This window comes from Colossoma macropomum, unplaced genomic scaffold, assembly GCF_904425465.1.
Source record: "Colossoma macropomum unplaced genomic scaffold, Colossoma_macropomum, whole genome shotgun sequence".
Taxonomy (NCBI): Eukaryota; Metazoa; Chordata; class Actinopteri; order Characiformes; family Serrasalmidae; genus Colossoma; species Colossoma macropomum.
The window spans coordinates 20,520,027-20,592,115 of record NW_023494808.1 but is presented as its reverse complement, the minus strand read 5'-3'; the positions used below and the strand labels follow the sequence as shown (position 1 = coordinate 20,592,115).

At 39.6% G+C, this 72,089-nt stretch overlaps 3 protein-coding genes across 4 annotated transcripts in view; 2 read left to right on the top strand and 1 right to left on the bottom strand.

Moving 5' to 3' along the window:
* The first annotated feature begins 17,063 nt into the window (after positions 1-17,063).
* msx1b (muscle segment homeobox 1b) lies at positions 17,064-21,257 on the top strand. The gene is made up of 2 exons (XM_036557403.1): positions 17,064-18,098; positions 20,243-21,257. Exons 1-2 carry the CDS (start codon positions 17,705-17,707, stop codon positions 20,650-20,652), a joined length of 804 nt encoding a protein of 267 aa, XP_036413296.1. The 5' UTR covers positions 17,064-17,704; the 3' UTR covers positions 20,653-21,257.
* A 13,310-nt stretch (positions 21,258-34,567) lies between these two features.
* gsk3bb (glycogen synthase kinase 3 beta, genome duplicate b) lies at positions 34,568-68,086 on the bottom strand. 2 transcript variants are annotated; one of them, XM_036557121.1, is made up of 11 exons: positions 67,146-68,086; positions 52,960-53,153; positions 52,253-52,336; positions 43,463-43,573; positions 42,572-42,702; positions 41,919-42,025; positions 41,730-41,827; positions 40,592-40,687; positions 39,338-39,524; positions 38,460-38,558; positions 34,568-38,354 (listed from the first exon to the last, which is right to left on the bottom strand). In XM_036557121.1, exons 1-11 carry the CDS (start codon positions 67,231-67,233, stop codon positions 38,284-38,286), a joined length of 1,266 nt encoding a protein of 421 aa, XP_036413014.1. In that variant the 5' UTR covers positions 67,234-68,086; the 3' UTR covers positions 34,568-38,283. The 2 variants fall into 2 exon arrangements, with proteins under 2 accessions (XP_036413014.1, XP_036413015.1); XM_036557122.1 differs by lacking the exon at positions 67,146-68,086 and adding an exon at positions 62,704-62,961.
* Positions 68,087-70,793: 2,707 nt separating this feature from the next.
* Positions 70,794-72,089, top strand: part of taf5 (TAF5 RNA polymerase II, TATA box binding protein (TBP)-associated factor) — a 9,099-nt gene continuing 7,803 nt past the window's right edge. The window contains exon 1 of the mRNA XM_036557693.1: positions 70,794-71,160. Within this exon, the coding sequence (XP_036413586.1) occupies positions 70,794-71,160 (367 nt within the window). The remainder of the gene's footprint in view (positions 71,161-72,089) is intronic.

Here is a 72,089-nt window from a genome sequence, read left to right as displayed (position 1 = left end):
GGAGTGTCAGATGGCCAGTTAGTTGTGTTGTCATGAGCACATTTTATGCGTGTTTGATCGCTTCTGATTGGTCCAACTCATCTACGCATAAAATATGTTGACAATGTGATCCAGAACTGAAATTGCAGCTCTTGCAGTTTGATGACTGCACTCTTTCAAACCGCGATTTCATTATAAAAACACTTAATCTTTCAGCCTTACATCATAAGTCTCAAAGGTCTTTTTCTCCCACACACATGCACATACCTGCACAGTACCAAGATCAATCTTAGACCACCATGTTAAAGATTACGTTCTGGTCGTCCCTAAAGTCCCATCAAACGGTTTGTTTAGTTCCACACCTTAGTAACACACCAAACAATGTTGTAAAATGCTGCATGGGTTTCATTAAGTGAGGTTGGACCTATATAACCATCCCTCTGCACTAGCATGGCATTCTTAGTTTACAATGATGGGGCACCTTGGCAGGTTTAAGGACTGTGTGGGGCTGCTTATAAAGATTACAATGCCTTGTTTATTGCTGTGGAAGAAGTTGAACATTTGTGCTGATCTAAGGTCAGTGTTCATATACATATACTCACACTAATCAAATAAATCTACTCTGGTATCGTCTTTTAGGCCAAGAGAGAATGGTAGGAGTCTTCTTTAACTTGATTTCAGGACTTCTGAGTTCATATACTTGGCAATTAAAAGGATAGAGGCATGAAAGGGTCACATTTAAACTAAATTAAACTAATTGGCCTCTTAAACCCAACTCGAGTTACTGGCTCTGCCATCCCTATAACAGACTTTGGCGACATCCCCTTTAAGCAGAGGCAGTTTTCTCATTATTTCTTAAAACACACAACCTAACATCATGATGCAATTTGGTTTTATCACCGGTTGAATAGTTATAGTGTGGCTGAGCGATTTCCTGTAGCAAAATGCGTGTGTTGTGCCATTAGCGTGAGTAATTTCACACAGCGGGTTGCCAGTTGTGCGTGTGATCCCTCATCATGAGGAGGGGCGAAGTAGCAACCGCTAATGGAAAATTTGGCTTAGGACTCCTCATTTGTCTGGCCTTGTTGTGGGTTTGCCTTGTTGCCATGTCATTCTTTGCTTATTAATGGAGAAGATGACATGCACCACAGATAACAGGGAAAATATGTCAACGTGACAGTAATGTTTGGGCTAATACGTTCCAAGCACGCACACATAAAGCAACCTGCTGACTGATAAACAACTGTTTGTACTCACACACACTCACATGAGCGGTCCATGATTGTTCAAACTGCAACGAATCCGCCACATCAAAAAAAAGATCAGGACCCATACTGAGACCAGGGGTTATTAACATAAAGACTGTTCCTCACGCTGGTCAAATGATTCCTAGGGGTTCCTCAAGGTTCAATATTAGGCACGCAAGAGAAGTAGGCTCCATCTGCTGAATGGCATTTCATAGTAATATCCCAGCGCCCAGGGACATCCATTAAGTAAATTCAAAGCTAACCCACCATGTCTCGAGTATGACCTCCTTTGAATCCACCGTTCTAAATCATGCGAACTCCGTCAACACAGAAGATCAAGCAGAAATATGCCCTGTGTTAAGTGGGGCTCCACATACACTGGACTGCACTGGAGCGATATCAGATAAATGAGATCAAAATTACATTACAGGGCTTTTTTTATGGCGTCGTGAAAGGACGTAGCCCACAGGTATGTTGCTTGGCCTCGTAATATGTTTCAGAATTGTTACCATCTGGGTGGACTGTCGGGAATGCTTCTCTCTTTAAAACCTCAAAGCAAATGATACAAGCAAAGTGCTGTGTTCGTAACCTGGTGTAGTATTACAGCATAAATACACACACGCGCGCACACACAAACGCAAATGTTCACACACTCTCCGTGGGGATGGGCTCTGCAGTATGTCAAAATGAAGGTTTCTGTATCTCCGAGACCGGTTTGGATACTGCACTGGGCTGCTATCTCCCAAACAGATGTTGGCAAGAAAAGGGGGTCAAAAGCGAGGGGTGAGCCTTCTGCTGTTACACACTTAAATGTGGATTAAGGCAGGTGTTACATGGTAATAGCTTTATTTTGTTCAGTTTAGCAGCACCTGCTTGAAGAACATTTCAGAGCAGTGCTGTAGGATCATCGCTGGGCTTATTTCAACATTTTCTCAGCTCTGAACTCACCTGATTCAACACGTTTTTGCTAGATTTAACTGTGCTCTTAAAGGCAACCTGAAGTCATTGACTATTTGTTACATTATTAGTTCATATTCCTATTCATATAAAAACCAGTGATGGTCAAAAATGAGGACACTTCATTACTGTAATTGAGTACTTTTTCCCAGTACCTTTTATATAAAGTAGTTCCATTTTTTGAGAACTTTACTTTCAATTTGCTACACTGCACATTGCACACTACATTTAGTCCACGATTTTATGCGAGATACTGTGAAATGAAAGCTACGCTTTCCATAATATATTAAAGGATATGATGCACTTTAATAAATGAAACCAATCATAGCACGATTTTTATTAAATCCCTCCCACAAACACTGAATCTCCAATCATGGGATAGCAACTCTAATAAGGCCCAAGGCATCTTTGACAAGCTGTCACTACTAAAGAAAATGCTTTAAAGTTATGTGTGGAATTCCCAAAATAATTGGATAGGGAGTCTTTTATTTTATCTTATTTTTACCTATTTTCTAAACTAAAGATACGAGAAGATAAATGCTGGATTGATAGAACATCTCACAGCCTTTTTGCTTTTGATACTTAAGTACATTTAAACAAATTACTTTTATACTTTAACTCAAGCAATAGTACAAATAGAGCCTTTATTGTTTTGCTTGAGTAATATTTTACCAAAGTTATCGCCATTTCACACAACTATTGGAGGTGTGTACTTTTACTGTGTCCACTATTCATTATATTATACCATTTAAGAGGCAAAGTTTTTGTTTTCTCATAACATTTCGTCCACCTCAAAAACACCATCTTATAATAAAATTATTTTAAAAAATAATAACCTATAATATCATGGTTCACCTCTTGCTCCCACCACCTCCACCTAATGTAATACAAACGTTTTCATCACAAATGATATGATCCGTATACCTATTTGAGTCAGTTGTGGAATCTTTAAATGTTTACATGAATATCAAAATTTCTTAGTATTTAATGTGTCCCCCTTTTGCTTTGATGACAGTGTGCACTCAAATGGACATGGACTCCACAAGCTTTGTGCAAAAGCCTCTGATCAGTAGATCAAATTTACCTGAGAGCTGTCTGAACACAAGCTTCACTGGAAGAGACAGGACTAAGAACCAACTGACCTTTTTGTACAAAGACCTCAACATGGTCAACAGCACAAATTTACCTTTAAAATGAATAGTGACCTAGAAATAGTGCAGAATTTCTTCATTTTGTCATAACTTTTCTTCCAGATTTTCAATGTGGCCTCAGTCTTTTTGGACTCCACTGTATCATTGTGTGAAACCCTGGGCTAGCTCAGAGATTCCTTTGTACCATGTTTTACTCAGAAATATGTCACAGCACAGAAGAAAAGTCCACTGTGATTTCCATGATTGTGAATAACCTTTTTAAAGTTTAAAGTGCCTATACAAAAGGTAACGATTCTATACTAATTAAAGTTTGTCCTGGAACCAGGCTCAGAGCATCCAATGGGTTTTAGGGGCACATGCCCAGGGGTCTGAGCCACTAGGGGGCTCCCTTGAGAAATTATGAGAAAATCTAATCAGCTGTTTTGACTCGCAGTGGGAACTTTACTAAAGGCACTGTGGGAAATACAAATTAATACCATGTCCTAACAGCAAGAGATGCGAGCGACAACAACAAAACAAAAAAACTCTACCACTGTAATCATTAAAGATGTCTAGACTTGCTGCGAGCAGCAGAATGCTCCGTGGTGCAATCCGCCATTTTTGACACATTTTGTGTCACTCTGCAATTCCACCTTAAAATAGATGAAACTTTCCCATGAAGTGGAGAAGAGAGGGATCTCTTTGACCCTTCCAGTAAACAGTTTGGAGAGAAACAGACAGTGCTGCAAGTTAGAGGTGAATACCATTTGTTTTGTGTTAGATAACTAGTTAGGTTAGCTAAGTGGATACAAGTTAGCATTACTGAGTTGCCCACCACTTTGACAGAGTAGAAGATGCCTATTTCCAAAGCCAAATATAAGATGTCAACCACCTAAAAAAACAGAGTTAAAAAGTTGATCTATCTGGCTGGCAGTAATCTGTGTCATCAGAGGTAAGATACAAATGGAAAAAACCCAAACATTTCTGCACACTTGCTGTGGCAGTATGCTTTAGCAGGACTGCTTGACAGTTTGACTTTTTAAGTCTGCTTTTTCTGTCTTTATGCACATTTCAGTGGTCTAATTGTAATTCATGTCAACTTCAGTGGGGTTAATGATTTTCTTGTAAAGAGCGGATGCATGTTTTATAGGGAAATATTGCACTGGTTGTTGGGTTTATGTTAATCTGTGTTCTCATTAATGTGTGCATAATCTTGCTGATGTTTTGTCTTGATTGGAAAATATATGTGCCAACACTGCGGTTAGTATGCTGCCATTGTGGTGCTGCCTTGTTTAACTTGCTGTGATACTGTAACAAAATCATTGACCACTCACAAAAGGTAGCCAGGTAGGGGTCCACCAAACATTTGTGCCCAGGGATCCATAATTTGATCCGGGCCTGCCTGGAACCATTGAAGAACCTTTATTTTTAAGAATATGGGTGTGTTAGAGTAGTGGAAATGCTAATCTATAGCGGGAACTGCTGCTCTAAGACCAGGACTGAGAACAACTGAACTGGAGGAATTATTTCAAAATTATATTCAATCAGATCAAGCTCCACTCCTGCTTCACATCAGCTTCTGTCCATCCTTCCACTGTGAGAAGAGAACTCAGCACTATGAGTCTGAAAGGATGTGTAGCTGTCAAAAAGCTGTTATGTAGGAAGCAGAAAATGCAACTGAACTTTGAAGAGGTGGAAAAAATATTTCTGCAGATTTCTATGAAAAACTGAAAGTAAGTCTCCTGAAAAGATTGGAAGTTGTAATATATGTAATATATAAAAACTGAAATTTATGTTTTCAGCTTTTTTGTGAAAAAATGAATAATTTGTAGTTAATAGTCATTTTGACTGGAAATTAGTACAGTAAATGAAGGCTGGTCTCTGACTTTTGCCCAGTACTGTAAATAGACAAAATTGTATGCTAACTGTGGCAACAAAAAAGACAAAGACATAAAATTTACAAAATCTATTTTAAACAGTCCAAATGTACAGAATTTATATTTATACTGCTGTACTGTGTACGTGCAGCACTGGCTGTATTAAAATGACGAGCTGTGTTATGCCATGCAGGCCTGTGTCAGAGAAGAAAAATGTTTATATCACTGCCACAAATCACTTTAGGCTTCATCCAGAGGTTCACATAATTGTTTGGAATCTCTCAGCGTTGGCTATTGTCTGAATTTCCTTAAAGCCCATATCTCATGGACGCTGAAGCCGTTCCAAACCACACAGTCCTGCAAACCACTTTTCTCTTTTTTGCAACTCTGACCCGTCACCACTGACGCAAGGGGCCAGCGAAGGGGACCCGATAAGGGCACCGGAGGGTCTGCCAGCAGCCGCCCGCTGTCCAGTCGCCCCGAAAAAAGCCCCGCTAGCCCCGCATCCGTTTCGGAGCCAAAGCTGTTGTTAATAAAAGTTTAAAAGGAGGAGGATGAAAAGAGGGCGAAATTGAGCAGCCAAGGCACTATTATTTCTTCTCTGTATGAGAGCTGCCCTCTTGCTGAGCAGGCTGACAGTGTCGACCCTTGGGGGGGGGTCTGGGGGACAGAGGATGGAAGTGTGTGTGAGAAGGAGGAGGGGTGTGTGTGTGCGTGGATGAGTATGTGGCCACTGCTGGCCCCAGGGCGAAGCAAATCATTTGCCTCTCAGAGGCTTCAAAAGGGGGGCAATTACACTTAAGTAACCAAATGAATAGATAGTCCAGCCAGGCAGCATTCCAGGAGGAAAACAGAGGGGGACTTTGAGGGAGCAGCCACGCCTCGCCGGTAACGCGCAACAGACGCGGGGCTAAAAATACATTTTGCGGACCAAGACCGCAGCAAGATCATCTTCGGTACACAATAATAAACGAATCTGGAGCCACTTGGGACGAAGATGAGCATTCCTGAATACTTGGACGGCATACAGTAAATAAATAAACAAATAAATAAATAAAAAGAATCATCGGCTTGTTTGATTTACAAACTGAAAATGTCAACATGTCAATGTCAACGTCAATTGCTGTGGCATTTTATTTTGAGGTGGCAAAGTTTGTACAGGTGCCAAAAAAGGCTCTCTGCAGCGATACCTAAGAAGAACCACTTTTGGTTTCCCACATACTTAAAAAAGTCTTCTCTGAGTGATTTATTTCCCTAAAGAACAAAATTGTGAGCATGACAAACCTTCTAAAAGCTTAAAAACTCTCTATTCCAGTTCAAGGGTTCTTCCTAGAACCTTTACATTATACAAGTTCTTTAAAAAGAAGCCTTACACTCACACATCACATTTACAAAAATGTTTGAAGCATCCATTGAAAGATTCCTTTGGGAACCAAGAGGGGATTTTCTATGGCATTGTGCAAAGAATCCTTTTGCCACCTTTCATTTTTTGAGAGTGCAGGGACCCAAAAGTGGTTCTTCTTTGGCATCACTCCAGAGAGAAGTTCGCTGCCTCAACATAAAGTGCCACTGCAATTTCAAAGGATGTTTTTTTAAAGAACACAAAGAACACTTTTAAAGAGCACTAAAGTGTGTGAAGAGCCTTTTACAAGCTAAAAGAACCTTGACACCACTTCCACATAATGTAAAGTTTCTAAGAAGAACCCTTAAATTGGTGTAGAACCTTTACATTAGGTGGAGGTTTTTTGAGCTTTAAAGAGGTTCCTTACACTCACACATCACATTTACACAAATGTTTATCTAAGGAACCATCCATTGAAAGGTTATTTAGAAAACCAAAAGTGGTTCCTCTATGGCCCTTTTGGCACCTTTATTTTTAATTTCAACTTTGAAATTTTTGTAAATGAGTGTGAAGAACCTTTTCAAAGTTTAAAGAACAGCCTTCACATGATGTAAGGCTTCTAGGAACCTTTTTGATTGAGTGGAAACGTGTGGCATAATTCAATATATTCGTAACAGCTACAAAGTCAGCGTCTCTCTGTGAGTATCAGTTTGGAGAGAGTGAGAGAGAGAGAGAGAGAGGAGGGAGAGAGAGAGACTCTTTTCAGTTGAAACTCACCTGTGGAGAGAGGACTATAGAGCTCTGTGGGCGAATGGAGAGAGAAGCAGCTGCCAGAGCTGTTAGCCTCAGCACCCAGCCGAGAGGAAGAAAAGAGGATGCAGAGGCCTCTCACGACAAGGCCACTTAGTCCACTTAGTAACAGCAGCCTTGTGCCAAGCCTGCGGAATGAGAATAAGAAGCCCATCAAGTGTTTTCAACTAAAAATCACTGAATTTATGTATCTCTCTCTCATTCTCTCTCTCTCCCTCCCTTCTTGTTGTTTTCTCAGTCTCTCTGTGTTTGAGTTGCTGATAAATGTCAACATTAATAGCAATTGCATTTTATACTGAAGTAACAAAAGTTTATTCCTTCTTAAAACCCAGGTTTCAAAAACAAAGGTTCTTCTTAGAAGCCGTTATTTTTAAGAATATATATGGTGACTCTATTGAATTTGATGGAATAAAAATGTGTGGCAAAACAAAATTACATCCAAACAATGATCCAAGAATCAATAGTCCATAATTCAAACACCAAAGAACTGTAGGCTAATTCTTCAGTCTTATAACTATGTTATACACCTACACTCCTAAAAATGAAGGTGCCAAAAGGAACCAAACACTGTTCTTTAAAGCAAAGTCATAGAACAACCACAAAAGAACCTTTCAGTGGATGATTATTTAAACACCCATTTATGTTGAAAGAACGTCCACATAATGTAAACATTTTCTTTGTAGAAATGTATGTTCAAACCAAGAACCATTAAGGAACCCTTATTTTTAAGATCTTTAAGATTGCATCGGATTTATAGTAGGTATTGAACAAAAAGCATAATGACTAGTAGTTGAAAAATAAGCCTAGATGTGGGTTAATCAAAGGGAGCCAGAGACAGAAATGCAGCAGTAGATTTACGTGCAGGACAGACGGACGGGAGCATGGACACCAACTGTGGCCCTGTGGAAAAGAATGCCTCAGCATGACCAGATCATTAGAATGCACATACAAGCAAATAAAAAGGGCCATACGCAACAGATGCCAAGCGGGAGAACTGCCTAAAGGACCAAGGCCATGGGGCAGTGGGAAGTGTGGGAACTGACAGCCTGCGCTCGCTGGTCACCCTTGTATTTACAAGGGCTGATTAGCTAATGACAGCATAAAAATAGTTTCTCGCACAATAGCAGTCCACTAATTGTTTTGTCTCCTTGACGTCCTTTATGATCTACGCACGATTCATTGATCAGGTCAGGACGAAAGAGCACAAATTAGTTACAGTACAGAGAAGCATTAAAACTGAAGACAAATGTCCAAAAATCAGAATAATAGATTGAAGTGCTTGGCAAAAATTGTACCTTTTAAAACTGGGTCCACAACTAGCATCTGTTAATAGTTACCATATTATTTATTATTTGAGGGCTTAACATGTTAGCAACAATACAGGTGCAAGTTGCAATTAAACCTATGAGGATTGTTAGTTTGTTTGTTGTTGTTTGCCTATTTTTGTTTTTCTTTTGCGTACAAAGAGGCAGGGTACATGTTCCAGTCATGATTTGGCTTCTCAACGCAAGACCTGAAAAGGTGACTCATCGGTGGCTAATCTCAAAATCAATTCCCCCTTAGTTTGTGCTAATTACCCGTCTTTTAATGATTCACTTCAGAGAAGGCTTTGAAATGCAACAAGCCAATTACCTGCAGCTTTTCCTTAATGTAGGCTTAAGAGGGCCTGTGATCTTCCTCTTGCACCTCCCCGCTCTGCTCCCTATTCTCGCTGCACAGCAAGAAGTCCTACGCCTTCGGGGCATTTCCCAAACGTTTCATTTACAATGCCCCACCGTCCGTTTTCACAGTCGGGAAATGTGCAATTGTGTTTTCGAGCTCATTTAAGGTTAACAAAACCTCTTTCTTTCTCTCTCTCATGTCCCTGAATGACGCTTGATGTTGCGAAATTAGGAGATCCTGATGAAACCAGCACTGGTGTTGGACCAGTTAGCCAGCAAGAATCTTAACCTCAGCTGTTGTAATCGAAAAACCTCAAAATTGGTCTCAGATTACTGCTTTCCTTCAACAACACAAAAACCTTGGGAAAAGTTGTCATTTTGAGCTACTCTCTCCAAAAAGGGTTCTTTAGAAATTTCAGAAAACTACTTTTGCTTCCCTAAAGAGCCTTTCAGTGGATGCTACTTTGAAGAACTATTTCTGTAAATGAGTGTGAAGAACCTTCACATGCTGTAAGGTTTTTCTATGAGCCCTACGTCCAAGCCAAGAACTGTTTGTGGAACCTTTATCTTTAAGAGTTTATGACCAGTTTCCACCAGCCAGATCCTAACCTGAACCATCAGAGACTTCAGCACTGACCTAGAATCATTGTAAACTTCTTGAAGCAGACATCTGCCTAGATACCACGGCTCCGGCCTCCTACCTCACGTCCTGTATGTGTTTTTAAAAGCCCTTTGCTCTTTCCCGGCATGACAGAATTTGCTTATTCGTGGTGATCTCAGATCAGTTTCGTGGTTTCTCCAATACTGGTTAGGGCTGAGGTGCGGGTAAGGTGAGGCTGACCCTAGACCGGCACAAAAGAGGCCTTTCCGCCCTGCGCCGTCCCCTCTATTCACATTGAGAGGGACCAAAGAGTGTTTATTCAAACTCTCTTTTAACTGGTGGACCCCCTGGCGCCCAGCTTTTTCATGGTAGGAATTTCAAATTGTAATCTGGGGGCAACCAAGCACACATATTTGTTCATGGCCCAACCTCTGGGGACCACATAATTATCTGATGGCAGATGGAAGCCTGGATGAAATGGTCACAGATCCCAACGAATTGTACACACTCGACAGGAGTTACGGAATGTTGTAGGAATACGCAAAGACAGACTCACAAACAGTGAATGCCACAGGTTTTTCACAGTTTCTGCAGTCATTAAGGCGTGCACGAAGTGTACCTTTCAACAGAATTATTCACAGTGGACGTGATCGGAACCAAACATCTGAAGCAGTTAATGCCTTTAAAACTCCTTCACAGAAACTTGTTACATGAAATGGTTACGAAAACCTTCCTGATGCCTGAGATATTGTTTTATGATAGTTTTTAGCCAAGGTTTTGTTCTAAAACATGTTTTTAAAATCTATTTATGGTGGAGAGGTTCATGCAGGCTGCTTTTAGCCCAAATAGCACCCAAAGAAAACATATTTTTTCAGATTTACCATTGTTAACGTTACATATAGAACTCATATTACATATAAAAGACATGAGTTGGTTCACTGGTCATTTTGAACAGTAAACAAAATGGCTATGTTTGTGCTGTAGACATGTGAACCCCTGGTTAGTATCAGCACCACTATTATGAAATCTTGGTAAGTTCCTTTATAAGGCACCATTCAACATCAAACCACTCGGAATGACTTTGTTTACATCTCAATGAGTGAATTATGCAGAAATTTTGAAAAAAATGGTGGAATTCTCCTTAAAGGTTAGGGCTGGGGGCAGGTTTCTAATGTTCTTATATCTCTCTGCATCCTACGTCCATAAGTATACAAGTTATGGGGATATGAAATGTAAATTGTAATGCACTGATGATGACAATAACTACATACACCACATACACATAAAAAACTAAGTAAAAATGACCACAGGTTACCATAGGTGATTTTTAGGTTATAACTTTGTCCTTGGAAGAAGTATCCTCACCCCTTAAAGAGTTATTCATTAGTGAATCATCTTATACAGTAACCACTCAGTAAGTATGAAAGCAATATGTAATTTATGCAGTGGAAAATGTGTGTCCACACATGTAAATTTAAGGGTTCAAACCAGAGAAAAACAAATATTGATTGGCCCAGAAGTTTCACATGCCTTTGTCTGAAAGAAATGACGAAGAAATAAAATCCATGAGCAAGAATCTTGGCGTCAGCTCTCATCCGTGTGACAAGGCATCGCCGTCAAATTGAGCTCAGTTTTAGGTCACAAGACCCCTCACTGTACCATACTGCCACATCCACTTAGTGTGCCTAGCCTCAAACAATTTGTGACAGCGTGATTGACCCTTGAAGGTTCTCATTTAACAGTCTAGCCTCAAATCTCATGTGGATCATTCATATCGCCTGACTTAAAAGTCATTTTATGTTGTGAGGAGGAAAAAGTGGAACTAGATAAGACTCCTCTTTGTCACAAGTTTTACGGTCACATATCCACGAGTGATGGAATTCATTAAATGGTGAGTGACTGTGTGTTAAGCCCTTTTCACGGTAGCCATAAAATGCGATTTTCGCCAGTTATGGAGGAGACCCTCAGTTGAACTATTTTTTATCTTCCACAACATTGATGGAATATACGGAAATTTGCATGATCTACAAAACCAAAAGTGAACAAAATTTTGGTCTTCATAGATGAGCAAGCAAGTCAACACTTATAAAAGTGTTTTTATTGTAATTAAATGCTATTTTTTTATTGTGGCAGTTGTATTTTCATTTTTTTAGTATCAAGAAAGCTGCAGTCACGCTATGCGCTTTATCTTAGTGTGGCCATCTTCGTAAAGAGGTGTAAATTGTTTTCACAGCAGGAGGTTTTCACTCCTCTACTTTCAGCCCTCGTTGCTCACTAGCAGCTCAACAATGTCACACCTTTCCACTTATAGAGAGTATCCTACACTCTTTAAAAATAAGTGCCAGAACGGGTTTTTGAGTCATACCAGAAAAACTGTTTTTGGTTCCTTCTCAATGGATAAGAGCCTTTCAGTGGATGAGATGAGTGAGATGCTAGAACCTTTTTAAAGTTTATAAAATGACCACATAATGTAATGTTTCTAGGAAAAACCCTTAAACTGGCAAGAAGCTGTTTTGTTATGTGAAGTTTCTTTATACCTTCGAAAGGTTCTTTACACTCTCTTTAGGGCACTAAATGGTTCTTCTGTGTTATGGCTGTGGCACCTAAGCCTTCAGTTAATCTCGTAACACAGTTATTGGGAAACAATGTTTTATTCAAGGAAAAGAAACAAAAATATTCAACTCCATTCCCATTCCGCCAGTGGAATGGCCATTAGGGAGCCTGCAGAATGAGGTTATAGGACAATTTGGGTCAATTTGTATATGAGGACATATGAAATTTAGTAAATTCTTAGCTAATTTGGCTCTGTGTGGGAGCAAAATCCCTGTGTTGACAAAAAGAGGAAAAAAACTTTCAGTGAAGTGTTCCTGAGAGCTGCAATTCATACAATAACTTTGTGGCGAGAATTTGCCTGAACAGTTAAAGTGTAATTTAGAGAGCTGTGGAGACCTGTGTGAAAAATAACACATGGCTTGCTTGGCCACTAACAGTCTATGGAGGTGTGTGGACATTCCTTCTTGGGTTTCTGTGACCATGGAGTGGCCACAGTGGTCTGCATGCAAACACAAGCACACACACATATACACACAGGCCCACACAAACACATAGAGTCCATTCCTGGCTGGTTTGTGTGAGTAGATATCGTCTGCAATGTTTTTCCCTTTATTACACGCATACACTTTCCATGTGCATCATATCCAAAGTGGTCTGCATGCGTGGGCTTTCTGGCTGCATCCTATCCTCAGGAATTTATAGAAATGGCTGGAGAGCCCAAAGAAAAGGTTGTTATTGCACGACCGTGCCTTAGTTACGATAGTTGCTCACACAAAAAAGACATTCATCCCTGAAAGTAAAAAGAATTTAATTTGCAGGAAAACATTCACTTAAATTCACTGCAACGAGGTGGTATGGCAAAAATATAACATCGTAATGCTTTGAGATATTTCCACGATACACATTGCCCAGCAATATTACGTTTTTCTGAAATTTGATAAGTTGGATCAGACAAAAAGAACCAGTAGAGTAGGTCTAATTATACTCTCTAAATGGTCAGTGTCCTTTAAGTACTGAGGATATGCTCAGAAAAGCGCACTGTGACATTGTAACATTTGGTGTCATTATTTATCACGATATGATAAACACTGTCATATTGCCCACCCCTAGCAGCAACTGCAGTGTACATGATAAATCTCTTTAACCACTGCACTGTTACCTTCCCTCCATCTTCTTAAAGGCTGTTCCTATCCAAAATAACAGGCACGCATATCAATGCCATTCCTTGCAGGATCCCTTGTCCATTTCACAACATTTTGGCAGCTATCTCCCTGCTGAGAAAGTGAATGAGGAGAAAGCAAACCAGCTCTGCATGATCTGACTCTCTTTTCCAGACAGAACTTTGTAGACAGTCTCCAGCACACAATGCAGAATCAGCAGTATATCTGTGGCACCTCCTAGCAATAATGCCTAAGGCATACAGTATATGCATGCATGCACGTATACATTGATATTAGTTTCTCTTGATCCCTCCTCACAGTTAGGAAAATAATTTATGGTTCTGCCGGATTTTAAGTCAGAGTCTAGAACCAAATGAGTGATAAATTGATTCAACTGCAGGCTTAATACTCACATATTAGTCATAATAATCTAGTAGCCATGACAAATTATTCAGTAGCTCCTATGAGGCTCATATGTTATATGTAAGTTATGAGAGTAAAAGTTAAGGTCCAAACATCTGAACTTTGGATGGTCCATATCATGATAAAACATTTGATGCAGAATGTAAACACTATTAAAATTTCAAAATGTACTGTTTACTCAGCAGTTCATACATGGAAACTAAGCCACAAAAATAGCCTTTCTGATACCATGAAAACCAACACATATTTCCACCTATTCAGCAGAGCTGAAACACTTTTAAGGGGTTAAACTTTAATGGGGTTAAAGGAAACTAAATCAAGTGTGTTAAATACTAGCTTTTGAGAAGATGATCCACTTTTCATTTGGCATGGTTGCTTGTAAGATTCTGAGAAAAGAGTGAATTTAATTGTAGTTCAATTTTGTCATTAAGATGTAATTAGACCTCATTGAGTGAGCAAGTGAGTGAGTGACTGGGTGGGAGAGTGACCCAACCAATGAGGACATGTATTAGGAATAAAATTCATAGCCTAGTAAATCCAAACACATCAAGAAAAAAATCCCATCACATTTGAGTACTGTCACAGCAGGGCCTCCAGAATTCATTAAATTGAGACTGACAAGCACAATCACCAACATTTGAACTTTAGTTCGTATTTCTGTGCTAAATTTGCCTTGGCCCCAGCTTTTATGAACTGGCTGAGTGCTTCCATCCAAGCCTGAAAACGAATTGGAAGAGACTCCATGTGAAAAGCGCCATTATTGCCTGTGTAAATTGTGCGGCCTGTTGCGGCCTGACCTTCGGGGGTAAATCCTCTTTCAAACTGTGTAACGATATCTGACAAAAAGCAAAAGGCTTTCATGCTGCTTCAGATGGGTGTGCGTTAGTGTGTGCGTGCATGCCTAGGTTAAAGGAGGAATGTTATGAAACCAAATACATCAGCAGAGATACCTCTTATATGAGGTACAGTATATACGTTTGCTTAGACTCAAATTATTCTTCCTGGGGCCCACTGTAACGTTGTTCCAGTGAGAATCTACCGCTTGTTACCTTGGTTGCTGCACCCTAGGTCATATAGGGTTGGTCAGAAGATGGAATGTGGGCAAGTGCTTTCTCCAAACATGCACCCAACAATGTGACAAGGTCCTCACCTTCTGGAAGGCCAAAGATTCGCTTGCACACCTGACTTCTACATATGTTTTCTAAGTGAATTACGACGTGCCATGGACAGGCAGCCTTGTCATGACAAGATACCCTTGTCATGGCCATACTCAGCATGAAAGATGCCTGCTCAAATTCAATCAGCCTTATGCCACTGAATAGGCGTTAGCCATAATGATCCTGGCTACTCTGTCACATGCTAGTTTAATAAATTACCAAGAGAACTGCGCTAACCACCTCTACTTCGACCTTTTATGTTCATTAAAACGTCTTCACACCGTAATATGACCTGCTCGGTGGGAATCGTTTGCATTATTGAGAGTTTGGATGGGGTTAGCAGGTTTAGCATGGTGGGGGGAAGATGGCAGGCAGCTAGCTGCTGTGTGAGCCGTGCTGGGGGGGCTCAGTAGGCTCGGATTCATACACACCACGACTGATTTGTCACGCCAACAGGCATGCTTGTGAGCCTTTTAGCTTTTAGAGAACATTAGGACATCTGATAAAGCTCGCCAAATCTCTTAAAGCAGCTGCCTCTCAGTGCCTGAGTCAGTTACAATAAGCATGTTTTGGTGGATGATTGCATTGGCTGCCATTTAGATCTTGAAACCCTTTAAAAATAAACTTTATATTTTTTTAAATCATCTTTCAACACTGAATCTAAAAAAACATGAAAAGAAAGTGTTACCTCATCTCAGGAGTTGTACCTCATTTTTTAGGGTTCTTTGATGACTGAAACATGGCTGAAAGTAAGAGCGTTGAGATTTTTAGCAATTAGCAAATACAAAATGGTTTACTAGCATGAGGACATTAAGGACATTCTACTGGTGTATTTTCTACACTGAATGATTTACTTTCAGCTCTCCTCTGCCAATATAACAGTGTCAATGAAAATAATGAAAAAAAGGGTGAGATTACTTACTTTTCTTCTTACCAGCATCTTCAGGAAATCTGGACAGCGCAACTTCCTGATGAACATGAAACTTGTGGGATGTCTCAAATGTTTCACTGGGGTGAATTTGTTCAGGTAACAGGGTTGAGTGAATGCTGTGCAACACAACTAAACTAAAATTTATCATCCATCACAGATGACTTATGAAAAAAGATGTTTAAAGCATGAGATATTAAATGGCATCTTGCATTTCAGCATTTTTGTATTTTAATGATATTTCATGTTGTTTTATGTCCTGAATGCTGTAGATAACTTTTATTAATGTCTTAAGTTATTTATCTTAAACGTGCATATAAGTTATTGTTATTATTGTTATTATTTACCTGCATTTAAAATGTATTTCACCCTTACTTTTCATACATATTTGTAAATGTAATATCAGCGGGACACAGACAGCGCCTCAACTGCGGAGTCACTGTGATACTTTTTATTGTTTTCTTACAGACTAATGAAATAACAACATGCGATTGTGCCTATTTTTGGATGCACCACTTTCAATGACAACGTAATCTTTTTTTTTCATTTTGAAAAGTCGTTGCAATTTGGTGTACGTCATTTGTTTTTGTGGTATGATTTCATATGAAACGTTCACAGACATGGTTAATGCAGGCTGTATGTTTCAGCATGAATGGCTTTTCAATAACAAAAAAAAAAAGATCTAATCTGTGGAGATCTAATCTGTGGAGATCTAATCTGTGGAGAAAGTTCCCAGAGCAGAAACGGTTAATGTTCTAGATGTAAGCCGTTGGCCTTCCAGCTATGCACTACTGGACTATGACATTATTTTGAGGACAATTGGTTAAGTGGAGTTAACTGTTGCCTTTTTCTCCCTGAGGTAGCTTCTCTTTTGATCCTGCCCTGCCTGGCGCCTTCCGAAACGCAACTCGTCTGGCTTATTAAATGCCAAGAGAGAGAGAGAGAGAGAGAGAGAGAGAGAGAGAGAGAAAGAGAGAGAGAGAGAGAGAGAGAGAGAGAGAGATGCCTGTTGCTTCTTAGATGAAGCTTTTGTAACCTTAAATGCCCATGACAGGAGGATTTAAATTGCGGAAATGTAGTGTGAACTACAGCCCTATCAAATCGGTTCCTTTCTTCATAAAAGTCCTTTTCGGTGAATCAACCGCGAAGACTTTCTGGACAAACACAAGGGCTGTTTTATTTCCCGGCTCAACGTGTAGCTTTAACCAAATATACTAGGATTTTCATCCTCTTTTTCTCTCTCTTACTGCAATAAGACATTTCATTTCTCTTTTTTTTCCCCACGTTTTTACCTTTTTCCTTTTCACACGCTCCAGAGCGATGAACCTTAGCTCGGCTACGTGTGACGATACAGGTTAGAAGTTTCACCAAAAGACTAAAGTTAATTCCTTTGTGTGGTTTTCAATGACTATACAGCAGTGGGATATGGACACTTCTAAAGCTTCCCCACTGTTTAATTGGGCTAAAATTGGCCTGCCTGCGCTCCAAAGAAGAGTCCGGAGCCCCGAGGCCGTCCATACATCAACCTCAGCGAGACGCCTGCCATTAACAACGGCTCGCTTTTTCCTCAGCGTCCTCTTCGCTGCCTTTTCGCGGGGGAGGGGATCCGGACCAATAGGAACGAAGCTCGCGGGGCGGGACGTTGTCGAGCGGACGCGCTGATTGGGCGGCGCGGGCCGAGAGGCGGGGCTTGCGCTTGTTTATATGCGACGCTGTTCGGCGAGAGCAGCTAACGGTCTGTCAAAATAAGAAAGTGAAGTTTGAAGAAAAGAGGGAGGAGGAGAGCAGGAGGAGGATTTAGAGGAGGAGACGGGAGAGCTACACCTGAGGTAGCCTACATGCTGAAACCTCACGGTCCCAGGCCCATAGGAGCCCGAAGATGATGAACTCTCCCGAGGGAGCAGCACCGGTGGCTTTCGAAACCGCGGCGGCTCACGGCAAACCGGAGCAGGAGGAGAGCGAGGAGAGCAAGCCCAAAGAGGTGGCGGTTGGCTCGGAGGCTAAAAGCAAGGCGAGTCGCCACCCGTTCAGCGTCGAGTCGCTCATCTCCAAGAAGACACCCAGCAGCAGCCCGGCGCCGGCGCAGCCAGGACCCTTAACCCAGCCCAACGCGGGCCAGTACCCTCACAGGACTTACTTCACAGGTCAGAAGAGCAAAGTTTCGCTCGCTTTCCCCACCGTGTCGGACTGCCTGAACAATGACGAGAGCGAGGACTCGAGTGACAAGGAGCAGAGCACTTGGCTGAAGAGCCCAGCCTTCAACTCCCCACCGAGTAAGACAGCTTAAAACGTCCCTTTTAAGTTGGCAGATTTAGGGCTGCGTTAGTGGTGTGTCGAAATAGCGCTGCTGTTGCTTATTAACGTTAAAAATGATGCGGTTACGTAATATTTACGTGTGTGAAACGTCCAGAAATGAATCATGATTTCAGTTTAGTTGTACGGTGTTAAAATAATAAAGATATTCCAAGTCCGAATTGCTTAATCACACTAAGATTAACAGTGGTCTAGTTGTATGGCACAATATAAGCACAGAATAAGTTACTCTCTTTAAAAACTTCGGTCTTTACTAACGGGAATGGTTCTTTATGGAACAATAAATTATATATAGAACCATTTACATGCTTAATTGGTTCTTTGCATGCTGAAATGGTTCTTCAGACTGATGGAGCCCTTTTGAAAATGGTTCTATATGGCACCAAAATGGGTTCTGCTATTGTTAGGATGCCAAGCTTGTAACAGTATAACCCTTTTTGGTGCTGTATAGAACCATATTCAAAAAGTTTCTATCTGGAACCATATGCAACACATTCTCCATCAATCTGAAGAACTATTTCACCATGTTAGGAACCATTTAATCAGGCAAATGGTTCTTTGAGTGTTCATGGTTCTAAGTAGAAGCATTGTCTTCAGTAAAGAACCCTTAAAAAACCTTCTTTTGTAACAGTGTAGAGATTAGTAGACAAAATGAAACCATTAAAATATGCTAGCCTGTCCCACTAGAAAAACAGCAGACCACTACAAATAAGCTGTAGTGATGTGAGACAGTCTGTACTGGGATCCTACTGAAAATAAACACAACAAGAGTAACAATAACAACGCACACACTGTAAAAAAGGGTCCTCACTTTACCCACAAAATAACAATAATAATACTTCATGTGGTGTCAAGGAATTGAACAAGTTTTACTCACCTTTAATAATTACTTTGATTGAAACAGTAGTTCATAAAAGGTATTTTTAGTTGAGTAAAACTAGTTAATTTAGTTGTTACCACAAAGTATTTTTAGGTTGAACTAATGAACCATTTTTACATCATATAATAAATAATAATAACATTTTCCCCATCATATTAATATTTGCACCATCACTATTACCTAAGATTCATTTAAGTACTGGCTGTTTAAAAATCACAGTAATCACCACATTATTACAGAGCAATTTGTGTAGGTGTTTAATTTAACACCTACAGTGATCAGTTTATCACCTACTATGTTGAATTAACACCTGCAGTGTTGAACTCTTCCACATGTTGAACTATGTGCAAATGAACTTGTATGAGTGTTTAGCATTGTATGTATTAATTCAGCACTCTAGGTTAGTTAGGTTAGTGTTAAATTCAGAACAACAGATATTAACCTGTTAAACTCTCAAACTCTGGGCCCACAGTCCAGTTCCTCGCCTTCATGACTACGTATTATTAACTAGTACAACTAAATAACTTACATATTTCACTATAAATATAAAACTAAATAACTAAACGAACATAATAGTTTTCTGGCAGTTTATTGTCCAAATGGACTGAAATTTAAACATTTCAGATATGGACTTATTTGACAGTGTTCCTAATTTAACATGGCAGGTGTTGATTCAGCAGCACTGTTGGATTTATGGAACACAGGAGATTCACCCACTCATGTTAAAATGTTAATAATTTATTTGGTCCATACATTCTCTGCTTTTTTAAAACTAATCAAACCATATGACTAAAAAGTGAGTTATCTCGATTTATCATATAAAATCCAGTCTTTCAGTCACGATGGAACCCTTTTCTTTTAAACAAAACAGTAGAGAACAGTGTGAAAATGACAAAAAATTAAAATAATTGGGCTGTTAGACGCTCATAAGCAAAATGTCAGCACTTTAGTTTTGTGGCCTTTTCCCTGGTCATACTGAATGTACATGTCAGATGCGGATGGACCTAACGACATAAACACATTTTCGCTGTACATATATATATATATATATCGAAAATGTGTTTATGTCGTTAAATATATATATATATATATAAAATGTTAGTTCTAGGTGTTAGTTCAACGCAGCAGATGTTGGGGTCTCTCCTGACACATCTGCCCTCCGTCAGCCTTCTTTGCTTCTAAATAATTGACCCCCCTCCTCCCTGTCATCTCTCCTTTCTCCAGGACACCCGAGTCCCACGCCGTGTCACCTGCGCAAGCACAAGAGCAACCGGAAGCCGCGCACGCCCTTCACCACGGCGCAGCTGCTCTCGCTCGAGCGCAAGTTCCGCCAGAAGCAGTACCTGTCCATCGCGGAGCGCGCGGAGTTCTCCAACGCGCTCAACCTCACCGAGACGCAGGTGAAGATCTGGTTCCAGAACCGGCGCGCCAAGGCCAAGCGGCTGCACGAGGCCGAGCTGGAGAAGCTGAAGTTGGCCGCCAAGCCCGTGCTCCCGGCGCTCGCGCTGCCCTTCGCTTTCGGAGCGCACGCGGCGGCGTCGTCCATGTACGGGACCCCGGGGCCTGGGCCGCGAGCCGCTGTAGCCGTGCCGGGCCTCTTCAGCTCACCGTACGGAATGTATTATTTGTCTTAACTGTCTGAGGACTTAAGCCTCGCGCAAGACACGGACAAAATCATATTGCTACATATCGCGATACGCACTGCAGTCTGCAGAAACGCGTTGCCGTGGTCAGAGATCAGCCTGCCTTATTGACAGCCCTGATCACGGTCAGCTATAGGGCTGCGCGGCGTGGACAGACTATATTATCATGTACTGGCATTACAATGTGCCTTGAAATATAAACAATAACACATTGGTGAACCCTGGATGGGACTTTGGCGCATTATTAGAAGCCTCTGGTCACGTTCGCCTTAACGTGCGCGTGCTTACGTTGCAATAACCCTGGGACAAGACAGTGAACACTTACAGTACCTCTGACTGAAGCCACGTGCACATCACTTCAGTTGTTGCTGGGTTTGTAGAGATCTGACTCTTTATAAGCCACGTTCTCCTCTGAGATTCACCAGTTTATCCATTACTGCAATTATTGTAGCCTTACACAGCAAGACCCCCACACTGGGCAAAAGGGCTCGTCAGTTTAAGTGACATTTAACTCAGATAAATACTTTGAATGAAGCAGTGCAAAGCTTCAGGTTAGCAACACATCAATTAAAACCTCATAAACACTTCCACTTTCTCACCATGCAGTGCTCAGTCACCATCTACAGTGCTGACTCCTACAGTTCAGCCCACCTGAGCACTGCACAGTTAGATTTGTGGGATTTTGCTGTGTAAATATATAAGAATGTCGCACAAGTAGAGGAGTGAATGCAGGCTTCTGTAGTCGTGTGTGTCTGTGTCTATGTGTTCATGTGTTTATGTGTGCGTGTGATGGATGTGTTCATGCTCTGGTGGAGCTGCTGGAGCTGGATTAATTCAAGAATTTTGGGATGTATAAAAACTCTGGGGTTGTCCGTCATGGAGTACTTACTGGCCTTCTCTTAAAAAGTGCCTTGAGAGACCAAATATTTATTAGTCAATAAAGATTATTCTTTTTAACATTTAACACGCCTTTATCTTCTTCACTGGGCCACCATGATTCACTCAGAGGTGGGTGATGACTGAAGTCCTTTTACTCACTTTTACGTATTTAAGTAAAAATGTTTGAGTATTTTCAAATCACTTTTACTTAAATATATTTGTAAGATGAGGAGTTTTTATGTTTTCAATTTGGTGCTTTGGTTGTAAATGTATTTTTTTGAGGGAGGGGTTTAATTTAATTCTGTTTATTTTAAACCAAAAGGATTAAAATAGTAGCTCCTAACAAACTTCAGGTCCTGTTCTGATGCTGGATGCACTAAGAAGTTCCTCTGCAGTTCTAGAAGTTGCTCAGTACTTTATATAATTAAACCTTATATAATTTTGGACCTCATATTTACTCCTAATTTTTTTTCTAATAGGTACGTTTACTTATATTTCTTCATTATTTCATTTAAGTAAGACTCGTTTTAAAACCTCATCTTTGATAGTGGTTCTAGACTGTTCTAAACTACCACCTCTGCTTACAGATTAAACTCTGGTTATATCAGTGCTGTTATGTCCTACTTTTGCAAGAATTTCTTTTAGTTTTATTTGTTTATATTTTTGTAAATTAAATGCTTAAGTATAATAATTAGTTCATTTGTAAAATAAATACTTTTTTTCAAACGAAAAAAGCCACAAGCCTAAAGCCACATTTTCATGAATGTGCTAATCTCATTTTCACTCAGCGAGCTGCTGGAAAACGGGCTTATCTTTCGGTGTTCACGGGCGGAGTTACTGAATTTTGTTTAGCCCATTAAATCATTACAGTCTGTTAAACTACTGAATTATTTGCCCTCTCACTGGTACAGTACCGCTGGTGCTTTATTGAGCGGAAAACGCAATAAGGCGCCTGTAATGAAGCCTGCAGTGCAGCGGATCAGCACAACAGCACAGCACTGCTCAGCACTGCAGACTCACTGCTCATCACTGCTCAACACTGCAGACTCACTGCTCAGCACTGCAGTCTCACTGCAGCACCGCCGTCCATTATTATCACCGGGACGAGGTCCTTGAACAGTACGGGATCAGTGGCATTACAAGGTAATAGGGCAGCGTCTTAAAGGGGAACTCCACCAGTTTTCAAAATTGTCAGTATAATTCGAACCTCAAAATGGTTCATTGTAGAGAACCGTCTTTACAGTTGTGGTGATGGGAACCGCATATATAGCCGTTTTCACTATCGAAATCCAACCAGTGAACCTACACGAGTTTTAGATGTAATGATACTGTTTAAACAGTGGAAAATCTGAAAATAAAAGTTTTCTGAAGTTTTCTTAAGTTTACCTTAAAATGTCTTGAATTGATCTTTTAAAATACGTTTTAGGCCAAAGCCTCACAAAACTATCGAAAACAGCGTCTCAGGCATCAGGCAGCGTATTTCGTGCAATAGCCTAACTTTTTGTGAGGTAACGTTTGTTTAAAAGCCAGACGTCTGGTTCCTATCACCACCACTCTGAACGATTCTGCGTTTCCCCAGAAAGGAGCATTTCACATCAAACCACTCTGAATGACTCTGTTTACGTCTAAATACAGACATTTTGAAATTCGGTGGAGTTCCCCTTTAATGTTTCAGACCAAAGTCGGCGACTGGGGGAACGAAGAAATCTCCCGGTGACCTGCCGGTTTGACCGCTGTTGTGGTGGTTTACCATAGTCTCACGTTATGGTGGTAATATACAGTCCTAGTTCAAAGGGGAAGTCCATTGATTTTTCAGAATTTTTGCGGTCGAGATGTAAACAGTCATTCAGAGTGGTTTGATGTGAAATCGTAGTAGAGAACCAGGCGTCACAATGTCACAACACAAGCACAGCCATTTTATTTACTGTTTAGAACCACCAGTGAACCTACACGTGTCTTCTGAGTTTTTATATGTATTCATTAGAGTGCAGTACGTGCTCTTTTCCGTTTGAAACAACGCCTGAAATCAACGTTAATTTAATTTTGCCTTCATGTATCATTGACTGAAATCGTCTAATGCCAAAACTTTATCACAAAACTAGCTATCGTAAAACAACGTCTCAGACATCAGGCAGTGCATTCATAATCATTTAATGTTAGAACTTTCTGTGAGGGAGCTTTTAGAGGGGGACGTCTGGTTCCCATCACCACCACTGTAAACGATTCTGATTATTAGGTTTTTCTAGAACGGGGCATTTCACACCAAAACACTAATTATGGCTTTGTCCACATCTTAATCAGTTCATTATTGCGAAATTCGCAAATAAAAATTTAAAAATCGATGGAGTTCCCCTGTCATCATTAGTCTGTCCAGCCTGTCTGACAGTCAGCAAAGAAAGTCACCGCTGTCTCCTCAGGTTAGCCCGGAGAGTGGCTTCGTTCATTTTCTGTGGTAAACATTGTGGAAACTGACAGTTACCAAAACAGACGCCATCTAAAAAGACCATAAATAAATAAATGAATAAATAAATGGAAAGAAAGACGAAAAGGAAATAAACTTTACTGAAATGTTCAAAAATAACCGTCGTTTGTCACCAAGAGACTCACAGGTAAACTTAGTTAAAATGGTTTGCTAGTCACGAATGCTACCATGGCTCTCTGCTCACTTTGCTGGCCCTTCGTATTAAATACATATTTCTTGCTATTAAGTAAGTAAAAGGGGGAAATTAATACCCTTTGTTGCTAACTAAATCAAAAAGAGAATTGAAAAGCCACCACACTGAAATAGAGTTCATATATGTTAATGCTGGAAAAATACAGCTGAAAAAGTGAAAAGACACTTTTAAATACTCAGAAAATGATTCAAACATTGTACAACTGTAGTCCATCGTTATTGCTCTAATGTCATCTATTGTAACCCTTTCTTGGTTTGGTTTGTGGTTTGCTGTGTACAACATAAAATCAATTCAAGTGTAGCTACAGGGCAGAGGTGTACATGAACAGAGGTTCTTTACGATTCCCGGCTTGTATATATCAGACCAAACACACCAAACCACAAGAAAAGGGTTAAACTGATAGCATGTAGGCCTTTCAGTCTCTTGCAAATGTTGTAGTACTGTAATATTCAGAATGACTTTTATCTGAGCTTTAAGTGAGTACAGTTAGAATTAAACATGGCTGTTCTAGTTTTTGTTTGGCTGCATTTGCTTCAGACTGTTTCCACGCTTTCATCAGAGCTTGAAACAGTTCTTCATACACACATTACTTCATTTCAGCCTTTGCAAACATCGGATACATGATCAGTAGTGCACTTCACCACTGTCCAGTTCAAACGTCTAACAGAACCAGGATCTTTGAAATGTATGCAAATTTTGAATGCATGTCTCAAAATATGTGGTTGGAAAATGCAAAATTACTTAGACATTATTTTAACAACAAACACAGTTTTCCTTTAATTGACTCATTTTTGGATAAGTACTTGTACTTTTATACAATAATATTCTGTCTAAAGTAACAGTACATAGCAGATGTACATAACAGTACATAACAGATGAATAGCCTTTGTTTCTTCTTTCCAATGCTAAGCTGAATTACTGTTATTCTGTTACTGTTCAAGGAGCATTACTGAGCTCCTTTACCCCCTTATGCAGAAAAAGGCAAATTCTGACATTGTACCTATTTGTTAATAAAAGGAAAATCTATCAAAACCTAAAATATGTAGTTTGCTGGGAAGCTTGGCAATATAGTTCACATTTCTATGACCTCATATTGTTACTCTTAACAAAGTTCAGCTGATTTTGAACATGTACAGTGCTGTAAGATCATATGTTGTTAAGTTTGGCTCTTAATGTATGCTCGTATGTACACTTGTTCTGAAACTGCATCAAACAATTACCATAAAGGTTCAGGCAGCACTGTGACAGTATTATCACTGCCTCATTTTCACACTTTTGATGCATTAGGCTACTGTAATAAACATAAGGCCTTTTGTCTCACAAGCACTAAAGTGTGTGGTTTAATAAGCTAAAAACTTTATGTTAAATGAATAGTTTAGCAAAAAATCATATTTACATAATTTTCCTCTTATCTCAAATGCAGTCAGTCAGCCAAGACATGTTTGGTGACCAAATTTTGCTTCCTTAGTTTAGAACTGGAGCTGCTAGGCTAATAGTGCTTATGAACACTGGAAGTTAATAGTCACCCAAACCCAAAAAAAAAAATTGTCGACAAGCTACATAAACTTGCTTAAAAAAGATTCAGTGAAACAGAATGGATAGACTCCATTTACACATTTAAGCAAAGTGTTAGCATAGTAATATTTAAGGCTCGCTTACTGTAAGAGAGCTAGAAGTTTCATATTGTGTAACAATAAGTTACAAAAAATAAGGAGCTGAGATGCTGTGTCTCAGTCGGATCACACGATACTTGCCACAGATAACCAGGTTCCACCTCACAGGTGGGGAGTTGCTGGGTCCAACATCCAACTGACACATTTCTTCATGTGTATATTTGGGTTCAAACATGTACAGTTGGGGCTCATTTGTGCAGGAAATTCATACACATATATTGTACTGATTTTCTGAGTACAGTTACTTAACGTCTGTATCTACGTTACTCTACGGTGTGTCTGTGTTGTGACTTCCCCCCATTTTTGATCATCTTGTGTGAGTTAATACCAAATTGTGCCCAGCAAAGAAGTGATTCTGGTTATCCTAAACGGCTGCCCCTTCTTTTAGTTACATGGACGTTCCTTTCATTCCTTTTTTATTTAGTTTATAGTGAGTCATACTGGGTTCTAAACCACATCACCATGTCTGAGTGACCCAAATTAGGATTGGATGCAGTTCAAGTAGGTTAAAACATGAATTAAGAGAGATAAATTCAAAACGTGAATTAAGACTGGATGCTCAGACATAGTGATGTGGTTTGAGTAGGCTAAGAGATGGAAATGGTTTGGCTGACCTTTGACTTCTAGTGTTTGTTAGCATCATTAGCCTCATAGCTTCAGTTCTAAACCACAGAAGCAAAATGTGGACACCAAACATGTCTTGGCAGAGCGATTGGATTTGGGGTAAACGGAAAATCTTAATTCTTTGCTGAACTATTCCTTTACAGTAGTGGTGTCTATACCAGTGAAGGCCTGTGTGAAGAGACCATTGGCTTTGGAGGAGAATACTAAGCCCCAGACTCTGCCATCCTACCTCACAGACATCAACTAGGCACATGTAGACATGTACATTAAGTAAATCAATACATTTTTGCCTTGCATGCTTCACTCGTTCTGCTCTTTTATACTGACTTAAGATCAATTTCCAAGCTTAACCTTTCCAGAAGAAACATCGACATTCATCTCAGACCAGCGTTAAACAGGCATATTTCCACCAGCGTCACTGCACCTCCCAGTGAGGAAATGGCATTTCCTCCACTCAACATCTTGTGAGAGAAAGGCTGTAATAATGGCTAATCACAGTGCTCACCCAGTCAAGTTGCATGTCTCCCTCTAGTGGAGCTTTGAAATTGTTTGGTTTTTTTTTGTTTGTTTGCTTGTATGTTTTTTACCTGCAGGCTATAGTCTTAACAAGGTAAATCATTGCTTTAAAGCAAAACTAAATATAAGTTTTGTACTTCAATACCGCTGCATCAGAAATGTCCATTTCCTTTCTATGAAGTTAGGGAATAACTGCCCAATTTCCATCCCTTTCCTGTGATTAAGTTTTTGCAATCCCCACCACCACCTCATCTCCTCCTGTACCTCAGTCCTATCAGCCCTACCTCAATTATAAGAAGTGGGAAGACTGTCTGGTCTTCTAGCTCCAGACAGAAGCCGTCCCAGAACGCCAGCCCAAGTTCTCAGAGTTCTCTCCCCTCCCTCAATCAGTCACACTGCCACATGTAGAAGGCATTATCCGAACAGACAAATTGGTTTTCATAAGGTCTAAATAATGAATATTTAATTTTAATTTATATTATTCAATAAATAATCATTGTGTTTTTGTTGCCTCTGAGAGTATACATCATTGTTTATATTATTTTTATATTCATATTCCTATTCAGACTTTTATAAAGCATTCCAAGAGACCTCAGGAGTATTCCATGTTGCTGAATTTATCCATAGAATTTTTGGTCTCACTTTATTTGGATAGTCCACTACAGTGCCCTATAGAGCATCTACAGATATTAACACTGTTGAAACTTAGTTGATTCTAAACAGTGGTGGGGTTAGGTTTAGGATTTGGACCAGGAGTAGGGCTAGGAGCAGGTAAGTATCCAAGTAAAGTGTTTCCAGATTTTTTCCAGAATATTCCACTAGTTTGTAGTGATGTACTCATTAGTTTAGAGTATTATATGGGAAAATCCTTCACTCTTTCAACTCTTTGTTGATTTACCTACATTGACGAGTAAATTCTTTAGAAACTCCTATTGAGATCTTCAGGGCTTCAGAAGAATCTGAACAGCAGAATCTATAAGCATCATATAATATTTGGTGTATGTATAATAATGATGATTGATTTCAATACATTTGTCCTATATACAATAATTACGATTGATAATTACGATATAAGAATGAGTAAATGTAATATGTATTGTATATAGCATTGATTGGGCTTGTGTAGTGAAAGTACTGAAGATGTGGACATGTAGACTTGATTCCACAGTGACTGAGCTTTTTTCTTAACTTCAGTTGCACAACTATATGGAATAATCTTCAGGATAACACACAAGCCCAAGTAATTAAGTTTATGTAATTGGGACAAAGGATAGGTTTCAAAAAGTCAGTTCTATTCTGGGGGAGTTATATTAATGTACAGTGCTTAATGACAACAGCCAGCGGTGTATTTTCTTCTATTTCTATATACTGTATCTTATACTAATGATCAAACCTTATTTTCTGTTCCTATTGCTGTTGGGTTATTGTTTTGCTATCCAGTGTGGACCAGAGGAGGATGGGGTCCCCTTTTGAGTCTTGGTTCCTCTCGAGGTTGATCATGTAAAACTGTCCCAGCTTTTTTGGAATTGATATTGTATTTTAATGTATTTGTAACAAAACTATTATTATTATTATTATTATTATTATTATGAAACTGTGCTCCACAGAGAAAATCAAAATACACTGGACAAAAATATTTTCAAAAAACACTTGAAAAGAGAAAGAACACTTATTTTCTCAGAAAATATTAATACTGGAATAAATGCATATAATATTAAAACAATAAGTAGTGATTTTACATATGTCTATGTGTTTGGTTAAACCATTTACAAACCTCTTCCTGTGGCAGCCCAGTATTATTTATAGTCATAATCCAATACCTTGTTTCATCTATCAATACATCATGATAAACCAGTTGTGCTGGTGATGAAATTGAACAAATCCATGTGATGACTGCAGGCATCCAGGAGCAATCTAGAGCCAAACTTTACTCTCCAAACCTGATTTCAACAAGATATTAACCAGTTTTTTTAAAAAAGGAAATTCTTCTTTCTTTGTTCTGCATTGATTTGAATCATATATGGTGTTGTTACAAGCAAAACCACATGTATTACTGAGATAAGTGGTTTTAATAATGTGCTCAGGTGCTTAAGACCTTTTTACTCTTGTTTAGAATCAGAATTAGAATTAAATTACAGCAGAGAAAATAACAGGTGGACACATTTGACAGAGAATGAGACCCAGACTTTTTCATACGATATAAGGTTTTACCATAGAAATCATGTACTTAAGATTATCTTAATTTTCATCTTTGACCTTGAATTTGTTTGCAGCTTTCCAATTGCATTTATCAGTTTTGCAGCAGATGGTATTGACACCCTGATACAAATTAAAAAGATTTATCATTACAAATTTGAACAACAAAACACACTATCATGCACTACTTCAGACGCTGCTGATCAATTAACTGGGCTATCAGACCAACTAACCAATCAAATGAGGTATAAAAACTGAGAATGGAGGTACCTTTGAATGTTTTCATAGTGGCAGCTGCATCTTGTCCTTACCGCCAGGTTGATTCATGGTCCCTAGAAGATACAATGGGTGAAATGAGAACATAATGCATCTCCTACGGCACTACCACATAGGGCTAATGCATTGTTAGTGGCTTTACACTGTACTTCTATTGGCACAAATACTGTCCGCAGACATTGGCAGTTCTAGACTGTATCAATGGGGTGGCAATTGGGGGCCCAAGCCACTTCCGGGGGCCATAAACTCAAAAACATGTGTAACTATGAAAATTGGCCCAGAAAACAAGATTAAGTCTTATTGCATTTCTGCGACGGATAACTCAACAGAGGCACATTTTGTCAAGTCCTTCATTATACTTCTTTTCATTTTGCAGTTATTTCCAATTAAATATGACCACTTCACTCTTTAAAATCCCACTGGTTTTAAATAAATCTCCAGTGTCATAATTGTTGTCCCTTGAAAAAATCAGAGCAAATTACATAACTAGGGGCAAGTCTGACAGCAGGAAGTTGGTTCTCTCTCTTTAGTTTGCCCACATTCAGCAGCTAAGACTTTAAGTAAAACATTACTATATTGTGATGAAACTGGCAAAGATCTTGCTTTTAAAATCACGGTCGATAACAGCGAGAAATAATATAGAAATAATATAGAACACCCGCTCTCGTTTACTCAGCTACATCCATGCTGGGATTCCAGGAATGAACATAAAAGAGACCTGGTGGTGGTAGAGTCTATGGTTGAGAAAGTACACGTTTCTAAAATACCCAGGACAGTTCTAAAATTTCCCAAAAATAGCCTTAAAATTTGTGTTTTGATTTTTTTCTTTTCCTCTGTCACCATTCTGTTGTGTGGGCGTGGATTTTTTAGAACCACTTCATTTCCAGCCCATGTATCAGTAGTCCAGTTCTTAGTTCTTACCTTCAGGTTTGGCGCAGGCTGAAATTGCCTCACATTAACTCAACCCTACATGCTTCAGCATAAAGAAGCAAGAGTGGATGATTCTGCTAATTTTCTTTTCAATCCCTTACCAAGTAGTATCAATACAGTGACTAGTCCTGATACCAATAATACCTGTACTTTTGAAAGGGGCAATTCTTTGTGATTTCTACAGTAAAAAACTGTAAACCAGGGTTGATTCCAATTTGATCCAGAAGTGTTTTTAAAAGGAAAGAAGCCTGAGGTTGTGCATGAGTTGAAGTATCTAGGGATTCACTTTTAAAAAGCATGCAAAAAGTATGCAAAGGAAGTTGTAAATGTAGTCAAATTTAATTTGACTTATTTTAGATTTATTAGAGACAGTTTGGCAACAAAGGAGGCATAACTGTTTATGGATGCTATGGTCATTCCTTACATTACTTGCTGTCAAACATGTAAGACTACTGTTAAGCGGACTGAGACAGTATTTAAACAAGCTTTGTAAGTCTTAGATATAAAGTCAAACTGACCTCAACATTGTAATATTTTAGTGAAGTACATTTATGTATGTTTGAAGTGGGGAAAATTTGGTTAAATTCTCAAAAACAATATTCATTTTTTAAATCCTAAATGGTCTCAAAGGGTCACAAAAAGGTTGAAAAGGGCCATTACAAGAGGTGACTATAATACCACTAAGGAAAAGTGTTTTTATTCAATATGCATTTTCTTTTTGAGCATCACATGACTGGTAGTCTCTTCCCTCTGACTTAAGAAGCTTGACAACCTTTGGTCTTTTTGCAAAACAGTCAAAAATGGCTACTGGACACTTAAATCTGTAAACATACTGACTGATTATATTACATATTTTGCAAGCTGGTTGTTTATTTGTTTGTGTCTTATTTGTGTTTGTCTTATGAGTTTAGTTCATTGTGTCTTGTAATTCAACATTTTTAAATGTTGCCTTTAATATTTAATATTTATTTTAATATTAACATCAACCTGCCCAGGACCTGCAGACAACAATTAGCCATCTAGCTAACATTATCATGGTGTTGATTAATGTATATTGGGCCTGTTAAATAAACAACGAGTAAAAAAGGAAAGTAAGTAAATTGTACAGAAAAAATTCTGTTTAAAAACATTTGTATTAGTATTAAATAAACGGATATATAAACTGCATGTTTAGGCAAATAACTCAAATGATCTGTTAATATAGAGCCTTCACTGCATCTTGTGTAGCTGTCTGTGTCTCTGAGTGTGAGAAGCAGAGGGAGAGGGCAGAAGGAAAAGTAGCTCCTACACATTTATTTGCTATGATCTTTTTTATGCTTTCACCATCAGTATAATAATACTGATGTATATTCAGTTCTCTGCTTAAAGAAAACACTTAGCATTTAATAATCCTCCTGTTGTCATGTAAGGATTGAGCTGAATACATCTGACTGAATACATGCTGGACACTCACCATGCTATGGCACAATGGACGCTCGGCATGCTGGCCGAGACTGACCATATTCCCTGCTGAAAAAACAGCACACACCTGCATGAATGCTGGTTTATGCTGGTTTAAACTGGTGGTTTAGCTGGTCCCCCAGCATGGCCATGATGGTTGACCAGCATACCAACATCCAAAACATAACGTGCTGGTTTTGGTGGTGACCAGCATACCACCTTCCATTGCTGTTGTCCAGCATTACCAGCATCCAAAACACAACATGCTGGTTTTTCTAGCAGGGCTCCTTCTTGCATCCCAGAGCTGAGCATTTGGAAGTGCTTCATTTCGTACTAACAACGTGAAGCAGAGTGGTGTAAGGGAGGGTAAGATGATTCCACAGTTGATGAATATACAGTGTAAGATAGTCAAGTAGTGATGCGTATGACGTCAAAGATCACAACAAATAAAGTGTAATTCCAAAACAGTGGTTAGGGGGCAGTGTAACAATGTTTTAAACTCCGGAGGTCATTAGGCACTCCTCGCTGCACTATAAATCTGAACAGAGGAATTCTTGTTGATCTACAGTGAAAACCAGTAAAAATATAGACATTAAGAATGACCTTTGAAAGCCTTTGCATTAATGCTAAATATACACATGAACTGGCTGTTTAACACTCCCATTATACAGCATTCACTGCATCTCATTGCAGTCTGTGTCTGTGAGTGTGAGAAGCAGAGTGAGATCACAGCAGAAAAAGTAGTTCCCGACCTACACGCTTATTTGCATAATAATACTGTTCTTTAATACTACTGACTACAGCTTACTGCTTAAAGAAAACACTTATTACTGATGTTGTCAAAAAATGACTCCCAAAAAGAAACACCAGGATCGGTGGTCCTGGAGACCTCCCTCCTTGCGGAGTCTAGTTCCAACCACAATCTGCTGCACCCCGCTCCAGCTAATTAACTTCTTCAGAAGTCCTTGAATGGTAGGAAGGAAGGGCAGCATGCTAGATGCAATTCAAAGCTTAAGTCTGCAGGAAAGTGGATCTTAAGGACCTGGTTCGGTGATCACTGCTGTACCATTTAAGATGGGATGGAAGAGCTCGTATCTCTCCTGTTTCGAAAGAACTGCACTTTCAAAACAGGAGTGATTTTAAAGTTCTGTTACCAGTTTTTAAAGCTCTGTCTGTTTATATTCCAGCATGTGATTTTAGACCTGCAGATACTGACCTTCTGCCAATCCCTCCTGTAAAATACAGAAAACATGGAGAGGTCTCGTTCAGTTATTCTGTTTAACTTTAACGTTTAATTATAACTGTCTCTTGGGTATTTATCTTTTTAATATGATTTTAAATTGTCATATTTTCTTCTTTCACTATCAGGCTTTATCACCCGTCTGTAAAGCACTTTGGACTGCCCCCGGCATGAAACATGCTCCAAGATAAATCTGACATCAGTACCGTCTTAATCTAGGCACAGTTTCCCAATAGCATCTTATAATTAAGATAATCCTAACTGTTAGAGAGATTGTGACGCTCACCCTACCGTTTATGAACCATCATCATGCCAGGATGGGAAAGATCATGAAACCTAGCCCAGGATGGTCTTTCACAAAGCAGGATTTCTCAGTTTAGCCAGATAACTTAAGCCCAAAGTCAAGGCTGTCCAACAGGAAAAGAGCTGAGAGACCTTCTTATTGGACAATCCTCATCTTTGGGCTCAAGTTATCTGGCTAACTGAGAAATCCTGCTTTGTAAAAATACCCCCTAGAACAGTTGTGCGTATATGAAACTTACCTATTATGTGTCAAATGCACTTACTTACAATGCTTACAATGATCACATTACTTAATTTATAAACAGTGCAAAACCACTGACTAGTTTTAAAGCGGCAAATAACATCCACATAAATGCCCAAATAAAATACTACGAATAATTACATTGTTAAGATGGAAAGACATTCAGAGTGATTTGGTGTGAAATGCACCGTTCTAGAGAAACTTCAGCATCAGAACTGTTGACACTGGTGATATGAATCAGATGTCTTAAGTGTTTAAAGCCTCTAAAAGCTACATCACAGAAACAAATACATTGGTTACAAGTACAATGGTTACAAACACGTTCCCTGAAGCCCGAGACATCTTATTATGGAAGTTTTGATAAAAGGTTTTGGCATAAAGATGTTTTTAAAAATGTATGTGCTGGAAAGGTACATCCACAGTGCTTTAAGGTAAAATCGTCCTCATAGAAAACCTAGTATTTTTAAATTTACCACTATTTCACCATTACGAACATTACATATAAAACTCAGACGAGTGGGTGCACTGATAGTATTACACAGCAAATAAAAGTTATATTTGTCTTGTAGACACTGTAACCCCTGGTTCTTATCACCACCACTGTAAAGGAATCTGAGTCTGTAAGTCTCTCCACAATTAACCACTTCACATCAAACCACTCTGAATGACTTTGTTTACATTTCAATGACTGAATTATAAAAAAAAACAATTAAAAATTAATAAGTAATACATTTGGGGAAAAAAACACATCAGCACAATCACCTCCAAGTAAAACCATAATGCCGGCACCAGACAGCAGTAAACTTGTCCGGTGGTGACAGCAATAATCTTCCATTCTTAAATTACAATGTAAGCTTTCTTGGTAGCAACTGAGAAAATACACTCAGTAACGAAGGGCAAACGGACAGACGAGTGTTTTCAGGCTAACCTACACTTTATTCAATGCAAATTACAGTACCGGGTAACTACTTCTCTGAACCATTTTACACAGAAGAACAGAACGGTATTTACAGGGAGAGACATTTAGCATAACCATCACAGGAGGGAAAACAAACAGATCTGTTTGGATGAAATTATATTATATATATTTATATATATGTATATAGATATATGTATATAAAAAAAAAATTTAGTCAACAGGCATTCAAGTAATAGCAATGTCATAGTCGTTTTGTCTGTAGTTATAAAGTCTCTTATGACTGCCAACAGCTATACACAAGTTTATGTCCGAATACGCAGCAACCATTTTTTCCTTTATTTATATATATTTTTTTCCTTTTTAAAGCATTTTTCATTCAACCTGCGTGACTGACAGGTTATGATCTTCGCTGAAACGTCACTATAAATGTAATCTCCGTTTCGCAGTCGTTTAGGAAGCGACATCTTTATGGCTGTAGATTTTACAGGCAGAAAGCATTTACATACGCTTACATGTGTTATTATTATTATTATTATTCTTTTAATTATGTACTTAGTGCTACATGACATCTCTCCCTTTGAGTGCTGCTGAAAGCGTATGTTACAGCTTTGTAGACATAGAAAAAAAAAATCATCCACTTGTGTAATACTTATTGCCATAGTTGATCAGGTAATACTGCAGAGCATGACATCATTTTATATCCCTTTCTTAACGGTTGGAGGATAAAAAAAAACACAAACACAAAAATAACTGCAATAACAGCTACTTTAAAACTCCCTAAACAAGTACACCCTTAAAACAGAGACATTTTCAATTATGGCTAAAAGGATGAAGCTAACAGACTCAAAATGTCAAACTCCACGCCATGAAGTCTCTCATTATAAGTAAAACTACAGCGAGGGGAAAGGGGATGATAACATAAGAGCACCATCGGAGGGGTTAAAAAAACAAAACAATGCCCAACTCTGCTTCCTTCTGTTAATAGTCTAGCCAGCGGATTAGTCTGTACATCAATTCATAGTGAGTGGCACGAGGATGGAGAGAGCAAGATCTGATTCTAGATTTGAATTCTCTGAACTGAATTATTAATAAACTGTTAGAAGACATCATTAAAGGCTGCCTGTGCCAACAACAGGCCATGTATTTTAACAAACAACTCTTTTAAGGCAGGGTTTTAACATATTAAACATATATATTAGTCCAGGATCAGGTTTTGCCCTTTTACATCCTGATAAATACAATTAAACAGACCAGGAGTGTCCAGCTCTGGTCTTTGAAGGTCTTGGTCCAGCACAGTTTGGAGATTTTCCTGCTCAAACACATATACAACTGCAAACAACTTGCATCAGGTTTGTTTGTTATTATCCTTATACTGTTCCTACAGGGGGAAATTGGCAATTTTGTTGTCTAACTACATCCAGTCTGAGAGCAGCACCGTGTCAACAGCACAGTAGCACTGTCTGGGTCAGTAGAGGACTACATGCCTTGACCAAGGGCACAAACAAGTATATCAAGTCAGTCCTGGGATTACAACCTACTTTCCAGTTGCTGACTTACCTCTCCTATCACTGAGCTACTGGACACCCCAAGCCTTCGAGCAGGCAAACCAAAAAAATTGTGCTGGACTGAAGTCCTCCAGGAACAGAGCTGGATCTGGAATAGACCAAAAGGTGTGTATTAACTAAGATTCCAGCCAATTCTGGGCTCAGCCAGGTGCAGTGAGTTGAGCTGCAATTCCTTTGCCCTAAACAAATCCAGACAGCTTGCTATTAAAAAAAATCCAGAACCACAGCACCCCACAACGCCCCTTATTGTAAATACAAGCCCAAAAACACAAACATGGCACAGGCAGCAAGACCAGGACTACAGCCATGTACTAACAGCTAGCAGTGGCTGAAGTGGAAACAAGAGAAGAAGAGCAGCAGCCTTTCAACAGCACTCCAGGGAGGTCCATAAGCTCTGAGGGTCGTCCGTTCTCGCTGACCAGGACCAGCTCAACCAGATCCAAGCAAACTCAACCTTAATCCAAGAAGAGCGCATATAACCAGTCTCAGATCAGCAGCAAATTGGCAAATCTGTTTTTGATGCTGTCTATTTGGCGTTGAGAGAGAACTGGCTTCTTTCAGCAACACAATCTGTTCACCGCCCAGCAATGGCAATTCACAATGATCTCTTAATGCTATTTTGAAAGGAATATCCCCCCTGCACCTTCAGCCTTTATGAGTCTCATAAGGGAGAACATAAAACAGGTCAAAGATCAGTGGGAAAGGTGGAGTTCTACAAAGACCAGGACAGAGAAACAGAATCCGTGGAAGCAAAGGCACTCCGAAACTATTACATAAACTGCATGGCTCTGCTGGCCTTTTTGGACTCTATGGCTGGGGAGGAAACTTATATACAGCTTGAGATTAAGTTGATTAGGTTCAGCCCTGATCTTCGCTTTTAAACTTTGTTCCTCGTCATTTTTTTTTCCCTCCTGACAGACACCTTGAGTGGTCTGTGTGTTTTGAATACAGTAGACATACAGCATGCGTGCTCATGCACGCACATACACACAAATACAAAATGAACCAGGATTTGGTGTATGCACAGTCAGCACATACGTACAGTTCAGTGAAGCATTTCAGGGTGACTGTACACAGTAAACGAAGGGAAGACTAGCATGTGGAGGAGGGAAAGGTGAAAACAGAGGTATACTCCTTCAAACATGTTTAAAAAAAAAACAAAGAATAAAGAATGAATAAAGCAGCATACCATTGAAGCAAAGAGTACAACACATCAACCCAACACAGAAGTGAAAAGGCAACGTTATGGACAAGGTGTTTCACAGGAAACCAATATACAGTTCACAAAGCCTTGGAAATCTGCTCCCGCCCACTTTAACGATGTCGCAGGTGGAAATAGCCCTTATAAACTGATCTGGGATCAGAAAACCCAACTCAGATCATAACCTTAACCATTATGAGAAAAAACTGCTAGAACTGTTGATATATGCATAAAGCATATTTCATCTGGGATCAGTTTTTGCCCTTATGATCCTAATGAACTTGTGGAAACGATCCTAGTTCAGCACATTTACTCTAAGATGCGTCAGTTCAGCTCTACTGTACTGACCATCGACACCATCATTTCTGCCCAGGACCACACACAGGCAGACACTCATACTTTGTTCTCTTGGGTCCTGCATCAAAGGGCAAGGGTCACAAGGTAGGGGCTAAGGTGAAGAAATCCACATTCACTATAATCACTAGAAGGGCGGCAACGAAGGCTACTGTGAACCAATTACCCTTTTAAAAAAATAAGAATCAAAGGAGACACACAAAAAGCATATTTGTCGCTCTATATAATCTGTATCTCTATATAAGCAGACATATATATTATCATCAAACTTCTCCACAGTCAATTCCTCTTGTCCCCGAGCCAAGAACTGACGAGAGGCTTTTAAAGATATCCTTGTTGTCCTTTTGTATAAATAAATAAAAAAACAACAATAAAAATAAACAATGGTGAAGGTTGAGGGGAGAGGAAGTTACAAAGTTCAGTTGGTTTGTCCGTGTCTCATCATGAGTTGTTTTTTTTTTTTCTTTCTTTCGCTCTTTCTTTCGTTCTTTCTTTATTTCTTTTTTAGCAGCCACGCCGCAGACTTGAGGGGAGTGGGCGTGGTTAATGAGCAGCATCATGGGGTTCGCCTGTTGAGAGGTGGGTGGGGCTCAAGTCGAAGGGTTGGGGGCGGAGGCAGAGGCAGCATTGGTGGTTGGGCCGCGTTCACCACTACTAGCATCTGAGAGAAAAAGAGAGACAGCAAACAGTTATATAAAGTTCTGACACGGCTATAATCAATGGATTTATAAACACATATGGTAAGAGAATGCAAGTTGGCACTAACCTGCAGTAGAAGAGGCGTTACAGGGAGGAGTGGCTCCAGCCTGGTTGCGGGCGTGTGCAGGGATGAGTATGGACGCCAGCGATGGGTTACTAGACAACTCTAAAAAGCAACAACAACAACAATCCTTATTAAACACTCGATTTTAACAACAAATATATTAATGTATTCATTTTTAAACAGGAATTGTTGACTGATAAAATCAATCGACAAAATAATATTGCAAAATGTGACACTAAATTGTGGAATATTCACATTTTTTTTTGCATCAGTACTATATATACCCAATGCAACATGATTTTTTGGGAATTTTGATGTGTTTACTGTGTCACACAAAACACACACAACAACATCCAAACGGCAGAATTCCTTGGAGTTTGGAGTTAGTGCAGGTCATTATGTGAAATACTGAATCAAAATCATTTTACTCAGAGTCTTTCATGGCTGCTTTTTTAATGTGGCACTACCAGTGTATTGGGTCTGTGTCAGAATATCATGATGCACGTTATACAATGTGTGTCATTGTTCAGTATTTTGATGATATTTTGCCATATTTTGCACTGTAGTGTGCAAGATATCAGTTATACAGTTTTTTGCTTTAATTCACTGGCGTGAATAAATCACACTCCATATGTAACGGCCTTTAGCTTGTATAAATTGTTAGCTACATTAGCCTCGTAGCTCGTTAGCAAAACTAAAGAAGTAAACTTCAGACACCAAACATGTCTTGGCTGATCGACTAATATTTAGAGTAAAAGGAAAAATTAAAGTACTCAGTTTGCACTTTTTAACAGAAAGTCATCAAAAACAAAATAAACATACATCTTGGAGCTTTTAAAAAACTAAAAATGTGTTGACTATTTTTGGACTTTTGTGCACACCTTGTGTGGTAAAGTTGAAGAGTGGTGGTCTCTCTCGGCCATTGGGGAGTTTGAGGGTTGGTACACGCAGCTCATCGAAGAAAGCGTGGGCGCAGGCCTCCAGAGGGGTAAGTCGCGCTGTAGGTGTGTATTCCAGCAATCGAGAACACAGAGCAATCGCCTCCGGAGGGGTCTTCGGCCGAAACACCTAACACACCATGCAAGAGTGTAGTCAGGAAATTCAATATTATGGACACACCTGGCACACTGCAGCTGTATTGATCATGGCCCCTTTTTTTTTAATCCAATCAGTAGAAGAACTTGCAACAAATGTTTAATCACTAGTACCAACACAAGATCCACTGAATTTTCCACCAACATCTTTTTATACCATGCAGTTTGAACAATGTAAAAAATACTCTAAAGCTAAAATATATTTCAGTTATATACAAAATTTATACAAAAAATACACTGCCATCTAGTTAAAGCCTACACAGTACATGCAATAAACCTGTCCAGCAGTGCCGGTAAGTTCCCTCAGATTTGGGAAATGGTTGTCATTAACTACAAGTTTAAAAAGCTAGAGCATCTGACCAAGTCTGTGATTACAGATCCACATCAATTCTTCCCGTTATCTCCAAAGTCCTGGAAAAACTAGTTGATGCAGTACCTTGAAAACAATCCGAGTTCTACATCCAAAACAATCTGGATTTAGGCCAAAGCATTCAACAGAAATGGCTGCACATTATATTACTGAAACTATTAAAGGTTCATTAACAGAAGGTAAAGCAAAGTACAGTAGGTGAAGCAGTATATGTTGATCCCAACAATGTGTTCAATAGTGCAAATCATGAACAACCTTTGGTCAGTCATCTTTCACATTTCCAGGCATACAGCAATGAAATGCACTGCCATTAGACATTAAAACACATCAAAACACAAAAGGGATTTAGAGTCTTTGCATCAAAGTAAAACACTGGTTTAAACAATTTGCCTCTTCAAACATAACTGATCAGTATACATTACATTACATGTGCTGCATTTTATGCAACAATATTTATTTGTATTGACCCTACCCAAAAAAATAAAAAAGAATGCAAACTGCATTGTAACCACATGGCCACAAGGGGGTGCTGTGAAATCTCCAACACAAGCCTGACGTTAGGATTCAGTGCTAGCAAAGACACCAAACAGTCAAAAACAAGTTTAAGTGCGTGTACAAGAGAGAAAGAAAGAACAAGAACCAGATGTATTTTGCTGCAGCGGCTGACTCACCTTAGTCCACGGGTGGGCTTTAATTTGAGGAAACTTGAACTCAGTGTAGTTGGGGTTCATCTCACGAATCTGCTCGCGTGTGGGAGTCCCCAACACCTGCAGAGAAAGGTACTTTCAGAAACTGCTCAATGATCAAACGTCTCTGATTCTATCTTAGCTCATCATCTAGAAATCAAACGCCTCTGACGACTGACTACAATCATCAGGTTTTAATTAGCGGATTCCTTCTTCCTGTAAGACCTCAGATGTGGAATACATACTTTTACGCTGTTTTCCACTAGTTTTAGGTAGGTTTGCCCTCAACAGAACTTATGGGTGAGAGATGCCTTCAAAAATAACAGTGCAGCAAATAAAATCTAATTCATACAATATGATATTTGGTTGTGTATAAAAAGGGCTCAAAGGACAAACAAAATTCAGGTTTCAAAATGGATGCTACTACTGTTTTGTAGTTTCATGAAATCTCAATGATTTAGTCTCAATGTATCTGGACCTTTTTGTAGAAAACAGTATGTTATACAGTGTCAGAAACCACTTGCCTTTAAGTAAAGTCCAATAAACCAGCACGTAATAATTTAGACACGCAGTCTGCATGTTGATTAACGGTAAAATATAAACTTCCATTTTTTTCCCCAGATAGTTATTATACCCTGATTCACATCCACACCACTATACGACATGATTTCATTCCCATATACACTACCTGTTTGCACTACCACACACTTATGTATACTGCTGGTCCCTACATCTGCTTGTTGCTTGTATATTGTGTAATAGTAAATAATATGTACATTGTCTGTAAACTACTTGTCCTTATACATATATTGCTTGTATACTGAGTATACTGTATATTATGTATTGTCTGCAAATTATATGTACATTGTATGCATAACACTAGAGAGACAACAGCAGCTGGAGCCAAATACCTTGTGTTTCAACATACTTGGACGATAAATCTGATTCTGATTACTTGATATCTACATAAGCCACATAGCTCTAGAGCAAAACTAAAGAAGGAACCTTTGGATACCAAAGATGCCAAACTATTCCTTTAACCATATTACCTATCCATGTCTAACTGTGACGAAGGCATATGCGGAAAATGTCACTAAGCAACACAGATGCACACGAAACCAACCTTGATGATCTCGACTAGTTGGTCCACCCCACTGTCCCCTGGGAAGATGGGCTGGCCCAGCAGAAGCTCCGCTAGCACACAACCAGCTGACCACACATCTAAGGAGCAGAGACACAAAGAACTGTGAGGCAGAGGTCCACACACCCATGTCTTTAGGTAAGATGGTGGATGAATGAATAAATGAGTTACCTATGCTGGTGGTGTAGTCTGTGGCTCCAAAGATGAGCTCAGGGGCTCGGTAATAACGAGAGCAGATGTAGGAGACGTTGGGCTCACCACGCACCAGCTGCTTAGCACTGCAGGAGGGAAGAAGGGAGTCAAATAGTGTACGTGAAAGAGACCTCTGAGAGACAATTATCCTTTAGCATCATCACAATGATAAAAATGATGCTTTTTTTCATTACACTGCTGAGTTGAGGCTGCTGCAGGCCTGACTTACTATGGATCTTAAAGCAATTAGCAACTTGAGGCTGTGCTAAAGTGATTTTACCATGGTTAAATGTCTGCTGTTAGGCACAGGTTTGACACAAACACATTATGATGAAACACAAATATTCAATGAACTACTGCAAAACTTAAAAAAAAAAACATCCCACCAAGAAATGTAGTTTGTTTACAGTACGCCAGTAGTAACAAAATAATAAAACACTCTCTCATGAAAAGTATAATGGATTTAATAACGATGCATATGATACAGAATTTAATTATTGTGTTGGTTTATTTGTGGTTATTAAGCATTTTACAATGCAAAGGCTTTGAATGTGGCTCAGTGTATCAAATTTTAGAACTATTGTTTTCATAAAGCAATACTGCAAGCTACGTTCCCCTCTCCATCGACCCACCTGCCAAAGTCACAGAGCTTGAGCACAGCTGTCTCAGGGTCCAGCAACAGGTTCTGGGGCTTGATGTCTCGATGGCAGATCCCAAATGAGTGGATGTACGCCAAGCTCCGGAACAATTGGTACATGTACAGCTAACAGAAAGAGACAAACACACACTGTACACACCAGCTCCAGTTGGGACCAACTACAATCCAATTCATTTGTTTCAATTTTACTCCGGCCCAAGAGACAATGAGCTGAAATTCAGCTTGTAATACACATTCACTCACAAACACTCCAACAGTGCCAACAAACACTCCAACAGTGCCAACAGTATAAGTTAGCCCCACTCTCTCTCTCTTCTCTACTGACCTGAACACTAGCACCACCTTCACTATAATAACTTAACTCTTCTAAATGCCCTGTGGCCCATAGTCAACAACAGAAGATGATTTTATCAAGTTGGCTTGAAAAAGCAAACTTACTGTTTTCCATTTTCCTCTTATTCTTATTCCATGGCCAAAACTTTGCTACACTACTCCACCTACAGCTTTCGAGCTAGAATCATGAAACTCTGCAGAAAGGCAGAGCTCCAGGACTAGGGCTGGTGACCATTACTTTAGAAGGGGTGCAAAGGGCCAGGGTCCAGGACAGACTGCTGATTTGTTCAAACTTACCTGATTCAACTCATCTGTTAACTGCCAGTTGTAATGGGTATGTTGGAATAGGGGAATCACCAAACTGTGCTGGACACAGAACCTCCCTGCCTTACATAGCTTCTTGCTTTAAGATACTAGAGCCCACTAAACAGCTAATTAACCAGCAATCTGAATTGAAATCGGTGTGTTAAAGCAGAGTAAAAGATAAACATCCAGAGCAGGTGGCCTCCAGGAACAGGACAGGACTGCATACCTTCACATAGAGTATGGGAAGGATCTGCTTGGCTCGGCTGTAATGCCTGGAAACTCGGTAGACAGTCTCTGGAACGTAGTCCAGCACCAAGTTCAGGTATACCTCATCTTTCTGCAAGACAGCCAAACAGAAACAAACACGGAAAGGATAAGACAGTTTCTTCAAAGCACAGGGAGATACATCACAGCAAATGTAGAAATTCAAGTTGACTTTAATAAAGGTTAGGACAGTGATTTTACCAAAGAACTGTCTGATAGAGTGAACAGGGATACAATGATTTTACCCAATTATCTCCCCAATTTAGTTGTCTCCAATTCCACCCGCTAGTTAGGACTCTCCCAATCACACAATACTATCAACGCAAGGAGGGTGAAGGCTAACACAAGCTTCCTCCGAGACCGCTGCTTCTTTTCGAACTGCCGCTTGTGCAACATCACTGGACAGCTGAACGCGCTCGGAGGAAAGCGCAATGTAATGGTCAAAGATTATCAGAGCAAAACAATGAGTGCATTTACATGTGCTTAATAATCCGATCATAATTAGATTTCTGCAGTTATTCTTATCAAATGGTCATGTAAGAGCATACTCTGATTTCTTAGATCAGAATAAGGTCTAAAAATCCAAAATTCATAATCCTCAAATGATGAATTCAATAAAGAGAGCTGTATTTGCTCAGTAAACGGATTTCTCAGGACATGTATACTTTTTTTTTCTTACGTTTTTCTCATCTGCACACGCGTGAAAACAGGCCGCGGTACCGGAAATAAGCAAGCAGCGTTTAACACAACACAACAGATGGAAACAAAACTTCAAGAGATGCTGAAACCTACATCAAAGTATCAAAATCTAAAACTTTGGAAGCAATTTTACAGATAAAGTGAGAAAAACTCATTAAAGTCACTCCTGAGCTGTTCAGTGCACACATTCATGCTGCTTGAGCAGAAGCAGATCAACACTGAAAATGTTGGCTGCATAGAACTACTTCACAGTTTCTATGAGGGACATTAGACAAGTGTGAAGTAGCTCCATGCTCAGTAGTTCTTGAGGTGAGTATCAAGGGGAAGTACAACACCCAAGAACTTCATCATTCAACAAAATACTATCTCCCACTCAATATGCAGAATACAGTAAAACAACAGAAGCAGACAGGAAAAGCTCCTGCTAGCATGCAGATGCCACCTGTAGTCACAGTTTTTGAAATGACCCAAGAAAATGGAATTCAGTGCCTTAAATGACCAACCATTGTGTTGGTTGAATGTTGGGTTTTGCTGCACATACTATAGCCTACATACTGTAACAATGTTATTTAGTTTATATTATCTATTTTTATTCATCAGCTCAGTTTTGTCCTATTGAAAACGATAGTTTTAGTCAATAATATTATAATCTTTAGAAAAGATTTAGTCAATAATATTATTTTAGCATTATTTTCTTAGTTTATTATGTGAGATCAGATTTTAGACCTGGAAGGCTCCATTTTACAAAAATTTGAATTGAGAGACATTTTGTATTTTAGGCAGCCTGATTTTCAAACCAGAAACATCCTGAAAGAGGAAATTGGCCACAGATCTTGGTAGAGCTTAAATGTGTGTGCTTCACAGGCAAACACACACACAGGCTTTCCCCACAGACATTACTAATCAACCTCGCAAATCTCAGAACCCTGATTTAACCATCATCTCTATTTCAGACTTCAGGGGTATGACTCATCAGATCGTGAAACTCCTCTGTCACAGTAATGCTCTACCCATGGGGACAGTGTGTGTAGGAGGTGGCTTAGTGTCATTTACTCTCCTTTCTTTAAAAAATCTTTTGCTTTAACTTTACCTTGTGTTCCCTTTTACTGTTTTTTTAGAAAACGCACGCCTGTTGCAGCCCAGCCTCGGAAACAGATCCGCTGAAGATGATGAGTCACTTTCTGCCTCACAACAGCAGCCCCGCAATTATTCGCCTATTGGCTGGATGGTTGGCGTGGGGCAATACGATTGGTTCGCTTATACATTCTGCGCTGAATGATGCCACGTGATTGGCTGCAGAGGCACAGATGCTGTGATTATGGTGATGACGGCTGAGGTGCAGTGTGCTATCCACACAGACACAAGATTAGGTTGTGTGAACGTGTGTGCAAGAAAGAAAAATAAAACCTACATAAGATGAATCGCAGGCAGGCCACATCAGTGAATGAAATTCAAAGACTACACCGGACAACTTTCACTTGGAAGCAAGAGACTTCAACATGTTCCTCTACTGCTCTGTTTTTCATATAGGACTGGCTTCCCAGACCCAGATTAAGCTTAACTCTAGAGTGGGACCTCCCCCTAAACATCTTTTTGCTCCATCAGTATGTGTTGTGAATTGGGATTGAGCAAGAAGGTGGACTAAGGACTGGTTTAGCCCCTTTTACATCAAAAAAGGAAACTGTGATATTTCTACCAGTAATGTTTAGTCTGTTGGATGTTGGATGCAGCCTTTAATCTGTATTTCACAAGAATGCACACCTTCATACATGCCATGAAAACCGTGGTTTTAGGTCTCATGCAGGTAAATTTACACATAGACTTTACTGGAATTTTGACTCCAGGTTGGTGTTCACACTTAATCGCATCCAGTTTGATTTACTGTTAAATTTCCAGGAGAATGTGCATATGCGAAAGGGGCTTTTAAGAAAAACTGACCTACTAACAGGCTTCTCAATGGACATTAAAATTTAGCACTAGTCTTAATCCTGATCCATGCAAACTGCCTCCCAGGACCAGTTTCCGAGACTAGGTCTCAAGCGCAGTGGCAATGGTAATGCACCATTAAAAGTCACATCATTCCAGTACTAACCTTAATCTGGATATGTAAATTCAGCCCTTAGAGTGTTTAATTTCATTTAAATACCCAACTTCTCTCAATGAACCTTCACTCATTAACCTCATCCTAGTGGATAAGCTTTCAAATGTGGTCTATCCAAGGATGGTTACATAACCGAGCTGACCCTGTATCTGGGTCAGGACACACTCCCAACGGTCAGCCATGGCCCCGTTGCTATGGGACAGAATGGACTGCAGACATGACTGAGCATATCTCTTGCTCTCTCTTTCCCTCTCTCTGGGTGAGATGGGTACAGGATCCTGGGTCCCTGATTCTGTGCCAGGTTATGCCCTTCATGCTGCGCCAGACTCCACAATTGTCCACACAGGGAAAGAGAGGTGCGAGACAGAAACACTAGTATAGGGGCTGATCCAGGAACATTCCAGTCCCCTCCTTTTTTTATCTGCACCAGTGACTGAGGTGACATTATCAACAACTTGCACCATAGTTAATGAGCAGCCTAAATGTCTGCAGTGTGAAACCGTTTTTTAAATGGAAAATGAAAACAGCCCAACAGTCAGTCACTCTTAATACATGCACTGTTTTAACACTGGTTAAGCTATTTACCACTCAGTAAAATGCAGTTTAATTAGCTGAACCTAAAACATGAGTGCATGACTATTCAAAAAGCCAGAGAAAACAAACTGAAATTGATCAGTCTGTAGTATGTCAGACAACGCACATACTAAAAATAAAGCGATTTTACTGTAACATTTAATGTATTTGGCAGCCTAGCACGTCATACCTAAAGTGTTTTTTCCCCCTAACACTGAAGGACTTGAAGTGTGTACTGTTGGCTGTATTATTTACAGAAAAAAACAACTAGATACCTGCAAGTTCTCAGAATTAACGGACAAAGCAAAACAACTCTAGCTTAAAAGGGAACCCTTCTTAGTAAAGCTTGTAGACTTCAATAAGGTAAATACCCTTAACTATTAAATGTGTTGTAAAAGATTAACAAAATATTTTATTTACTATAAAAATCCACAGCTTTATTAAAGACATTTCACATATGTGTTTGGCATTATCCTAAACGTGTGATGCAACAAACATCAAATAGTTGCACTGGAGGTAAACTCAAAACCAACACAATGCTACAAGACAATTAGAAAACCACTGTTAAATTTCACAACTTTCCAAATGATAAGCTTTCCAAATTAAACGCTTATATCAGAAGTGATGTGGCATTATCGCCAAGCCAGAACTGCTTCACAACGCTTGTTAATTCTGATTGAAAGCGACCTGCAGCATCTCTGTTGGCATAGGAGAGCAGCTACTGAACTGAAGTTCATTTTGCCCCACTCTCAGATTCATAATTTTAATTTATTTGATGAAGGCCGTCACCAGGGTTTCTTTAATAACATCCCGCTCTGGATTAAACTGAAAAGGCTGAACAGCAGACAAGCTTAGCTAACCAACACTTGCTCAATGGTCAACAGAAAAGGGCCGATTCCAGAACAAACATCTGATGTCACTAGCCAGAGCACAACAACAATGGCTACCAAGGAGCAGCATTTTTATAAGCCAGTGGTTCTCAAACTGTGATAGGCATACGCTGAATGACATTGGGGGATGTTAAAAAAAAATTTTAATAAATAAATAAATAAATAAATAAACCTTCATCTAATTTAACCAGCTAACCGCACAATTATACCAGCACTTTCCTAATACAGACGACTCAAACAGCCTCCAGCACATGGCAAGCTTGTGCTCAGTATTAGTTCAGTATTTTACCTTTTTATTATAAAAGACTGTATTAGAGAGAAAATGTTTCACTCCGGCCCTTTATGAGTGCCATGCGTTTAGGAGAAACTGACAACAGCAGAGTCCATTCAGTTTATCATGTGCTGTTGTGTGCATGAATACAGTGACTACCCTTTACTAACTGCTGTTAAGGTCTGTCTGATCTTTGTTAGCTGTATACTTGTTAGTTTCACTCTTGTAGTTGCAGTTTAGTTTGCAGATGAAGCGAGGTATTAGCATGTCGTTTACGTGTTTGTAGTGCTGCTTAGTGTTTTTAGCACTGTTAAATGCTGAGTGGATGATGCTATCGTGATATACGCAATCAGGGCTCGGGTTAGTGACATTTTGTTGCTAGCTGTTCATTTCACAGCTGTGGACACACTTATGCATCCTCATTGATGATGCAGCCTTCATGGTTAGAAAGTTCACTCCTCTGTCCCTGAGCTCCCTGACCAGAACTCCAGTGACACAGAAAAAGAAAAAAAATTAGGTACTTTGCAGGTACCTTTTTCGTTCATCAAGTACCTTCAAAGGTACAACTGTGGTTTAAAGGTCCAGCTGTGTACCTTAAATAAGTTTTTCCCAGGTATATATATTTATGACCTAATGTTTTAAAACAGAACGATAAAATAAAATGGCAAGAGATAAGAGAGGGTGTGTAGAGTCAATACAGATTAAAAAATATAATGTAATGGTTTATAGTACAATTACAGTCACTAACTAAAGGCACTGAAGATAACCATAAGTGTACCACCCCAGCGAAAAGAGGAAAGAGTTTAGTACCTTTTTTTCTTAGAGGGTGTAATACAATAGGACAATAACAATATATAAATAATTTGAAGTTTTTCTTTTTAAGGTAAACATTAACAAAATGTCTGTTGTACACTGTCACAGAAAAAGGTACTACATAAATAAACTTTTGTTCACCAAGGAACTAAATGTAAATATAAGAAAAGTGGAAATAATGTAACTTTAAAAATATACACTGCACCTGAATATGCTACAACTATGTTCCCTAACTAAAGGTCCATCCCACTGACAGTTCGTGTAGTATCTTTTTTTTTCTAAGAATGTACATCTAGCATGTTGTCATCTCATTGCTGATTTTATAAGTCTAAACATTTTACATAATCCATCATGGCAATATATGTATGTATGTATCGGGAGCAAAAGGGAGTGTGCAGCAGGAAGTTTAAAGCCTGAGAGGGTACAAATAGTAAAAAGTTTGAGAACTACTCGTTTAAGTTCTTTACACCATATTAAGGAAAAACCACTCCCCTCTCCATGAAAAACCTCTTGCTGTCTGTTTTGCAGTCCTTTAAACCGCCTCTCTCCCCCTCTCCCATTTTCGTTCTCAACCATGGTGGTGAAGGAAAAGCCCCAATTGTTAAAGCAAGAATAACTCCTTACCTCACCAGTCTGAGAAACTCTACACCCTTGGTCCTCTGCCCAGTGTATCGGAGTGTGTGTGTGTGTGTGTTTGTGTTTGTGTGTGTGTTTATGCGTCTCTCCATCCTCATAAACCTTGTTCTAATCATGGTTCCTGATGTAAGGCCTTTAGCTGCCCAGGAAAGGTAATACCACTAACTGATCTTGCCGGTTGGAAGGCAGTCACTGGGTTCAGAACGCTCAGTCAAGCCACTGAGCTGAGAGCCTTTATAAATCTGAACACTAATAGCTACTTGCTAGCAATATTTCCCTGATTTAGTGCCCGCTTTGCTTTTTATGACTTAGGGCATTGCTGCCACCACATTTGTAGAGCGACACATAAAAACACAGAGCATCCTAAAGCAAAGAATTTGCCACTGTCTACTCAGGCACTGGAGATAGCCACGTCAGGAGTACTGCTCTGATAGAACTGGCCACCCTGCACTAACTTTTCTCATCCAAAAATTAAGAGCAAAAAGGTAATTTCAAGGCCATTTACTATTGGTGATAGTCTGTAGGCCATAAACCTAAGCAAGAAAGTGACAGTATCTGAAGGACAGAACATAATCTGGTTCAAGATAAGCTTTTCTAAGTTATATATATATATATATATATATATATATATATGACTATATTAAATACATATTCTTGCTATGTGACAGTTGAAAAAAATGCTTAAGAATAGAAATACATATAATTAAGCAATAAGCCCTGAGAGGTTGTGCATTACTGAGAATTTATCAAGAGGAAGAGGAAGGTTCCTAGGCACGAAGCGAAGCATAGTGAAAGAACATTTGGTCACCCATCACTGTATACTGCGGTCACTTCAGGAAAGTTTTAACTTCTTGTTGTATAATAATAAACTCAACAATGTTTAATAACAAAACCTTCACACATACTTCTTGGCCACCATATTACCACCACGAATCTTATTAAGCAACAAACCAAAGGCGCCCCTCATCCTACGCTGGGGATGAATCTTAAATGGCTCCCTGCTCCCTACAAAGTGTACTACAATACTAGGAATTTAATTTCCGGCTCCTTCACCCCAACAGTGCATTATATATGCAACAAACAGCCATTTGGATTCAGCCACATCCATACATGACAACTATTTGGCTGTAGAAGCTAGAATTTTAAAACTTGCATAACACAATATTTGCACAGCACACTCCTCAGTTTGAAATGAACCAGGTTCTTACTTCATCAGTACACTTGGTGGTCCAAACGAGCAACATTACAGTCAAATATTATTCCATTAACAGCACAAGGACTTTCAGTGACGTGGCGTAGTAATACAGAATTCAGCTGCTGTGAGGTGGTCACAGGTCTGCTTATATCGAGTATTTTACAACAGCTTCAGATTTTAGGACCAGAATTATCACTTTTATAATGATCTATTTTTTTAATGTAAAACTGCCCCAGTGCCAGAGAATTTTAAGCCATGTAGTTTGGGTACCCATGTATATTAGAATCCGCAATGTCTAATGTCCACTGGTGAAAATAAGGGCTGTTCTAATAACCACTCTCCAATCAAAAGTCCCCCACCAATCTGCACCTGGCCACCATTAGTGGTTAGTGCCTGCTGGTTTGGAAGTTGCACTATCATCAGGAAATTCCAATGAGGGGAGATGAAGACAGACATAGCCACTGGATTTACACAGCAACACATTTCCTTCATACTTATCTAGGAGCAGGATTCCCTAGCCAGGGAATATACGTTACTCAAAAAGGCCAAAAATCCATTAATAATTATCAACAGCTAATGTAAGTCAGGATTTACATTAGTTGGTGAAAACGGTTTTTAATTAAACTTTTACAATTAAAGTCCATTTAAAATTATATGAAAAATTATATTTCCATCCAAATGTCTTTAAATGTTGCACTACATGACGAACAGAACATCTTGGAAATTATTTAAATTAAGCTGTTTATATAGACAATAAAATCGTGTCCCACAAACCAAATCATTGCTTGCACAAACTCTGGTATAAAGCTATTATGAATGAGAAGGCATATTAAAAAAGACCATACTAACTCACTCCCACTAGCTTTAAACTGTTCTTTCCTTCAATGTTTGTAAATGAGATTACAAAACTAGTGCCAGATTCATGACAAAGGAGGTAATCTTTAACCACTGTCCTCTGCGACTTGGGTAAAAGGGCAGCACCCTGCAGCAACTCATTCATCTCAACATCCGACTCAGTGTTAGTAATGATTACAATTGTACTACTTTTACCAGACAGTTTAAACACTGTAATTGTTTGACAGAGTCTTGTGGACATTATATCACAGGTTAAAGGTATGCAAATATCTACTGCAGCAATTTTGAAGGGTTTAGGCTTCTGCTTTTTAGAGCAAGAAAACTTATTACAGCAACCTCTCTAGCTCAGTGTTATAATACGTTTTAAAAAAGTGATGACTGTGTCAACGAGATCTACAAAACTATAAAATTTCAGCCACACAAACGCTGAACGAAGTTATTACGGTGACTAGGCAATTTTTTTAAAATATAAAACAATTTCTCCCCATAACTACTGCAGCTGCAGGCAAAGCATGTTCTACTTGTTTCTCTTGAGGACAATGGTCACTAACATACCTCTAATAACTCCATGTGGGAGTCACAAACTGTTATTTCCTGTGTGGGGGAACGGGATGTTTCTGCTTAGACTGATGGAGAGATTAGAGAGGAGGTGAGAGGAGGTGAAAGGAGAAAAGAAGAGAGAAGGTGAAAGGAGAGGAGAAAAGAGGAGAGGCACTCACCTTATCTCCACTGGAGTAGAAGAAGTAACGCAGACGCACAATGTTGCAGTGGTCCAACTTCCTCATGATCTGTAGTTCACGGTTCTGCATTGCGAGGGACAGACAGAACCGACATTAAAGCCTAGAAGTCAATACCAATTCTTAACCAATCACTGTAATCCTCTGAGGGCACTTTTCTGTTCTTCAAATATCTTATAATAACAGTCTGTGTTGTACAGACACTGCATGCAACGGGGGCTCTTACATAAATATCAGCAGCAATATGAACTGTGTCCGAATATTGTCTAATTTAGGCAGTCATCCAAGAGCAGCCGACGCAATTTCAACACAAAACTAATGACAGGACGAGTGCCAACTTTATAACAGAGATTATATAAAAGTAGACTCTTTGGACCTGTTGAGAAATGAATAACGTATGTTAAACGTGTTTGAGTGCAGAGATGGTTAAAACAGATTACAGTTTTCAGTAGAAAACAACCACTTAAGAAAATCACTATAATGTACAAGAATGTATAATGAATATGTGAAACATGCTATTTTGAGGAAAGTGGAAATAAAAATGATCTGTCTGGTTGCAGTAGTCAAAACACTTTTTTTTTTTAGGAAATAAACAGTTTAGAAAAAAAAAAATGTTCATTTAATTCTGAGCCACACGAACACACACACACAAACACACACACACACACACACACGCTCTCCATCCGCACCTTAAACCTCTTGTCCTGCAGCACTTTTTTGATTGCCACCAGCTCTCCGGTGTCACAGAGCTTGGCTTGGTAGACCACACCAAAAGAGCCATTTCCGATGACCTTAGTGTCCGTGTAGCTGACCTCCTGAGGCCTGTCTGGACCCTGCCCTGGGGTCGCCCCCACTGTTGTCACCTTACTGCCATCTTTATCTCCTAGAGAGAGAGAGAGAGAGAGAGAGAGAGAGAGCGAGAGAGAGAGAGAGCGAGCGAGAGGGCGAGAGGGCAAGTAAGTAAGTAAATAAACAAATAAATAAGTAAATAAATAAGTCTTTGGCCGTTATTTATCATCGAATATATAAAAAAGTGCAGACTTGAATCTGTTACAGATTACTGATGCATTATAATGATACAGAATGATAATTAATATAGTTCATCATGTAACTAACAATGTGCTGTGAAAATACATTATTTAATTTAAAAAGTATGGCAAACCAGCAATGATTTTAGACTTCTATGGAATTAAATTTGGTCAAATCAGGTTTGTACACGCAATATTTGTCTGAACTCAACAGACCATGCCAGAACTTAAAACCACAACTTAAAGCCACACTGTATTGCTCTAAATGTCCATTTGTCTAGTAAACAACCCCAGTCAGCTGCTAATCAGGTGGAAGTGTTACTACAAGCTTGAGTGCTTTAATGGTGAGGAAAAAATTAAAAATCTCCTGTGTCCTTGAGTCACGCCCACACTCGTTTGGAATTCACACTTCAGTAGCACTTCATTTCGCACCAACTGCTCTGAGCAAGTTTTCTCAGCAAGTGTTTGACAACATGAAAATGGAACACTCAGTGAGGGGAGGAAGACCCCATAAAGAGTTCACACCCAAAAGAGCCAAATGTACGACGGCACCTACAGCAAACATCAAACTCAAGGTACCAAATGCCTACAAGTTGAAACCAAGGTCATATCAGAATAAGGGTGTAATGATTTTGACAGCATTGAAAAATCACTAAAAATAAATGCTCAAAACAGCGTATCGAAATTTACAACTACTGTCGATACTCCTTTGGTCTCTTCCGAGGGTCTCTCATTTACCATCTTTCGTGAAAACCACTGAAACGAGAGCGCTGTATAATCAAAACATTTTTAACACATCAAAACTCAAATCTTGACCTCAGAACTGAAAATCACATCCGACTTGACATTGTGTATTGTTACACTCCTATACGAGGAGTGAGTTTCTTTCAGATGAAGAGTGATCACTTTTTTGATCATTTTATGATCACTTTTTGCTTCTTGCACCTAAAAATGTTGGACACTTCTTGGTAAGATGCTCAGAATTGAAATTATGATCACAGCCAAAATGATAATACCGGGCCAATGAAAACAAACGCTGAACGACAAACACCCCTTGGTTATTATGGTAGTAACATTAGATCATTTCCAGTCACTGAAAAAGAACAACGCAGCATGAAGTTTATTCATTCCTTTTGACCTGATGTCCTACTTTAGCTGAACTTACCAAAATAACGGACGCAGTGACAGAAGCTGATGGGAGCTCATCATGAAGCTCCAGTTGGGACATGGTTGCTCCTAAAGGCCTTGTGGAGCAGAATCAATCTTGAAATGTTGAGAACTATAGTTTTATATTCAGATCACCCTAAATGTAACTGTGTGGGGTTCTCAAAAGACAAATTGAGCTCTTTTGGCAGCACATCCCACAGTGCACAAAACGGCTCTTCACTAAAAAAAAGCACTTCGGAATTACAGTCTGTAATAAATGCATTTGATAGCTCCACAAATGCCCCCTTCTTACGTAAAAAAGAAAGCATGAAAGTTTTACTTACATTTAAATGAATAGCCCTTACCCTTGGCTCTGGAAGCACCAGCGACTCAATGTTTTATTATCATTTGCACTTGCTTCCCTTATTCTCACTTATTTTCACACTCTCACTCTTAGACCAGCTCAACCAGAACTGTACAAATTAGGCATCAGACTCAACCCTACACTTCATTACTGAGCTCATTTGTAAATTTGCTTAAAGCTGACATACATTTTCAACACTCACACAGCACTAATATTTAACAAATTGAGTTAATGTTTAATGGTGGAAATTTGCCAGGCAGTGAAATTTAGCAAACTAACTAAACCAGGTACTAAAACCCAAAAGCTGGAGTTGCGGTATAATCACTTTCATTTTTCAAACCAATGACAGAAATTACACTGCACACTTCAGAACGCAGACAGCTCATTATAACACTCTTGCTGCAGCCCCATCACACAGATTTCATCACAGAAAAATGCCTTAAAGACCTACTAGTTATGCTGCATGAACAATACTTGCTAAGCAACAACATGGACACTTGCACATAAGATCACACTTAACCTGAAGATCAATCAAGCAGGTTAACACCAGGAGAGAGGGAATATTACAGAGGGAATATTCCTATTTTACACTCAGCTTGGTCTACTGGATGAGGCAAAAATGAAGCAAGCAATTCAGTGAGTGACTCAAGACTGCAGACATCATGAACAAGTGGTGAATAACAGAGCTCCAAACCAGTTCGAGGAACTAAAACAAAATCATCCTCAACTGTTCTGGGATAAAAAGCTTCCTTCAAAAGCTCGGTTACTGGTTTATTAACATCTTTTTCTGTTGTTCTGTTTTACCTAGTAGCTTGTTATTTATTTTTTACCACCAAACTCCTAAATGTTTCTGGTACATGATTTCATTGAGATTATTATTTTCAGCTGCTTCATATGGCAGGTATGTAGTATTTTTGTGCTTGAGCTATAGATGCATTCGTTACTCACTACAATAGCTATAATAGACAACAGCTCTCAATGTTCATGTTTTTCTGTGAGAAACCATTTAGCTAGCCAGCATGTGAACGCATTTTTAAACAAGGAATTTGTTTAAACATTGGACTTTGCGGTTGGTGGGCCGCTCAAGTCGCGGGGCACAGGGTTGTCTGGGATTCTCTGCTTTCCCTACTGCTACCGCGACCCCAACTGGATCAAGCAGTTTAAGAAGATGAATGAATAAATTAGTTTACTCTATCGACAATGTAAAATACTGCATTTGGACTTTTACTGATCATAATCTGTGGTAAATGGTGGGCATATCTGTGGACATGTTCTCATCAATTCGAACACAACTGCTGGATCTAACAGCTTAGAGAATAGCCTTTGTAAAAGGAACAGAACTGATCGGTTTTTCATTTTGTTCCAACTCTGCTCTGATCAGAGCGAAGTGATTGTTTTTTTTAAATTCCATTTCTGAGTCCTGGTGAACAAACTAATTGAAGAAAAAGAGGTCAATGCAACAAAAACAATAAATACATAAAGAATTTGCAGAAATAGTTTTAATTCTCTTTTAATATTTTGCAAGCTCATATTTCATTTTTGAATACACTGGTTGTCCAAAAACGGCAACAAAAAAGTCTCTTTTTTCCCCTAATTTTTATTTTCCTACATCATTTGAGCACAGCATGTGCCCTTAACACTGTCATAATTTCATAATGAATGGACCGGATCAAGCTTCAAAACTACCCGGAATAAAATATCTCTACAATAAATTACATTAAAATCAAAAAAACGCTTTCACTCTCTCCTGTAAAGTTACCATTTTGGGGATGGTTGTTTTTGTTTTCAGACATCCAAAAGTTCTTCTTTGACCTTTTTAACTGTTGTTGATGCTGCTAAAACTAAAGAAAACTGATGAATAAAGTCTTCCTAATTCTCAGCTATAATTATTCTCTAAAAAACACAGCCCAATAAACCCAAAAAGGTTAACCATCTGCAATCTGTGGATGGTTAATCATCACAATTTTCATACACCACTTCTTTATCACCGTATTCAGAATCACTAGGTTGAGGACAACCAGAAAAATGTAATTTAAGAAGCCTGACGCAGCCTGAGGACTTCGTTTGGGTGACATATTTGATTTTTAACGCAGCAATATTCTCCTTAGCAGAAATAGGTGGATATGTAATACCACTGCCTTAACAGGAACTCAATATGTTTGTGTACCTCTTTCTTAAAGACGAAGCTACTACAGAACTATTTCACTGTGGCGAACAGTAAAATCTGAAGCAAGACTTCTATAATTAGCATACTTTATTGTGTCAAAAGTAAAGTGTGCTGGACGGATCGTAATGCAAGCTAAGGTTTTTTCAGTTCCCATTTTGCATCACAGTAGTGCCTGAAGCGTATATTTCTATGTCTGTTAACACGGCAGCAGAATATTGGCAAATACCTACACAAGCATCCTGGAACTTTCGGTAATGTTTGGCAAATGCGTTGAGGAGTAAAAGACTGCTAGTGCTACCATTTGATGTGTGCAAAGCCAATAACACCACATAAAATCAGCAGACATCAAGCACAGCTTAAAGTCACAGCTGACACATCATTTATGCTTCAACAAAGACTCCAGGGAAACATACAAGCTATAAAGACCCTGAAAGGCCAAAATGGGGAAAAAAATAAAGAGCAAACTGATCTCAGCCTAAAAAGGCTGATTTCCACTATTCAATAAATTATATACAAAGGTGCCAAGATCCATTAATGTCGATGTGACCCAGTGAAACCACACCGTCCCTCTCCTAGTTTTAAAATGGTCTGATAATTATTAGGAAAAACTTAAATGCGTTCAAGACTTCGTAAATCCTATAGTTAAGACTTTGAGGCCATTCAGGATACGTTTCCATTTTATCAATTTTGACAAACAAGCGCTTCTTGCAACTAAACAATATCTCTGTGGTGCCTCAATAGCCTCAATTTCTACTTCGAGTTCATCTGCCATCAGTTAGATATATAACTGTATTTTTATAAAATCATTTACCTTATTTTCACCATAAATATATTCTAATTTTATTTTTAAGGGGCACAACTTTGTGGGAGTAGAGCAAAAGGCTTTTGTAAGGTTTTTAATTGAATTTCACATGAAAGAGGTCTGTTAAAACGGAAGGGAAAGGGAAGGGATAAACTGAAACTACAGTGACTGCCAATCATGAAAGATGGAAAGACTTTTAGGTCCCTGAGGACTGAGATGGGTGTGAGTAAGCGCGCTTGTGATACATTATCATACTTTTTACCCCCTCCTCTACCCCCAGAGTGAAGTAAGAGGTCATTCGTCATTGCCACTTAGAGGAGCTGCTCACACAAAGAGAATGCTTCCACTTCACATTCCCAATGACTGACACACACATGCATTTGAGGAAGGCAATCCTGCTCATCTTATTACGTGGGGCTTTTATTCCAGCGCTATGAATAAGCTAACTATCACTAACCAACAGATTATGGCAGGAAGAAGTCTGAGCAGTAAAGGAAGAGTGGAAGACTGGTTATGCTGCATACTTATGATTGCGTTTCCACAATTATACTTGCAAATGAAAACAATGGGAGCTTATTTCTACTATCAGAGCTCGGTAATTTATAAGATTGATTACAATGATATGATAAATATGATAAATAAGATTAACTCTTCTCTCTAAGCAACACCATTGCAGGTCAGTCTGAATATGAGCTGACTAAATCACTAACCATCTCTGATAGACGAGTAAATTTCAACTTTATTAACTGAGATGTCATCTTGGTTAAAGTCTGAAAACTCCGTGCCGCAGCAGATAAAAATTCATGAATTTGCAACAGAGAACGTAAAAACACATTCATCATTAAGCACTATGCACGCATGGACATGGGAATCGTGAGCTGATGAAAACATCCAATATTTATCATGTGCATATCTGTTGAATCTGTCGATTCAGAAATGTTTATGAAATGTAGAAACCGTGAGTAGATCCAGCTGGATCATTCTGGAAATGCAGAAAATGAATAAAAAAAAACAAACACCGTAGCACAGTAGCCCCACATAACCTAAATATTCGGCTCTTCCACAGTACAATAAATATGTCTTTGAAATATCAGCCAAATCTAATAATCTGCTCGATGCTATTTTGTAAGCAAATATCTGTTAATACTGACATGATTCTGATATCATTCTGCATCACTATTAAGCAGCTACAGAAAAACCTGCATTATGAACAGGAAAGAGAAGAAAAGTCATTTGGTCCTATGAAAACATCTTTATTGGGATGATTAACTTATTGATTAATAAATTCAGAGATGAAACTCAGAAAACTGAACCTTTAATTAACTTAATTATAGTTAACAGACAGGGTCAGTAACTTGCACATATTTTGTGTTATTTGTTGTGTGTTTATGTTGATATTTCAATTAGGCAGATTAAAATGACATGACTATAAGTGTTTTCATATGAAGCAGTTCAGGTTTTTGTATCATTTATAACTCAGTCACACTGTAAGCTACTAGTTTGCTTTAATTGACATCACTCCCACTCTAGAACACCTCAGCCTATTTGACCAGGTGGATCAGGGTCACCAATCTCATCCACTCTAACAAAAAAACATGATATTCAGGGGAAAAAAAAACATGGCATTCGATAACATGCATCCCACTGAGTGAGGGTTTTTGTGTTTTGAAAAACACCTCATCTTTTTCTCAGGGTCAGGGGTTTCTGACCACTGTTTCTTCCGCTCACACATCAAAGCCTTTCAGTTCCTCCTATACACTGACTCACACGCACATTGCCATCAGGGGTACAGAGGCACACAATGACCATACGTGGACACGCATGGACACAACATTGAGTCACGCACACCTGTGGCCTCAAACGTTTGCAGAGAAAACACGTGTGCCCATACACATACAGCATAAACCAAGGCCTAGTATCAGTGAACTGTCACAGGCAGGTTTTTATGGATGACACGGTTTACGGCTTTTAAAATAAAATATGCATTCTAATTTTTTTCAAACTCGCTCTATTAAAAAAATGGACACTCAAATGCATTGATGGTCTATTTGATCTGGTGCAAATCCTACTATGCTTCAGGATTTAATAACTATATAAAAACTATTGATTTTGGCTTGACTAAGCTATTAAATAAGGTTCTTGTAATTAACAGATAAATGCTCTCTTTTTAGATGGTTTGCTTCAGATGGCAGACTTCTGACACACCTATGCTTCATATGTAGTTGTGTGTTCACATATACATAGAAAGTAGTGATGAAAGTTGTTAGTTTAGCTGTTTGGCTAAGTGCTGCTTTTGCCTATGTACCTTTTTTCAACAGCAATCTTGTGATTCCAGGTTGAGTCTGCTGATTTGCAAAACATTTTTTGGGAGATTTATAAAGAGCTTTTGGGGAACCTTGATATGTTTCCAAAGACCATTAATGGATTTAGGACATCGTCATTGAACAGAGATGTCTAACGAACACTAAAAAGCCTATGTTAAAAAAACATCTCAACATATCCGTGGGCCAGGAAACACTTCTGTTTTTATTTCCTTTTTACATTTTGCTATGACCCGAACTGGCCAACGTTTATTTAAAAATGCTGAAACTGCAACAGCAAGATATAGACACTACATTACCTACAGATTACTGTTAAAACTCTTAAAATGTCCCCAGTAGGTAGCCTACCTGTCTGTTTGCTTGACCTGGGCACCTGGTATCTTTTTGTTTTTGTGCGGTGGCAGCTGTCCCATAAATTGTTGTTGGTGGAGTGTGATTGTAGTGCAGCACATAATAAAATAGACCAATTAATAGAAAATTAAAATAATTTCACAGGCAAGATAGCATTATGCCATGGGCCTGGCATGGCCCACGAGCTTGTGTTTGACACATGGGTCTTAAAACATGATGTTTACTGCAGTCATGTTATCCTATTCATTTTCTCATTTGCATTTTGAACAACATTCATTTAAAATTTAAATATATTAAAATGTTTGACAAACAAGGGGAAATGTCTAATTTAAAATATGCAGTAAACATTCCAAGTGTTCCTCGTTTGTAACATTTAGTTGATTTTACAAACCAAAAAGGAGCACGTGGAACGTTTACCGCATATTTTAAGGTGCGCTTGTGTGAGTCACACAAATTACACCATACAAATTTATTTTCTTACTGTTTAGTATATTTACGGATGTACAGCGCCAAGTCTTAGGCATCTAATAAAGTTCATAAAGCCACTTATTTAATAACCAATCAAATAAATAAATAATACACAGTGATTATGTAGGTCAGTGTGTTAGCTTAACCATTTCCACAGCTCAATTCAAGGAAGAACAGTATTTACAGTTACTATTCAACACCCAGTTTGACTAATCACTGCTCCATTATATTAAAACAGGTGTGCTGCTGATGGAACTTAAGAAATCCATACACTAAACAGAGCCTACAGAGACGTCAGGAACCAAACCTGTATTCCAACTGTAGGCAAAAAAAAACAAACACTGACTGCCAATATAAATTGTTCCCTGGCTGCCTAAGACTTCTGCACAGTTTCGGTTAGACATCTTCGTTTCAGTTAACCTGAGACGACACTCTAAAGCGTACAAGACAATTTCTCAACACAGAAATACATCAAATAACCTATTAAGCAAGAGAGAGAGAGCAGCATGGCCCAGGACAAAGAGCACTGAAGTGTCCGCTCAGACCAAAGACATGTGATGGGTCAGAGTACAAACACCCACACTTTTAAAGACGCAGACTTACACTGACACATGCAATCAGCTGAGAGCGCTTTCACATCCCTGGCATAGTATTTTAAACAAGTCATGGACACTTTCTTCTAGAGTTCCTGCTCTGTTTTTCTGCTACAGTGACATTTGCAACAGGAGAGATCAAGTCTCGTTAAGAAGCTGTCACGCTCACAGGCACGCACAAGTTGCATGCATTTAACTTTAACTTCAGTCCAGAGGTCAAATAGAAGTGGTTTAAAACTCTTACAAAGCTCCTATACTTCATGCTTTAATACATAATTACGGATCACCTTAAAGGAATGTTATACATTCGTCTGCAGTCAAGTTCGCACTTGAACACTCAGTAAAAATTTTAATTTGATAGTTTTTCCCCCAAATATGAGCTCAGACTTTGTGTATATTACATATAGATGACTACTAAATTCACCATTCTTACCTTTGACTTACAAGGACAATGTGAATTTAACAAATGGTTCAACCAAAAACCTCATTTACACTCCACTATCTTTCCTCTTAACCCAAATGCTGTCAATCAGTCAAGACATGTTCGATGTCTGAAACTTGCTCTTTTTAGTTTTCACTGGAGCTATGAGGCAAATAAAGCTACAAAATCTTTTCTGGGTGAAAGACATCCACTACATTAGCCTCACTGCTTCAGTGCAGAATTAAAGAAGCAAATTTTAGACCCCAAACATGTGGACTACACCTGGGCTATGAGGAAAACTTTGTAAACTGGATTTTTTTTGGTTGAACCTTACTTTAATAAACATTTTTGTGAACATGTCAGTTTATCCAGCTTGGGTAATTGTTATGTGTAGCCCCTGGGCAGGTGAATCAAGACAAGAACACTGACCAAGACTTGTTTCCACTATAACTCTACTGTTTCCTTCAGGACTAATGAAGAAATTCTACATATCTGTTCATCCATGACATCAAAGAAATCTCTTTCAAAGTAAGACTTAAGAGAACAAGAATACCAGATAATGACAACATAACAGTAATGACAAGATTACACAAATTACATGAAGTAACAACTAATTAAAGGACAATGACCAGATTACAGTCTTTTAAATCAGAACTCACAGAATCAAAATAAAAGCGTGATCTCTCTGAAAGTATGACTCAAGAGAACTAGTGCTAAGAACTAGGTACTATCCTTCTGTCCAGGCTGTAGTACATGAACAAACGAAACTTACCTCTAATGGATATATACACAGGTGACGATAGCATGAAGAGCTCTTTACAAAATCCTTCAAATTAAATTTCAGATATTCCAGAGAGAACTATAGTTGGAAAAGCAGTCTGTCCCTGACACATAAGCACTTAAGATCCGACTAGGCTGACATGACTGAACTCACAGTAGCTCCGAAGCGGAAGATGGCGCGAGTATCAGGCGTCACACACCTCTGCTGAAGCCACACCCAGCTCAAAGAATGGCTGCTGCTTCAGGCCTGGGTGCAGCCACATGACTCACCTAATCACGGGGAGGGTTAAAAGAGTGATGAGAGCAACTGAAAGAGAAAGACAGAACATCTGTCCCATTCATCGATCTTATGAACTAAAGTACTTTAACGTAGACTGTAACAGACAGACACAGAAAGACATAGAAAGTGGATGCAACACACTTTCTACATTTCCTACTACCATATCGGAGCTCATCATTATCTCTTTTAACGTAATATCTTCTTCCCTCATTGTACATCTCGCTGCTCCATCACCACTGGAGAAGAGACAGTGGGAAAATTCCCTGCCATGACGTCAGTGACCAAAATGATCAGTTTTTAGTGTAATCACACTGTTCAACTGCACTGAAAATATTTGAAAACACACAGAAATCATTTCAACACAAGCATTACACCGACTGACTTTTACTGAACCTCTCATATTTCACCATAAAAATCATCTGTAATCACTACAGCATATATGAAATCATCACCAGTACTACTGCTGTTTACCAATCAGGTTTTAACCAGCTAACCACCAAACTATTAACTGGTAAACAAACAACTAAACTAAATTTATTTCATTTATAACGAACAACTGTTGCTATTCCAATAGGCTGGTTTATCATTCAAGTTGAGGAACATCTTTGAATTGAGGTCCCAAGATGCAATGGGTTCCACTAGACAGTCCTGCTGAAAATACCGTTCGGGACCACTTTTCGAGAGGACAACTGCTCTACAACGATGCACCATATTGAAAGCAAACCTTAGCAAGTGTTAAGACAGACATCAATTTCTTCCATGTTTTCCAAAAGAAAGTGTGATGAATGGCGGTATGTATGAATGGCGGTATGTATGAATGGCGGAGTGCGGAAATCATACATGGGAGTGCAAAATTATGGAGGCGACGGTGGTGGACAGCGATGGATATTGTGAGCTCCTAAAGTACACTGAGCCAAAGCTAACCCTGGGCGTAGCATTTATGTTTTGTGTGATCTTAGTCTAATAACGAGTGGTAAATATAACTTTAGAGCTTTAGAATGTAGAAATTTCAGTATCTCATCATTCTACATTCAGTATCTCATCGTTCTTCAATATTTTAGTATTGGTCATCAGAATCGTGAACATAACAGTGTTCAGCCCCTCGGTTTAAACATTGTTAAAAAAAAATTGTTAAACACAGTTTTGCTTATGTCTTGTCCAAACTATCAGAACTACATTTCATGGTCTACAAAAGGAATCTGTAATATGTTGGTGCATTAATACAAAATCCAGTTAATGTGTGCATAATTTTGCATTAGATTTTCAAGCCAGAAATATTCGTTTTATGACTGATATCACGAAAGGTTGTGTCCTTAATTTTTGCATTTGGTGGGAGACTGCAAAAGTGGGCTACACAAACTTAAACATGCAGAATTACTAAAATCTTAATCATATGATTATCATCATAGAATCAGTGCTATGAAATGCTGCGCAGATTAAAAGAACAGATAATGTCTCTCAAAGTCAGGAAAATCTAGATCTAACGTCCAAAACGTCCAAAGATAAAGGCCTAGTCTTGACATAAAAATACATACATCATCATCAATAATGCTAAAAGATAATCGTGAACAAATGCATGACATCAAAAGCAAGACAGCACTAAAAAGGTCAACTGCTTTCCTGAGACAGAAAACCTCCAAGTACCAGTGAGTTATGAGGAGATGTAGTTGCACCATACAAAGGTACTGGAGCTGGCAGTAGTTTCTCTTTTCGACAAATGTTGACTGTCGTTCTAAGCAGATCTCAAGGAGGTCGCTGATCTGCTGACGACCTCAGCTGGCCGGAGCTGAATGCTGTGTCAGGACAGGCTGACCGAGCCACTGGGAAAATCACTGGGATTTCCGCATTAGGCTGAACCGCAGGTCTCCGCTGCACTACCTGTCTGTCAGAACTGCACAGCACAGCAGCACTCGCCGTCTTCTAGAAGTGCAGATTAAGTGTAGTCTGAGGCCTGTAACATGTACGATGTGTCACTGAGCACTAAATGGTGGCTTTAGGATCAGCTCCAGGATAAATGCAATTGCTCGTTGTAGGTTTGGGCCAGTATTCAATCTTTCTGAGTGAAGTGATTTTGATCAATATTGTGCTATTGTCCTGTCTGTGGTTGTCCTACAATTTATAAAAGTCACATTGTTTTTTTTAACTCCTATCAAGAAAGCAATAGCATCACTTGTAGGGTGTAACTATGCATATATTTTCAGGTTGAATATGATTTTTGGGGCCAAGATTGTATATTTTATGAGTTAAACATGTCTCAATTTGAACAAACTCTAATTATTATGAAAGTTTTTGCCACACCAACCTCCAAACAAATTAAAGGCTGAAAAATTGCAGTCTCTAGAATTATAGCGACTTGAAAAAGGCAAGCTCAGTCATTTGAGCGTGGGTAAATGCACAGAATGCTGGGATATGTGAACGGCTGAGGTGGAGTGAACTGCTACAGTGCATCGCTTCTACTTCAGAAAGCCACTTGGCAGAAAGTATGATGATATGAAATGTGTTTCCTACAGATAATGGATGATGTGTGACTTCAAAGTCCGAAGCTCAGCTGTTGCTAAAAGGTGGTAGCTGTAAAGACATATAGCTTCTAGATTCTAACTAGAATCACATGAACACAGTATTAACATTCATTGTCAAAATCCTAATCGAAAGTCCTACTTTAATCTATTTACCAGAATAAGAAGAGCAAGAAATTCTAACATCAGCACTTCTACTCAGAAAATCATATCAAGACTAAAACTCTCCACCCATCCAAGAACCGAGACCCTAATGAGTCTAATGTGTCCGTTCCAGGCTGTCACAGAAACACGTACCTTCATTCAGCATTTGGCTTCTCTTAAAATGAAAAATAACTACGGTGCTCATGTGCCTCCTCTCGTTTGCCAAGTATGTTACTAATAGGGGAACTAGGAAGGGGTTAGGGGAAGGCCCATTTGGGACAGAGCCCAGAGTAAGCTCTGTGATCTGCCTTTCCTAGAATGCATGATGAGTGATGTGCATCATTAGGGCAGGAAGTGACTGATCCAACAGGGCCAAGTGACAGGAGAGAGCTATAGGCTGAAGAAAATACCCATCACACAGCAGACACAGCCGGGCACAGATCGAGAATATGCCCAAAAGTATCCAGACACCCTCCTAATTTAATTAAAATTGTATACTGTATCCATAGAAACGCACTGGAAATGAGATGAAACACTGGATCAGCCACACGTGAGCCTAAGGACACCATGCCCATCCAATACCTTCGGGATGAGTAGTGATTAGTTGTGAACTGATCATCCAACATCAGTACCTGACCTCACTAATGCACTTGTGACAGAACGCAATCCAATCCTCACAGCAACGTTCCAGCATATAGTTTGAAGCCTTCCCAGAAGAGTAGAGGCTGTTACTGCAGGGAGGAGGGGACAAACTCCATATTAACACCCTTGAAGCAATGCTGAATGAGTAGGTGTCTACAAATGTCTGGGCACTGAAGAAAATGAAAAAATATCTTCTTAAAGCTGAAAAACGTAAAGAAACTCTCTCACGCCCTACTTCACTTTCCCCACCTAGTCTCCAATCTCCAAAATGCAAAATCAATGATTTTTACATCCCCTAATCCACATTAAGGCTGCAGTTATGCTGTAGTGTGGCAGAGTGCATCACTGCACAGCTCTCATAGAGCATCTGGACACCTGCCATGGGCACCGGCTACGGCTCCCTGGGTAGTTCACGCAGTCCTGCGCGGATGTATGACCAGTTAGTTCACCTTAACCAATTTTTTAGCCCTAACTCAGCTAAAAGAGACCGTAAAACTGGTCCCAGAGGTCTCGGCTAGCAGCATCACTGTCAGATGGACCATCAAGCCCTCTGCTTATGGAGCACCGGCCGAACCATCCTAGAAAATCAAAGCGACTGGGGTGTAAAAATGACTACAGGGACGATTCCTGAGGCCTGTGAAGGAAAGTGTGCATTAGCTTTCAGGTAAAATGTCACAGCAGTATGACTTGACAGATCACCTGACTAAAAAGCTCTCTGCAGTTTTAAGCCTTTTAAATCACATTTACTTCCCAACCAAGCTGTTATTCTGCCCAGGATTAAGAATCTGGTCCTAAAACCTGTAAATGTGAGGTTTTTAATGACCGTATCTCGACTCAGGCATGAATACTTACGGCTGACTTTCACGTTGCCGAAAGCTGAGGGCTGCGGCACGGGCTTGCAGCTCTCCGCAAAGGAGGTGGTTCTTGGCCGCCCCGACATTTCTCAGCTTTTCTCCCCCCTGGGTTTCTCCACCGACAGCACGTCCAGCCGCTCGTTTCCTTTCCAAAACGATTGACCCTTTTCACTTCTTAGATAACAGGCAATCTTTCTTATCACTGAGCAGAAAAAACCCGCTGTCGACTCCACGCTGTCCTTGTTCGCGATTCTGTGCTGGTCAGCTAAATTTCCTCAACTCGGTCTTTACGGTCAGCGCGACGAATCCGTGCCCTCAAAAAACGGCTACAGTCACTTTAAACAGCTCGCTTAGCTGGAATTGTATAGTCAGTGAACACAAACCGGAGTTGAGCTGACAAGAATAGGTATTAAATGAGAAAACCACCCGGTCTCGTCCAACAAAAAACCGCCTGGACAGTGTTAGCCAGCTAGCTGCTAGCACCTAGCAACAGAAGCGATTTAGCTAAGCTAGCTAGCCCTGCGCTCGTGAAGTGAGATTCAGCAGTAGACAGGCAGATAAACGTTAGAGAAAATCCTAACGGAGTCTCTTTACAGAGCTTATCTCGGTAGCTTCCGGCGTTCAGGTAACTTGGCGAGCCAATCTTCTTCAAACGAAGCTAGCTGCTCCTGCTGAGGCTGAGGGGCTCCACGCTCCGTCCGCTGGCCATGGCGGCTGCCTTATTCAGCTTCACCCGACATTCAAAGCGGATAAAACAGGGGGAAACGCCCGCCGAGGGATAAAACTGTTCGGGGAAGGTTCTCGGCTTGAGCCACCCCATAAACAGAAAAACAGAGCAGTTCGGTTAATGAGGGAGTCCCTGTGTGGACCAAAGTTGTTCCTCCGGGAGTCTTCGACTCGGCCTGACCAGCCGCTGCTCGACTGTACTGCGCTGTAGGGACGTACCGATTCATTTGAATCGGACCTTTTAAATCAATCGAAGTGATTCAAAAGGCCAGATGCTATCACAAAATCTATGTGTAATAATAACGTGACTTTCACATGGGCAAACCCTGAAAATTATATCTAAAATTACCACATTATAAAATTACAATATAACATGCTAAACTCCTCTGATTCATCTTGTAAGGAATATAACCATTCACAAGCTAACCTAAGAAAATTACATCATAAAATGCCACTTTGTAACACATCAACGGCATCTTGGAAGTCAAGAGGCTATTAATGTGTTACAAAGCTTGTATCTTATCCCTGTAAATTGTTACCTCTTTCTGTGAGGCCCACTGCTCTGCACTTTTTAGTGTTTTCCCTGCTCCCAACACACCTGATACAACAAATCAGTTCATTAACCGCCCATTATTCAGTTAATATGGCTGAGCTAAGGCAGGCATAGCACTAACATGTGCAGGACAGTGGGCCTCCTTGACCAGGGCTGAGAAACACTGTGCCAGAGAACCTATCCTCACCGTAAAGGGAGGAGATGAGGAAGCTGAATTTTACTTGGGAATCGGCTATTGAAAATGGACAGTTCGAAAGAATCAGAATCGGTTCGGTGAAATGAATCGAACTGTACCATCACTATGGACTCGACTGCACTGCTTATTTTTTTTTCTTTTAGTTACGAAAAAGGAGTAGAGTCATTTGCGTAAGCGAGCGCAGTAATCGTTAAAGAAACGCTTCTCTGCGTAAGCGAACGCTTACGGGAATCGGGCGTTGTGCACGCGTATTGTGACGTATGTTTGGACGAACCAATGAGAAGCCGAATCTTCGGGAAGTAGGCGGAGACCCCGCGGGAGCCAATGAGAACGAAGCTGTGACGCAGGAATCTACAGCGCGTCCCCCAGTGTCGAGGCGGCGCTGCAGCAAGGGGACGAAAACGGAAAGAGAAAAGAAGAAAAGAAAAAAACTCTGTCTATCTGCACGGACTGTTTCACCTGTGTGTGTTTGTGTGCGTGTCGCTGCTGTCGGAACAAAATCTCGTATCTCAAAAATAACAACTTTACAGGAAAAAAGGAAAAACACACTTTACTTTTATTGGTCCATTCATTGTTTAATTTACACGTTTAATGCCGCGTAAAGGGCAACAGGCATTTTCAAACTATGTCAAAAACTGGAAAACGAAGAAAATGGAGATACGAGGTTTTGTTCCGACAGCAGCATATGTACATACATACACACATATATAATAAAACATAAAATGAAAAATATTATACAATTTAATAAATAAATCAGATCAAAATTAGAGGTAAAACGGCTCCCGACCTCAACCAATCACATCGCGCGCCTTCGACGTCCTTTTTGTCTCATGCTACGTCCTGGCGTACGCGCGGGTTTCCGCTTGTGCTAGTTCAATTCGATTCAGTTTACAGAACCGATTCTATCAAACTGTCCGATTCAATGAGTCGAATGTCTGATTCAACGATTCCTCGATTCCCAAGTCAAAAAGGCTGCAAACGAATAGTTAAAGGGGAATTCCACCGATTTTTCAAAATGTCTGCATAATTAAGCCGTTGAGGTATAAACAAAGTAATTCAGAGCGGTTTGGTGTGAAATGATCTGTTCTACAGAATCTTCCCGAGTCTGAATTGTTTACAGTGGTGGTGATAGGAACCCAACATCTAAAAGCTATGTCACAAAAAGTAATCTGCTGCCTGATGTCTGAAACCTTGCTTTACATCAGTAATGATTTGGCTATACATACATATATATATATATATGTGTGTGTGTGTGTGTGTGTGTATATATATATATATATATATATATATATATATATATAATATATATATATATATATATGCATATCTGTAGATGATGGCCTCACTACATACACTGGCAGACCTGACTAGAATGTGGATCCATATGGCTATGGACACACAGAAGGATAAGAAAAAAAAAGTTTCAACTACTGGGACACAGCCTTAGTTTCTAATCTCGGTGCTCAGATCCAGTGAAACGACACCAGTCACTACAAATATTAATACAAAGCCTTTTACTTTTTCATGCCCATATTTACTAGATTGCACAGTAAACATCACAAAATTTAAACACTAGAAGAGTATTGAAATATCAGTGCTGGTATCAGGATAGAAGCTTTGGTGTTACTTGGTAATGGATCAAAAAGAAAATTAAAGGGGAATTCCACTGATTTCACTTTTCCTTCAGAGTGGTTTGATGTGAAATGGTTCATTGCAAAGAAACTGGTGGTGATGGGAACCAGGGGTTGTCATGTCAACGGATTGACATGGCATTTTAGGCCAAAACTTTAACACACAAACTACCATAAAACAATGCCTCAGACAAGCATTAATAACCACTGCAATAACGTTTTGTGAGAGAGCTTTTAGAAGCATTAAACTTTTCAGACGTCTGGTTCCTATCACGACCACTGTAAACGATTCTGACTCAGTAAGTTTCCCTAGCATCAAACCGTTATGAATGACTTTGTCTACATCTCAGCCATTTAATTATGCAGAGATGAAAAATTGGTGGAGTTCCCCTTTAAAGGTATAGTCTATTCCTTATAGATATTGGACCAGCATAACGTGGGCTTGTGAATCGGTTCGACTGATTCATTGAAAAGAACCGGTTCAAAAGAAACGACTCGGTCACGAGGACTCGCTTAGCAGTTTCCGCGCCCGGGGAGAAAATGGCGGCTGTGCAGGACGGAGGGAGCGAGCTGGAGGGCGAGAAGGAGCCGCAGCCCGAGCTCCTGAGCGATGGCTCCTCGGCGCCGGCCGCGGCTCCGGCCTCCAAGCCGGAGGAACAACAGCAGCAGCAGCAGACCCTGCTGGCCGTGCTGCAGTTCCTCAAGAGGAACAAGCTGATCGAGTCTGTGGACGCGCTGCGGCGGGAGGCGGGACTGGCGGAGGAGCTGGACGAGGCTCCGGGCAGCGAGGCTGGAGGAGGCGGCGGAGGAACCGCGGCAGGGATTGGCGACAGCGGGGACGCTAGCTCTCTCCTCAGCCGTGTGGCTGGAGCCGCCCAGAGCGGAGCAGCCTCGGCGCCGGCTAAAGGTGGGCTTTCTGAACAGAAAACACGAAGGAAATGCGTTCAAAACATCAGGTCAGCTTGGCGCCAGAATGGAGCTGCTGCACCATTTAAGGTGGAACGGGAAAATTCGAACAAGAAGTTAGCGAATAGGAAGCCAACTAAAGCCTTGTTCAGTCCAGGCAGTCCGAGAGGGGGAAAGAAAATGTGTGCTACTGCTTTGATTTATTTTCTGGCAGTTGGCGTGTCTTTTACAGGCGTAAACAAACCGTTCAGTGTTCAGGTTTGGTAGACTGACCACTAACAGAGAAAACACAGCAGGAGAGGTGAACTAAAGGTAACAGTAGTAAACAGTAGCAGCGCGTCAGTCCATTCAGTTAATGTGCAGCTTGGGTGATGCAGTTTATAACATGGGCTAGTTTGACAAAGCAGAGGTTTGAGGATGTCTTAAAGACTAGAGAACCTCTTATGTATTAAAAAAGGGTGGGACTGCACTGGGGGTGGGCGATGTGGCAAAAATATTATACAGTGATACACAGTGTGCATCACAATATTGTTTGACCGTTTCATCAACTGCACTACATTTCAATTACACAGGCCGGTCATGCTGTCTCTGCAATGAAACATGCTGTAAGTCAGTGTTCTTTAAGTACTGACGATATCCATCATATGCTCAGAGAAGCAAAGTGTGACATCATACCAACAAAAATATTGTCGTATTTTCCTCCCAGCAGCCGCATGACGTTCAATATCACAATGGTTTTAAATATATCAAGGTATGGAACAATATTTATGTGATTTGATAAAGTTGAATGAGCCTGTGCTTCTAAAATAAAGTTCTGCTAAAATAAAGTCAAGCCTGATATAGTTTGTTTTGATGCTGTTCTCCTCATAAAAATGAGTCCAGAGAGAATCTTACATTGACATCAACCAGACAGAGACCACTTTTCCAGAA

Excerpts from the sequence above, each read along its gene's own strand:
- msx1b (XM_036557403.1), top strand. The coding sequence starts at position 17,705 with ATGATGAACTCTCCCGAGGGAGCAGCACCGGTGGCTTTCGAAACCGCG. Across the intron at positions 18,099-20,242 it reads AGCCTTCAACTCCCCACCGA|GACACCCGAGTCCCACGCCG; the intron begins GTAAGACAGCTT and ends TCCTTTCTCCAG.
- gsk3bb (XM_036557121.1), bottom strand. The coding sequence starts at position 67,233 with ATGTCGGGGCGGCCAAGAACCACCTCCTTTGCGGAGAGCTGCAAGCCC. Across the intron at positions 53,154-67,145 it reads CGGCAACGTGAAAGTCAGCC|GAGATAAAGATGGCAGTAAG; the intron begins GTAAGTATTCAT and ends CTCTCTCTCTAG. Across the intron at positions 40,688-41,729 it reads AACTAGTCGAGATCATCAAG|GTGTTGGGGACTCCCACACG; the intron begins GTTGGTTTCGTG and ends CTTTCTCTGCAG.